Raw genomic sequence first — 65690 nt, 5'->3', positions numbered from 1 at the left:
AAAGAAGACAGGACTTCTGCACCTGAGTCCTCACCCTTTGGCCCACGAGTGTTCCGGGGGCCCCAAGCTCATGAGACCACCTTGGTTCTGCCAGTAACTGATGGCTGTGGGCAAGCTACTTGAGTTCTCTGAATTTCAGTTACTTTAATCATAAACTGAAGGTGCTGAACGAAAGGGCTGCTGAGGTTACACTAGGAGTTTGTAGGAAAAGATAGCACATGATAGTCACCCCTGAATCTGGAAGACTCCTCGAGAAGATATCAAAGGCATTAGTTCTGAAAAATTCCCAGGTAATGCCCTTCTCTTTCAAATTATGGTGAAAACCATAAACAATGTCCCTTTTCTTAAAAATGAGCACATCCCCATACGCACAAAATACTGCATACAATTTCAAGGCACACGGATCTCTGAAACCCACCCATAGAAGAGATCACAAAGCCCGAATTGTGAACTTTTGATCCAGGCCTGAGGATTTAATGTATAACATGGAGACTATAGTTGACAACATTGCATTATATTATTGAAATTTGCTAAGAGAATAGGACTTAAATGCTCTCAACAACAACAATGAAAAAAACCTTTGATGTAGTCCTTGAAGATGAGGAAACTAAGGAGAAGAGGGACAACAGAGAGAAAAAACATAGAGCTTTGGGGCTGACCAGTAGATGTGGATGATGTGGCGGAGGGAAGGAAGGGAGGAAGGAAGGGAGGAAAGGAGGAAGGAAGGAAGGGATGAAGGAAGGGATGAAGGAAGGAAAGGAGGAAGGAAGGGAGGGAGGAAGGGAGGAAGGAAGGAAAGGAGGAAGGAAGGGAGGGAGGGAGGAAGGAAAGAAGGAAGGAAGGGAGGAAGGGAGGGAGGGAGGAAGGAACGGAGGAAGGGAGGGAGGGAAGGAGGGAGAAAGGAAGGAAGGGAGGGAGGGAGGGAGGAAGGAAGAAAGGATTGTGTTTGTGAATGTAAACCCTATTGCTCAACCTGTAGCCCCGAAGAAAAGTTTTCCTAAAGAGGATTCCCTTTCTCCCTGGTGACACTGGGAAAACACGTACATGACCACACGGTCATGACAACTCAGGAAGAGAGACGTAGGGCTGGAAGCAACCTGATATTGACACAAAAAGGAAAATCCTTGGAAACTGTCTTAAAAAAAAAAAAAAAACACCAGCATTAGAGAATCCTTCTGCCTCCCCTGTACACACACACACACACACACAAACACACACACACACAAACACACACACACACACACACTAATATTCTCTAGATAGCTGATCCACAATGGAAGTAGGCTAATGAGCTGGCTCGGATTTGCAAGGCTTAAAATGCAAAGTGGAGTGGGCAAAGTGGGATGGCTGAGCTCTTTGAAGGCAGGAAGTGTTCTGGTTGTGTCCCTGGTGTCCCAGGCAGTACACAGCACATCATAAGTGCTTGACAAATGTTTGCAGAATAAATGATGTTTGAGAGGCCATGTGGTGGTATGAATGGGGTGAGGCGTACAGTCAGCAAAGAATATGATAATAATAAAATGAGGGCAGTTTTGCCCAAGGGAAGAAACCTTTCCTGCCCAATCATGGGCCAGGGCATGGAGGAAACAAATAAACAAGCAAGGGAAATGCAAATTCAACAGCTGCTCTGGGCGGGGAGGGTCTATGAAGTGACAGACAGGACACTTACCCTTGGGCTGCCCATGGCCCTGAGCATCTGAGAAAGCAACTAAGGGGGCTTGTGGTCCAACCGACAAGTAATCGCAGGCATGAGAGGTGGAGTCAAAAACATTAACATGAAAAAGCCAATGGGAAGGAACTGGGAGAAGCTGGAGAGAGGAAGAGATTAGATTTCTCTGGGGTGACCCTAGAGGCAGAATTGGGAGTTATGAATGGCCAGGACTTCCCTAGGACAAATGTGGCTGAGCTCAGCTCAACTTCAGAAACAACTTTTAAACAACTGGAGTGATCCCATGATGACAGCTGTATCAGAAATTGCCCTTCACTGCAAGGAACAGAAACCCTCCTCCAGAAATGACTTAAACCAGACAGAAGTTAATTTTTTGACCACATAAAAGAAGTCTAGAGATAGACCCTCTCAAGCTGGTACAAAAGCTCCATGATGCCACCAATGTTCCTGGCACTTTCCATTTTTCTGTCCTGATTGCCTCACCCTGGCTTCCCTCTTCAAATTTCCTCTTAGTCACAAGATGGCTGCTGAGGGCCCTGCAGTTTGACTGGGATCCATTCAGTCTGACGCTAATGGTCTATCTTCTTAGTCTCTGTGTTGACGAAGACCACCTACTACAGCATCACAGCCAGCCCCTGAGCTCTAACCTGGTCCTGTCCACACCCGTGGCATCCAAATGTCTCAGGAAAGCTGAACATCAGAGCTTCCTCCAACACATTCCTCCAGATATACCTCAATGAAGCCCTGTCCCAAATGGAAGTGGGATGAGGAGTCCAAAAGGAGGTCTCCTTAAGAGCTCAGTTATGGGCCTTCACTGGAGGAGAAACTTCCACTGTAGGAGTGTCTTGCATTTTATCTAGATATTTCTCCCCCACCCCAACCAGGACTCCTTCACTTGACTCCAAGCTGGATGTGGAGACTGAAGAGCCGGGAACCAGAACCCTGACTTGCTTTTATCCATCTCTGTGCCCTTTGCCTCTTTGCTAACAGCCCACATGCCAGGCAGGAGGAAGGGGAAAGGCAGGGGCACTTACCGAGTTAGTCCCTTAGAAAGCTGAAACTTTCCTCTAACAGCGTCTGCCCACATCCCACTGCAGAACCCATGTCCACGGCCATCGCTATGTGTGTGGGGAGCCGGAAGCGACCGCAGCAGCAGACGGGATGCGGAGGCCTGGCAGCGATGGCCGCTCGGGCCACGGTCAGCATGCAAGCGGTTAAAAGGGAAAGCGGTATAAAATTTGAGCGCTATGAAGGACAAACTGAGAAAAACCTCAAGAGGCTTCCTGGAGAGAGGAGTTTTGCTTTTGTTCTCTACTGACGTTTCCCAGGAGAAGAAACCCCCCCTGGACAGGGTGGCCAAGTGTCTCAGGGAGCAGCGCTCTGCACTGTCGGGCAGGCAGCATCCAGCACCAGCTTGGCCACCGCCTCGCTCTGTGACTGCAGGCAGTCACTTCCCACCTCTGGGCCTCAGTTTCCCATCAGTAAAACAACCTCTGAGTTACTTCCAAACCCTAAATCCAATGGCTCTTAAACTGCCCAGTTTCTTTAAAGAGGACCCCCCCACCTCACCAGGGCGTGATGGCCTGGGGCCACACGAGGCATGTGGAGGTGAATGTGCCTTTGGAAGGAGAGGCCAGTGGCATCTCCAGATAAGATTAAAAAGGATCCTCCCGGGAATGGGAAGTCGTGGGTGGAAGTGGCAATTATCTGAGGCCAGGGGGCCAAGCAGTTCACATAAAGAGGGTCAGAAGAGTCAGATGCTTACCCAAAACGAGAGAAAATATTAAACCTGCCAACGAAAGTCAGGATCCCTGGAACATAAAAAAGCCTTTCACAAAAAATGACATGTTACTGATGATACAAAACTGGCCAAGATGCTTAGTAGGAAAATACTTTAAAAAATCCCCAAACATCTTCAAGTATGATGGGGGCATAAGAAGTAAAGACCCATGAGAACAAGTCAGGGAGGCCACATTCTGCGGCACAATCGGCAGCTACTTACTCATGGGTCAGTAGCCACCGAGGGAGTCAAAAGCACAGCTCCACCCCCGGCCTCGGGGAGGTCACCTCTAGCTGGGAGGCGCGGGTGGGGAGATCCGGGTGGTGGCAGAAAGGCTGCTCCCGGCTGCACAGCGGAATCACCTGGTGTCTTAGCTCGGGCTGCCGTGCGAAGTACCGTGGGCTGGTGGCTTCAACACCAGATGTGTGTGTTCTCACAGCTCTGGAGGCTGGAAGCCCAAGTTCAAGGTGTCTGCAGGGTTGGGTCTTCCTGGGGTCTCTCTCCGTGGCGTCTTCTCCCAGTGTCTTCACACAGCCTTCCTTCTGTGTGAATCTATGCCCTAATCTCCTCTTCTGATCCGGACAGAGTCATACTGGATTAGGGCCCACCTTAATTAATTACCGCATTTAACTTAATTACCTCCGTACAGGCCGTGTGTCCGAATACCGACACATTCTGAGGCTCTCAGGGTTGGGATTTCAACCTGTGAATATAGTGGAGAGGGAGCTGGGGTACACGGTTCAGCCCCACCTCCTGGAAAGCTTTTTGAAAGCACTGACACTCAGACGCCACCTTCAGCGACGCAGAGCCTTTGGCTTGGCCTAAGGCCCAAATCATTTTTTAGTACTTAAAAATGTTTTCAGTTTCTTTTTCTTTTTTTAAAGCTTCCCAGCTGATTCTCAGCCAGTGTTGAAAAGCACTGAGCTAAAGTAACAGCCAGACACAATTGGATGCCAGTTGTGCGCCAGCCCACGTGATGTTAAGTCTAAACACAACAGAGGTTCATAAAAGGCAAGCCTGGTCATCACCACCGGAGAACCTGACAGAGTCGTCCCGGTGGGTTTGGGGAGGTTGGGAAGACCTGCGTTGACTGAGCGGGGGCGAGGCCTCCAGTGACTTTGCAAGTGGGGCCTTGCTTGTGAGAGCCAACGCCTGCCTCTCCGGAGGGATGGCATTGCCTGGTTAGGGGAGCAGGGGTTGTATGTAAAGCGGCCACTGCAGTCGGGAGCCATGGTGGACTTCTGAGCAGGGGCACCATGTCGTAAAAGCAGTGCTCACTCAAGATCAACCAGCAAGATGCACTGGAGGGCCTGTGGAGAGTGACTCCCGGGTGGGGATGTTGTCATGGCAACAGTGCCGACAGGCACACGAGCTTGTGCACAGACACATGCGCGTGCGCACACATACATATGCATAATGGGGGAGGGGCACTTCTTCAAAGCACATGATGAATATACAACCACAGCTCAGCAAGAGCTCACAGAGCCTAAAGAGTCCTTAACTAGACATGAGAAATCCCACAGCATGTGATCTTTCACGTAGTTCAAAACAGGAGTAATGAATATGTGCTGTTAGTGGGGAGGACAGTGGTTCTCTCCTTGCCAGGGAGGGACTGAAGATTGGGAGCACGTTTGAGGACGACGGCTCTGGAACACCGGGAACATTCTGATCCTCGATCAGAATCACTTAGTGATAACTCGTTCCGGCTCTACGCTCCTGACTCCCACACTATTCTGTACATATGTTGTATTTCAATAAAAATGAAGTTTAATTTTTAAAAAAGCTTCATGATATCCCATGGAAGAGATTTTTTAAAAATTGAAGCATGGTTGATTTACCATGTCATGTTAGTTTCTGGTGTACAATCTAGTGATTCAGTTTTATATATATACGTGTGTATATATATATATATATTCCTCTTCATAATCTTTTTCATTATAGGTTATTACAAGATACTGAATATAGTTCCCTGTGCTCTACAGTAGGACCTTGTTTACCTATTTTTGTGTAGTAGTACCACATATATTTAACCAGGACCCTATGGCGTAGGCATTTCCCACTGGGGTTACTATACACAACGCTGAAATAAACAGCCTTGTAAACATAACATTTTTTTAAAAAGAACTCTTAAATCCAACATGTTTAAAGCTCTTTTCAGCTTACAAAATGATCATATATATAAATATTATATAAATATGCACATATAAATTAATATGTATTTATACAAATATTTTAAAATAATATATAAGTATAATAACATTTATATAATATAAATATATAGACATAAGGATTATCTCACTGCTCCGACAATATCTTGCAAGGAGAGGAGAGGCTGGGAAACCCCACTGAACAAAGGAGAAATCCAGGGATGGGCAGAGTTCCAGGGTTTGATTGTCCCTTGGCCTCCGGGTCGTCGATAGCCGAGGGATGCCCTACTGGGCCCTCAGGCTGCTGCCCCGAGTTCCTGTCCCCAGCACGGCCTCCGTCCCTTGATGAGGGCTGATTGAAGGCAGGAGAGCAGCAGCCCGTTTTGACGAAATGGAAACGAAGGCTGGCCGGCCGTTCAAGATTCTGCACCGAGGGCAAGATCTGTGATCGCAAGTGTCTGGATTCAAAAACAGGAAGGGGAAAACCAGCACAGGGCAGATTTGGAATCGGTCCATGGAAGTGGAATGAATAACTCCAAATCCTGCTTTCTCTGACACTCAGGGTGGCCTCTGTGAGCGGGGCGGCTGGCTTCCTTCGAGAATGTTTTTGTCATTTTGTCCTCACGCTTCTCACGATGGGAGGCTGTGGGGGAGGGGCGTGGGAGGGGCCCCCAGAGGACAGGTCCTGCCGAGGAAGGAACGGGAGCCAAGGCCCAGCGCTGGGAGGAGGCTGAGGGGTGCAGGCTGGGGGGGCTCTGTTTACACATCCTGTTGCTGTGTGTCAGTCAGGGTTCTCTAGAGAGACAGAACCAGCAGGATAAATACAGATTCACAGAGAGAGGTTCTTCATGAGGAACTGGCGCCCATGACCATGGAAGCCAAGAAGCCCCACATCTGCCATCTGCAAGCTGGAGGCCCAGGAGAGCCAGAGATGTGCTGGGACTGAGTCCAGAGGCCTGTGAACCAGCAGACCTGAGAGAGTCTGAGGGCCCAAGAGTCAGAAACGCTGGCGTCCAAGGGCAGGAGAAGGTGGAGTTCTCAGCTCAGGCAGAAAGAGAACCCTCCTTCCTCCGCTTTTTCATTCTATTCGGGCCCCCAGTGGGTTGGATGATGGCCACTCGCGTTGGTGAGGACCACTTCCTTTACTCAGCTGACCAACCCAAATGCTTACCTCTTCCAGAAACACCTTCACAGACACACCCAGAAAGGATGTTTTAGCCGCGATCGGGTCCCCCTTAGCCTAGTCATGTAGATGGGTACAATTAACCATCACCCACCGGTTCTAACCAATGACATACTCTAGCTTGGGGAAGCCACAGGGTGTGAGAACCATGGGAAATCCCTGTCTCCCCTGGTTAGGGTCAGGTACAGCCGGCCGGCTCTCCACGCATAACCCTTCACAGGGATGGAGACAGAGCATTCCACGTCAGCCTTTTCTCTTCTGGAAAACAGATGGAAGCAGTTTGCTTGTGGTGTCTGCAGGTAGCAGAGTCTGCAGAGAGGCAGGCCTTGAATCTGGAGCTTGTTGGGCAACCGTCCAGCCCTCAGAGCTGCTTCCTGCCCTGTGCAGTGGGGATAATAGTGTTTACCAGGAAGCTTGAGGTGATGGTTACAAAGCACCTGCCACACAGTAGGACATCAGTCAAGGTTACGTCTCCCTTCTGGTTTAGCTTATTGGCAAACAGTCGACTCTTGGCTGTACAATCCAACGTACTGATTTGTGTGGTTATCCTCACCCAAATTTCGGGTTTTGAATTTGTGTCTCGTCCAGATTTCCTCTTTTGCCCTGAACTCCTTCAGCACTTTTTACCTCTTCCTGTCTTGTTCTCATGCTGACTGTAGACTTGTCGCGTGTGTACACAACTTATTTCTCCTCCTCCACTAGGAGATGGTCGGGATGAGAGCAAGGCCATTTATTTCGGGGTCTCCAGTGCGCAGCACAGGGCGGCACATCGAGGTGCTCAGGAAACGTGTGCCGAGAGCGCGAAGGAGTGAATGGATGAACATTCACTGGACAGAATGGCGTACGATTCTTGGTCTGAGGTTGACCCGATATGGGCTCAGTGAGGTCAATGCTAAGATTTAAAAGCATTCACGGGCCCTTTGATGGTTCTGACACTATTTGGAGCCACGAATGACGTACCCTTTGAGACTGCTCAGCCCACCCATCAGAGTAATCAGGTTTTACTCCTTTTTGGGCGAGACTGTGATGTATAATGAGTGGTACCCCAGCCACTGACTTCACTTATTTATCATGCTGGGCTGGGCCCCCCAGAAGCTCAGGGATTGGAGCCACTGAACCCCAGGTGCCACTCTGAGAGCGACAGTCAGCATCTGATGGCACCCACCCCCAACAGTCAGGGTCCCCATGGGAAACAGTCAAAAGGTTAATTGAAGGGAGTCCAAGGAAGAAACATGGGTAGAGGGTCCAACACTCTGTCCAACAAGGGACAGAGATGTGCCGAGAAGACGGTAACAGTGGGAAGTTTTTACTGCCCCTGAGCCGGAAGGGGCATGGGGAGGACAGAGCATGGCTGGACCAGTGAGAGCTCAAGCTAGAGAGCAGCCCCCAGTGGCCCTGAGTGGATGAGAGCACACATCACCAAAGCGATGGCCGGGCAGGGAAGAGGGAAGCAGACATTCCGACTCCCTCCCTCTTGCCCTCTGATCTCCCACTGGTGCCTCCCATTGGCCAAACCCAACCAGAAGCCAGAAGGCAAGGGGCCCATGAGGTAATGCACAGAGGTCAAACTCCTAGGTCAGAGGACTAAGAATAGAGCAGGAAGGGCAGATGAAGATTTAACAAGCCAAACGCCACAAATGAGATCAGCTTGCAGCCGAAGGGAACCCTGGGCGCGGGCATCCCTGAGCCCTTGAGTGCATTTAGGCTCCATAAACACACTGCACAGCCCTTCTATGTACCAGGCACTGGGGGTCATAAGACTGCTCAGAGGAGACCACAGTCCAGGAAAAAGCAAAATGTCATCTTTTTCATCCTTCTCGAATCTGATATCAACCTAGAGCACCAGGAGGGGCTTCAGACCTCCAGACTGTGACCCAAGTCACCCTGGAAGGTCCTCCAGACCCACACCAAGATCTACATCTACATCAAGATCACGTGAACTTCAGAAACCATGAACTGGTGGCGGGGGCCACTGTTCACAAGGCATTTTCATATTATTGTGTATAATCTCCACATAGTCCCGTAAGAGATGCAAAAACTACTATCTTTCCCATGCTCCCTATATTTTTTCAGGTGAGAAAAGTAATTGACAGATGTGAGGGGAACCCAGGCTTTATGACGCTGGGAACCCTGTCCTCTCCCTTCACCTGTGACGAAGGGTAGCTGAGGGCCTGACCAAGCTGTCAGACTCACCCTGCTCCCCAACTAGTCCTAAGTGGCCTCAGGCTCCTGAATTAGAGACAGGGCTCAGAGCTGGACCACACCACAGATGTCTGAACAGGAGAGAGGTGATGGGTGCACAGAATGGGGTAGAGTGCTCATGCCACACAGCACCTGCTGGGAGAGCAGGTACTCTTGGCTCCTCTTTGACACCACCCCACTCACTCACTTCCTACATGAGCTCAACCACGTGTCTACTCCTCTCTTCTGCAAACGGTTCAGAAAACGTGCTCTCCTGGGATCCAGGAAGGAGCAGCAACCACGGCTGTGGGAGAGAGCAGAAAGATGCTCAGCACGTGGACCATAGAGCGGGATGTGTCCTACAGGACAACCTCATCTTCCCTGGCATCTTTGAGGCCATGTGAGCTGACCCTCTGGGATTGTGACAAGTTTAGGAAGATTAAATCAAAGAATGTGAAACAGCCAGAGCTTAGAAGGTGGGTGTTGGGTCTGGTGTTGCTGTGTGGGGAGAACTTGGTTTCCATGACTGTCCAGGGCCACCCCCAAAGTTACTGGCATTGCTTGGGTACCACTTGCTGGAGCTGAAGGAGGCTCTGAGTCTGGCGGGGCAGCTGGCAGAAAAGTACCAAATCTCTGGGTTCTTGATGGATTAGGAGGCCATCCAAGAGGCTAGGAGACATCCCAACAGGGATCAAGCCTATAGGCGCGGTGGCAGCACTGAGGGTACTACTTACTGCCGGCGTTAGTGGAGCCCCCGCAGAGTACCCACCAGGCCTGGGACCCCACCCCACCCATGCGCAGAGCAAATGCACTTCCAGGCATTATGTCTCTTCCACGTGGTCTCAGGCCACCCAAACCCAATGAGGATTCCCTCTCCTCAAGGGACACCAGTAGACATGGCTTCTCCAGTCTCCCTGGGCCCCTCTTCACCAGGAATTGGGGTTCCCCTCCCTCAGGAATGCTCCACCAGGACCTTGGGATGCTGTTGAGTCCCGTTTATCCTGCATGGCATCTTGTGAGAGTGGGTAGAGCACTTGTGAGCTGTTGTCTCCTCTTTGCCACATTAACATGGGCTATTAATTATAAATGCACAAAGCGATTGAATTGATGGCGGGGGGGCGGGGGACAATGCCCCCCACCCCCGGTCAGGCCACCACATTGACCTGGGTACAAAACCATTCCTGTTGAAGAGGCCTGCACAGGCTGAGAGGACGAGCCTGGGGGTGGCCTTGGGCACGGGTCCAGCTTCCCCACGGATTCCATCACTCATTCAGCAGCTCTCTGTGGGTGACCTGCCTTCTGCCAGGTACGGTGTTGATTGCTGTGTGGGTATGGATGAGTTGCTTCGCCTCTCTGGGTCTCAGTTTCTTCATCTGTCAAATCAGTTGTTTGAACCCAGTGATGCTCAGGGGTCCTTCCAGTTCCCACCATTTCTGAGACTCTAACAAAGGCCACCTCACGTCTGAGCCTTAAAGAGGGGTGCTGAGGCCCTTCGGAGGAGGTTAAGGCTTGATTTGTTCAGCATAAAGGAGGCAAAGGGAAGAAAAGCAGGTTTGGAGTCAGCCAGACCCCTGGAAGTTCCAGGGCTACCCTTTGGCAGCTGTAAAGCCTTGAACTTGAACTAATGAATGAACCTGTCTGCACTTGGTCAGCGCTCCTGTGTGAAATGGAGACGTCAACACCTGCCCTCAAGGATGTACTGGGGATTGCCTGAGCCCTCCCTGCATGTCAGAGCCTTCCTTCTTCCCCTTCCCCCTCGAATCGCATCTCAGGGCCCCGCCAGCCCCGAGGAGCCTGCTTTATAATGACCTCGTTGGATGAAAGGTGCTGGGGCAACAGGAAGGACTGTTGTTTTAACTGCTCTGCGTTTCCTCCTTTTGTCTCCAGCATTATAAACAAGCCTATTCCCCAAAGCCACATCTGATAATCCAGCTGCAGGAGGTCAGCGGTCAAGCAATCAGAAATGCTCTTAGCTGGGATTAGGTAATTCAGAGCTCGGCTTGTTGCCTGAAGCAGGTCGGAACCAACCCATCCTAGAAGACACAGAGGCTGCCTGAGAGATGTCCCTCGGGAAGATGCCAGATGCCCAGGCAGAGTGCGGGTGACCCGGGTAAGGGTCAGCCCACCCACACGGCTCCCTGACACAGCTCCCAAACCAGCTCCGCGTGGGACCTGAAGCCATGACAACAGGCCCAGCTGGAGGAGGCCCCTTGCAATATATAGAGCACTTTAACCTACTCTCAGCTGATCTTTGCAGACACCTTGTGAGGGAGACAGACAGACAGAGGGAGAGTGAAAGAAGCTGGAGCCCAGAGAGGAGACAGGCCTGCTGAGGGCCCACAGAGCAGGAGAGGAGAGAGCAGAACCTTCTGGGTCAGGTTTCTGGACCCCAGACTCAACACTCACACAGTCAGAGGCATCACGCGCTCCCTCCCCAGCCCTCCAGGCTTGTCAGGGAATCCGCTGACTGACAGGGCCCTCGTGATCTCCTTCAGTATTCATCTAATGCACTGAAGTCCAGCCAATTAGGAAATACATTTAAGGAACACTTACTGTGTGTGATATTATGTGGGGACCAGAAGACGCTTGCATGTCTTTCTGGCATTAAATGGAGGCGTAAACATAGCAATAAAAATATGCTCAAAAGAACTCCCCCTTGAGTGAGCCAGCCCACCTGATGTGTGCTAGATACTCTGCTTAGTTACAGCTCAGCTGAGTTCTCCTGCAGGGAAGGAGTTAACGGAGCTGTTATTTGTGGTCACTTATCTCCCATAGGCTCTTATTTCCCTAAATTGGTTGAGACAGGGGAGGAAAGAAGGCGGGGGGAGCTAGGAAGAGAGAGAGGAAAAATGAATTAGTTGAAAGATCAAAAGATGCTCAGAGATCCAAAAGGAAATGCGGGCTCTGGGGGTGGGGGGATTTTCAGGACTCTGTATCCTCTTGATAAGGAACTGGTTCTTGGGATGGCCCCACCCTTCTGCCTGCAGCCCCAGGGCTGGTCCCCTCTGTAGCAAGAGTAGGCGATGCACCCACTCCTGGAACTGGTGTCCTCAGAGGCCGGAGCAGCTTGGGCAACACAGACTCAGATCGGGGAACATGCCCTAAATCCGCGACAGGAAAGAATGACTGAAAAACACCTGCTGTTGTAATGTTTTGTTAGTTTCAGGTATGGCTTATGTCGATGACACACGTGAACACAAACATCTTGTCTAAGCTTGCCTGTGCCAACTAAACACACATTCAAACACATTTCCATTTACCCACAAGCACTTGCTGGATCCTCACGAGGTGTCACCTAAGAGTAAAGCAGTTTGGTTAGCTTGGATGGAAAAAGTATGAATGGAAGGATGAAATTTAAAAAAATTGAAGAATGAATTGCAATGATTCATTGCCTTGATTTTTTTTTCCCTTACAAACTTAGATAAAAATTTCTACTCAAATTGCTCGAGGGTTGGAATTATTGGGGCCAGAGCTGAGGACAAATAAGGGGGCTCACCCCAGAAAGGGATGCAGATAAAACCCATTAGCTGCTCAACAGATTCGTGGAGGAGCTGAACGGGGGCAGCTGGGACCTCCTCTTTCTGATGGAGCAACCATGTGTTATTCTGCTGAGGCCCTTTGATCGCCCTCAATTCTGGTCCTTTGTAACCTCAGCAGCAGGAAAGGTGATGGGAGAGAGGGACAGGACATACGGATGTTTTGTAATCCCAGATTCAAGTAATGCAGTTCAATCCTAGGTGTGTCAACCTGTCCCATCCCTTTTCTTTTGCTTCTTGCTGATGTATTCAGTGTATTTAATAAATCATGCTATTTGAGCTATTTGAGCATTTTTGTGAGACTTTCCATTTCACGACCCCAGGGAAACTTGGCCAAACTCTACTTATACTACCAATGCACCAAGATATCCCCATACAAGAGATCAAGAAGATGAAATGGCACTTAACTTGGCAGAGACAACATGAAAAGCATTTCAGGTAAAAGGAATGGCATGAGCAAAGGCCCTGGGGCATTTCCCTCCTTTCAGGGGATGTTATTGGCAGACTGTTGCATGGGGTATATTCATTATAGGGTCCTAAATGGTTAGGTTCTTTTGTTTGTCTTTTGGTTCTATTTTATTCTAGTTAAAAACAAAACAAAAAATAAAGGCAGCTTGGAATGATGCCAGTCATAGGAAGGAAAGTACTGAAACTGGAAGATTTTAGAGTGAGGTTGATAAGAGCCTTGGACAGGCCCAGGAAGTAGAGCTGCATGAACCAAATGCTTAACTCTGTCCCTTTGTCTTAGAGATGACTCTATTCTGACAGTGAGGCCGCCCTGCACCTCACATACTTGGAGAATGAGCCATTTTACAGACGCCAACTTTCCAAGTAACAAAAGTTTTACTTTGTAAAATACTAAGATATTTTTTTAATGCTGTAAATCATTCTAAAAAATTTTTTTAGAAACATTGGTCAATAGGAAAGAGATTGTGTTATAATATCAACCTATAAAATGCAACATTTTCCATACCGTGTGTGGTGGATGCAGTGGCACGGCGCACCACATCCTGCGTCACTCTCCTCTTTCCTGAATGTGATTACACTTTCTGTGCTTTACAGGTAGGTGGGCCACGTGACCAGCTCTGACCAATGAAATGTAAACAAACATGACGCATGTTGTTACTCTGCAGAGGCAGTGAATATGGAGCCCTCAAGTTGGGACAGCTGAGCCAATTAGAGCAGCTGTGATCCCCAGGTCACCACTTACAGAACAATAGCCCCAGAGGGTTGCCTGGATTGACAGAAATCCTGTGTAAATAAGAGATAAACTTCATTGGATTAAGCCACTGAGATTTGTCACTGCAGCATAACCTAGCCTATCCACACTAATACATAATATAAATGTGAGAACAATAAAAATTAAAAAAACACATTTTTCTTAAAGATGCGTGGAGAAAACACTCCAAAGTGTTTATAGTTCTGGCTTTAGATTGTGGTACCTACAGGTAATTAAAAAAAAAATAAACTTTTTTGTATGTTTTCAATACTCCTTAATGTAATATATTCCTTTAAGTGGGGGAAAATTTTTTCTTTTAAAAGCTCCAAAAGTTATTATTGGAGGCATAGATACATAGATGAATGGAACAGAATAGAGATCCCCAAAAAAGACCCACAGAAATATGTCCAACTGATTTTTCACAAAGATGCAGAATGAGAAAAAAAGCTTTTTCGACAAATAGTGTTGGAGCAATTGGACATACATAATAAAAAATTAACCTCAAACATCGTATCTTATACAAAAATTAACTCAAAAAGAATCACAGTCTTCAAAGTAAAACATAAAACAACAAAACTTTTAGAAAACATAGGAGAAAATCATTAGGATTTAGGGCTCAATGAAAGTTCTTAAACTCAGACACATGGTCCAGAGAAAGAAAATTGGTTAAATTGTACCTTATCAGGATCCAAAATGTTTGTTCTGCAAAAGATTCCATTAAGAGGATGAAAAGACAGGTTACAGAGGGGGGGAATATTTACAAACTATGTATCCAACAAAGACGTGGTATCTACAATATATAAGGAAATCCCAAGACAAACAGGGAGCAAAGAATCCAATTAGAAAATGATGGAAGACATGAGCAGACTCTCCATCAAAGAGGAGATGTGGATGGCAAATAAGAACACGAAACGATGCTCAGCATTACCAGCCACTGGGAAATGCAAATTCCAATCACTGTGAGTTATCTTTACCTACCTATCAGAGTGGCTAAAATAAAACATTGTGACCCTATCAAACGCTGGCTAAGATGCAGAGAAGCAGAATCACTCACACATTGCTGGTGGGAACGTGAAATGGTATAGCCACTTTGAAAAACAGCTTGGCAATTTCTCACAGAACAAGCAACTACCATACGACCCAGCAACTGCCTTCTTGGGCATTTATCCCAGAGAAATGAATAGGTTCACGCAAAAACCTCTACACAAGTGTTCGCAGCAGCTTTATTCATAACAGCCCGACTGGAAACAACCCAGACATTCTTCAATGGCAGGATGCTTAAACAAACCGTGGTCCATCCATACCATGGAACACTACTCAGCAATAGGAAGGAACAGAGTATTGATGTACACAGCAAATTGTGGCATAAAATATTACGTACTCTGCGATGACATTCATAGCATAATCTTGAAATGACAAAATTATAGAAATGGACAAAGGATGAATGGTTGCTGGGGTTGGGGAGGTAAGAGAGTGTGGCCCTAATAGGGCAAAATGAGGGATCCTTGTGGTGGCGATATGTTCTGTATCTGGACTGCATCAATGTCAGTAACTTGAGTGTGATGGACTATAGTTTTATGACATGTGACCTTTGGGAGAAAACTGAATATAGGGTACAGAAGAGCTCTCTGTATTATTTCTTACACCTGCATATAAATCTACAGTTACCTCAGATTAAAAGGTTTGATTTTTTTTAAGTTTTTTTAAAAAGTCTTAAGAATGACAGATAAAAATTATTACCATGTACGGCAGAGACTGTCAAATATCTCTTCTTAGTCACTGAAGTTCTATACTGTGATCGATCCAGTTATACTGAACTACATTTCCCAGGTTCTTTTTCAGCTAGGAAAGGCCAGTGAGTTTTAACCAGAAGGTATTTGGAGGAGCTTCTAGGTAACTTCTTTCACAGTTGGAAAAACCCTTTTTCATTGCTCCTTTCTCTTTCCAGATGCCTGGAACGTGTGCACAATGGCTGGAGCTACAGACACCATTTTGCCACCACAATGGAATCCAACACTAAGAATACGGACAGAAGGAGCTTCGATGCCAATAGCCATGAAGATACCGTACCAGCCCTGACTACTCCTGTGTTTCTCATTTAAGCCACTGACATCTAATTTCCCATTACATGAAGTCAAACCTAATCTTCATTGGTATGCCCTATCATTCGCAACATGTCTCTCTGCTTCATGTCCCTCTGCCCAGTCCCAGCTGTCCCCACGCCCCACAGAGGAAAGGTGACTTGGCCTGGGGTTTAGTCGTGCTTACCAGGTAATGAACAAGTAAGCCTGCAGAACCAAAAAAGCAGAGAAAGGCTCGATTAATTTATATTAGAAAGGTCTCAAGAAACTAAAAGAGAACAAAAATAATTGGGAAGTTGAAAGCGAGGGAAAAGAGAACAGTGAATAGCACTGGCAGAGATCCAGAGAGAAAACTATTGAGAGGTTTCTAGGAAAATCTGGAGGGCAAAGTCAACGAAGATCTGTTGGATGTTGTGCTGTGAAATAACCTCCTTGGGGCCTTTTAGGGAAGTTTGAGTTCAGATTTGGCTTTTGAAAAATTATTTTTAAAATATCAGAACGGTGTTTCTTTGCGTGTGACAGCATGCTGAGAAGTGCCACCAGGCAGCCCAGGTGTATTTGGGTTACACACGAATAGCCTGTGCACCCAGTGTGTCCTGAGCTAAATGCTCGGTAACATACGTGAAAAGAAGAAAGTAGGTGTTTTTAGGAGGCACAGGCAGGGGAACACCCGCTCTAGAAAAACTATGATCAACTTTTAAAAAGTGCGAAAGATAGTTTTTAAGAGGAAAGTCAAGGAGGGTTTTTTTTCTCTCTCTTTTTTTTTTCATTCAGATCTTCAATCAAGGTACAATGAAGCTTAGAACCTCACAGGTGCAATCAAATTTTGGGATATCCCCCTACTTACTGGTTATGTAATTTGGGATAAATTAAGTAGTGCCCCAAAGCCTCCATTTGTTCATCTGAAAAAGGAAATAAAGCTGGCCCCAAGTTCTACATGAGAGCACGCATTTGAAAATGCCTGGCACACAGTAGGTTCTCAGGGCAGTCCTGCCCCTCTTCCAACCATTCCTAATCCAACTTCTTCTGTAGGATGGCCAATCTGCTGAAACACATGGGAATCAGCGATGAGAGACACATTCTTAGCTTCTCAGAAATACGGAGAAAGCATTTGTACTGATGTCTTGGTTGGGGGTGGGGGGGAGCACTGTCTTTCCAACTGTTTCTCTTGCCAAGTAACCAAGAGTCTGCAAAAAGCTGGAATGTGGTCTTGCCTCCCTGGGAGAGGAAAGCCAGTCCTCGCACCAGGAAAGGGAAGATCTTGGTTCAGTCAACAACCTAATGTGGGTGCTGGAAAAACACTCCTTCCTCGCCCAGGGGCTTGCCGGCTACCTCTCACCTGGGCAGGTGGTGGTGCGTGGCAAAGCCTTCCACTCCAGGAGTGTGTTGATAGATTCATGGAAATTCAGAGAATGAAAGCAACTGGAATGTTACAAGAAACTGATCTACAAGACCAGAGCAATAAATCTGAGTGTAGTGTGTGTCATTCTGGCAAACATGGCCAGGGGTGGATGGAAAGAGATGGGGAGGTGGTCAGGGACGTAGCAGAATGTTCCAGCATCTGTCAACAAGGGCGCGTGTTGCCAGGAACTTGTTTGGGATGTGAAGAGGCCCTATTGGGTTCTGAGAGCATCCAGCCCAGTTCTGGGAAGGTTTGTAGACGCTCCTGGCCCTCTTCTCCCCGAGAACCAAAGCTCCACTGAAGGGCAGGGCAAGCACCCCCCTGGGGAGTGCTCTAGCTTGGGGCCAGGTGACCTGGATGCTGTCTCACGGGGTGGGGGGTGGGGACTCCGGGACTTCACACAACATCTCTGGACTTCTCATTTCTTCTCCAAAAAGTGAGGAGGCCAGATAAGGTGATCCCTACAGAGCCTGCAAGTCTCAAAATCTGTGATTCTGCAGAAAGCCAGTAGCGTCCAGAGTAGTCGATGGCTGTCCCTCCCCGCCTCACCCCTCCCCTTAGAGGATGCACACGTGGCCACACGGGTCTGATTCACCCCTGCTCTCAACTCTGCAGAGAGCTGTGACGACTAAGAGCTGACCAGGTCAAGGGGAGGTCCCCACATCCACAAAGAGAGACACGGAACCAACCCTTTCCCTGTCTAGCTTTCAGCTAGTCCATTCACCTCTCTGGACCTTAGCTTTTTCATCCTTTTTCTTCAGTAAGATACAAGAGAAGTCCCTGACAATTTCACAGGCTTGCCTGTGGAGGATGCCACAAAGTTGGTGACAGGGTGGGGGGAGCTTTGTCGATGCCCGAGCAGTAGTTCTCACATCTGGTTGATGTCAGCATCCACCCAGAGCCCCCTCAGGGGTCCCTACTGAACTGGCCCATTTCTAATGTTCCCCACAGGATTCTAATGTACAGCCAGGGAAGAGAAACACTTCTCTCCAACTCTGGGTAAATACAGGGGCTGCTTTTGCCAATAAAGATGAAAAATGCAGTCAGACAATTATTTTGTTTCTGTAAAACTAACTACCAGTTTGACCCATTTCTGTGCGAACTTGAACACTGTCCTACGTCATAACTGCGTGACCCCATACGGTGCTCTCCAGGGCTTCCTAATGCTTCAGATTCTTGTGGAAATGAGGAAATAAACAAACAGAAAAAAATGTAAAACCTTAAATTAATCTCTATAACCTTGGTTCCCCATCCGCTCCATGAAACTGAGTGCAGCCTCTGACTAGGGGACCGGTATGAGCCATCGCTCCAGGTGCTTCTGAAGCACAGCCAAGTTGGAGGGTCTCTGTTAACACCTTCCAGATGGGCACATCCCGGATGTGCCAAGAAAGAGGGCCTCCTGGAAGGGAAATGGTTCTGCGACCTTGAGCCTTGGGTTCCGCTTACCAGGCCTCCATGTTCCCACCTGTTAAGCGGGGACCTGTAAATGGTGCCCATCTCCTGTGCCTCTGGACGCCTCGTATCCTAGGAAGGAGTGTAGTTGGAGGAAGGTTGAGCCGGCTACTCTCATGTCCAGGGCCCCAGGTTGAGCCGGGCCCTCAGCGCAGCTTGGACAGAGCTCTGCATGAAGATGGGGAGGCTGGACTTCTAAACCAGCTCAGCCACGCCCTAGCTGCGTGGGCAGGTGTGTTACTTAACTGCTCGGTGCCTCACATACAATGCAAGTTGCTGCGCTTTCCCCAGAGAGGTCTTCGAAGATTCCAGTGCAGATGAAAGGATGGGCCTGAAGGGCTACCATGAGCCCATGCTCTTAGGTAGGCACTTTGCATCTCTTTTTCGCAAATGACAGCTCTCAGCTGTCACCCCCTTAGGGATTGCTTCAGCAGAAGACAGCCTTGCCCCAGGCCGCACCTGCGCAAGACAGCGCACATCCAGTGACAAATCCATGCCCGGCTGCAGAGGCCTGGCCGTCTCGCCCCACATGGGAAGTGCGCTGAAGGGCTGTCCCGCCCCCAGGACACCCTGTAAAACCGGCTGAGTCTCCACCGAGAGAGAACACGGCAGCCCGCCTTCTCCCTCTGGTCCGGCTTCCTTCTCTCCCCTCCACGCGGACCGGTCCCCAGGGGCTCCCCTAATAAACGTCGGCCCCCTAACCTCCCCCTCAGGGGCGGCTCCCTGGGGAACCCGATCTCCAACAGCTGAGAGCATGCTCTTATAGTTGTTGCTGCTCCTGGTTTTATTAAAATTACAGTAAGTGTGCATAACATAAAATTTACCATCCTCACCGTTTTTATGTGTACAGTTCTGTGACATGAAGGACGTTCACATTTCATGCTTACTGTCACCACCATCCATCCCAGAACTCTTCATCTTACAAAACTGAAACAAACTCTCTACCCGTTAAAACTAACGCCCCACTTCCTCCCCGCCCCCCCCACCCCCAGCCCCTGGCAACCTGTCTCTACGAATCTGACTACGCTGGGAATCCAGTGTAAGTAACGAAATCATACAATAGTTCTCCCGCGGTGACTGGCTTATTTCACTTAGCGTGCTGTCCTCCGGTGCGTCCATGCTGCAGCAGGAGCCAGAGCTTCCTTTCAGGTACGTAGACACCACATTTCCTTTATTCATTCATCCATTGATAGACACTGGAGTTGCTTCCAACTTTTGGCTATTATGAAAAAGGCTGCTATGAAAATGGGTGTAGATATTTCGAGGCTCTTTTTGAGACCCTACTTTCAGTTCCTTCGGGTGTATGCCCAGGGCCGAAATTGCTGGATTGTGTGCTAATCCTGTGTTTAATTTTTTGAGGAACCACCACACTGCCTTCCACAGTGGCCGCACCATTTTGCATTTCCACCAACAGTACACAGGGGTCCCAGCGCTCCGCATCCTCCCCCACACTTGTGATGTTCTGGGGTTTCTTGGAGAGCAGCCATCCTCATGGCCACCCTTGTTTTTCAGTGTAGCTTCCCAGGCCCCTCCTAGATGGGCTTTGTTTTCTAAGTCCCCAGACAGGCTTGACACACAAACAGGTCTGAGAACCACAGCTCCGAGGTCCAGCAGCCACAGAGTCCCGTGCTGGCACGGATTGGATGAGCATTTCCGAGCTTTTAAGACAAACATCACAAGAAATGGTGGGACAGGCCTGGGACTGTAACATCCAGAGCCCTGGGTCCCCTGTCTCCTTTGAAGCGGCCTCCACGTCTTTGCCGGTAAAATGGGAGCTTCGAACCAGAAAAGCAACTAGAGCCGCCTGACTTTGCTGTCTCCAACTCTTGCACTGGCTGTGAGACTCGGCTTGGAGCTCGTTTACAGTCGTTTCTGCTGAGCACAGACAGACACCGCACACGCAGGGGAGTCGGGCATGACCTTCCACTTTCTCAGGGTTTTGCTTCCTCAATGCCGCACGTGCCTCCCCTAGAGACACCCCCCACTCCCCGCCCAGCACCCTGCAAGGGTCTCCACCTCGCGGCTTTCCCACCACACTTCGCAGAGCTAGGAGGGAGCTCCAAGCCCAAGGACGCACATCCCACAGGCCTGCGGGGTCAGGGCAGTGAGGCTTCGCCATCCCCACTCCTCCCTGCTCTGCTTCTTTCCAGAGCATGGCCATTCCTGAGCCCAGACAGGAGCCTGCACCTTAGAATAAAAACCTGGTGGGGTCTTCCCTTCCCTTAGAGAAGCCTTGGGTCACCACTCTGATGGGTTCACAACGCTCTTACAGAGAAGGGGGAGTGAGATTGGAACCCACACACGGACAAGACCCACACCTACTCCAGGTAAAAGCCGCCTTCAGCCTCCCCACCCCCTTTGGCTGACCAGGCTACTTCAACTGCGGCAGTTAGGGTATCTTTCTTAAGCACTTAGGCATCTCTCAGGCACCTGCTCTGGTGCTAGGACTATGCTGGATCCAGGAGGGAGCACCACAAGCAGTAGTAATGCTGGGATGTTGACTTGTAAGTCCTCAGGGTCAAGCACTTTGCCTGGGAAAGACCTTGTAGCCATGGGGACCACTAGGCTGTGGTCTTGCCCTGATCAAGAACCTGCCCCATCGGGACGGAGGACTGGATTGCTGCCCCTGCCTCCCAGAGAGCTCAGTCCCTCTCGTGAAGGCTCACAAATACCTATTTAAACAGCTTTTTGAGATTCTGCTGGGGTCGCTTTCTCACCGTGCCCCTGGCTACAGGAAGATCTCACAAGTCTGGTAGATGGGCAAGTCAAGCCCTTATGGACATGATTCTTGTTGGAAAATGATACAGAGTGCAGCAAACACTGATTGGGTGACCATGTGTTTCATGAGCCTCTTCCTAGCCACAGGGGTTGAATATTGACTAGTCTAAGCCAATCACACAATTCCATTTCCTTGTCATAGGACACATGATACAAACTTGGCCAATAAGAGGCTCCTAAAAAGTTTTTTTTTGCTTAATCCATTAAAAGGAATACAAGTCAGGATTCATCTCTTTCTGCTTTAGATTGTTGTCAAATGGATGTGATGCTTGGCACTGCTGCAGCCACCATGTGACCATGAGGAAAAAGCCCAAAGAATTCCAAAGTCTTAACTTGGTCAAGCCATTGAATTAATCAACCCTGAAACCATCCTACTCTGGACTTCTTATTAGATGAGACAACAAAACCCATATCTGAAAGCTGCTTTTAGCTGGAAATTCTGTCTCTTGCAGCCAGAAGCATTAACTTGCAACAGTGGCCCAACATGCAGCTTTGACCAAAGGGTCCTGGAGACACAGGGTAGCATTAACCAGGGTACAAAATAAACTTGCATCGTCCACTTCTAGAATAGTGAAATGCCCCAGGAACAACAATGGCCCACAAGATGAACCCAGCGGCCATCCTGCCATATGACGGTTGAGGAAATTATGGCTTAGGGAACTCACAAGAACAAGACTCCATAGTTCTTTGTATTTCACAAATTGCTTTTATATAGATCATCACACTTAATCTTTACAAAAATTACTATTATTATCCCCATTTTATAGGTAAGGTAAAGCTGATGGGGGGTATTAAGCTATTAATAACAATATTGTGTTTTATAGTTTATAAAGTGCTTTGCACATCATAGTTTGTCTAATTACTACTTTTAAATCTAACCTGTGAGGGGGAAGTTTATAAATGAAGAGGCAGGCTCAGAAGGGTCGACGCACTTGGCCAACCTCCACTAAGCTCCAGGGCTGTTCTTCCTACATCAGTGGTTCTCACGGTGCAGTCCCCGGACCAGCAGGCAGCCTCAGCGTCACCAGAGAACTTCCTAAAAATGCAAATTATCGGGCTCCACCCAGACTCACCGAATCAGAAACTCCAGGGTGGAGCCCAGCAACCTCTTTTCCTAAGACGTCCGGGTGATTCTGCTGCATGATCACATGTAAGAAGCATTTATTTTGCACCACAGCTGTCTCTTGTGACTTGTCCAGAGTTGCCCTGCCCAGTGAACCAGAGGTCTCGGTCAAGGGCCGAGTGTTCTTTCTAATACAGAAAACTGAGGCTAATCTAGGAAAAGGAATACAGACCTCGAACCATAAAGATAAAAGCTAAGATCACAGCTGTTGACCTAAGACTGTAAAATTATGAAGCATACACTGCGCTGTCAGGAGAAGATTGCCCTCCAGCCTTGAAGGAAATTATCTTAGGATCAACAAGCAGAGAGAATACTGTTGTATACATCACACCGTCGGCTGACAGAACTTAGAATCCCAACTAGCGGGACGGCCACCAATGTATACCCACCCAGAAGAGCTGAACGCTCTTCAGAAACTGACCCATAATTTGCAGTAGAGAAGAGATTAGTGTGGGGAACCCACGATGCACCAGCCATGCACAAACCTGATGTCATCTAAGCTCAGTCTTGCCTGGTACGTAGAATCCTGCTACGTTATCCTTCAAGAACCTGGGGCTCAGAAAGCTTAAACAGCTCGCCCAAGATATGCTCGGCTAATGAGTGGGGAAATCACTACTCAAATAAAGATCTGATGCTGGGCATTGGTGGTTCAGTGGTAGAATTCTCGCCTGCCAAATAGAGATCTGGTTTTCTCCAAACTCTGGATTCTTTTGGCTGCTTCACTCAGCTATTGATTGTGTTGCTTCCGGGAGAAAACCTTTCAGAGCAGCCCGCAGCCAATGCCAGTATCTCCTCTGCAGCCTTGAGGCTGGCTAGGTCCCCACCCACGACCCTTGTGTTCCTCTTTGCTTCCGTGCCCCCCACTCTCCTTCGTCCCGGGGGTCAGGGACTGCATCACGCTCATTGCTTTAACCCTCACAGGTGCCCTTCAGTGATTCCTTAAAACACTTTCAGAAATTGGTGCTGGGGGCAGTCCCTGCTCTTTGGGGGACGATAGCATTAAAAGGGGTGATGTCCTTCCAGGGTGACCCCTCGTGCCTCGGGCCACTGCTGAACAAAGGAGCCAGGGGTCTGAGCCAGACTGAAAATTCTTTGTGTTCCTGTGTGGTTGGGTTGTATCAGCCCAGCACCTTCTGCAAACCGCAGGGTGGTTGCTCAAGAGATACTGTTGACAGATTGATTTACTGACTAATTTATATGACATGCTTATCCAGTGATGTAGGTATCTTGGAGGGAGTTCAGAGGAAAATAACCAAGATGATTAAAGGATTGGAAAATGTGCTTTACAGGGAAAGGTTATAGCGACGGGGGTTATTTAACTTGGAGCTGAGAAGCTGCTGAGCCCCGCGCACAGGCCATCTCCCTGGAAGGGAGCGATGGCTGATCTCGTCAAACCCAGTCCCTTTCCACCCGGGAGCCAGGGCGCAGGGAGCAGGGGTACCACACAGCCAGCCAGCGCAGGCCTGGGCATCGTGGCTGCTGGTAGCAATGCTCTCTCCACAACACCGTGTCTCCCCCTCCAGTGCACACATCCACCCACACGCACAAATGCATACCTACAGGCGCACACACCCACACCCACAGACGTGCACATCGGCACCCGGGTGCTGAGCACGGCAACCAGCTCTTCTCTTCCCCCAGTTAGACCAGGAGAGCAGGCCCGCCCGCAGTTACCGTAACTGATAAGAGGGATGCTGGATGCTGTGGCTGCATCTCAGACAGCACACGAAGGCTGAGCTTCTCAGGAGGCTGCCCCGAGCAGGAGGTGTGCGCCGGCTGAGGGGGGACCAGATGTCCTCCCAGGGCCTCCTCCATGGTCACACGGCCGGGAGGAGATGGCTTTGCCCTTTCCTGTGCTATGGAGCGGACTTCCCTCTGAAGGGAGGGAGGCTGCAGTGGGGGTGCGGGAAGGTACAGACCCGGGCACAGGGACAACGGTGGCAATCATGCCGGACTTGGCCCTCACTGGCCAAGTGGCCTCTGTGAACCGCCCTCCTCCTTCGGGCCTTGGTCTCTTTGTCGGTTCCCCTGGGACAGGAAGATGGCACTTGCCCAGGGATGATTGTGAAAAGAGCAACGAGGAGGAAAGAGGGTTGAGGAAGACCCGGGTTGAGCTTTGTGGCCTTTCCGGAACTCAATTTCTCGGGCGCCTCCTTTTCTTCTATAGAGATGGGCAGTGATGCCAGCCTTGAAGTCAGTAGAGGAAATTCAAAGAGGCGATGCCTAGGACCCCAGCCCACTCCTCGCCACTCTCCCTGTCGCCCTGGATCTTGATCCTCCGAGAAGCAAACGTGCTCCGTCCCCACACAGGAGTTCTCACCCTGCAGGAGTTCTCACCCCCTACTCCAGGAGCCACAGGAGGGTCTGCGGGAGGGATGGCTCCCTCTCTGGCCCCAGCGACTGCATTGTTCCCCCTCCAGGTCCAGGTGAGAGAACCAGACAGGCTATGATACTAACATCCCGTAAATCAACGAGCAGGAGCCTGCATCTCAGCAGCGCCGTGTTTAAACATGACCTACCACCACGCAGCCCCGCAGGCAGCGGGGAAGAGACCTGGTCTTGCATCACACGAGCATCCTGCTCAAGATGTCCCTCCCGGAGTCTCAGGTGGGAGCGCCTCCCCGTCGCCTGTGACTTCCAGATACTCTATTCACACCAGGTGTGCGTCGCCCAGATACCCTGCCCCTCGGGCAGCCAACCCCGTGGCACACAGACAGCTACTGACTCACCATCCTCCAGGGAGCACAAGGGAAGGCCGGCTCCCCTGAGTCCTCCGAGCCCCAGGGGAATGTCCAGCAGAGGGAAGTCAGGCCAATGTGGGCGCCGCCCCTCTCCCTGCAGCGGTTCAGCCTCCTGGGGCCGCAGGGCTGGCAGCCATCCTCCGGGCAGTCCTCACAGCCACTCTCCTTGGCGCCAGAGCCCAGAGCCCCAGCCCCACAGAGCGGGCACCCTGCCTCCTCCGTCCGAGCAGACAGCCCATTTGTGCTGAGGCCAGACACCCACAGCCTCCCCAGAACGGAGCTGGATTATGACAAACCCAGGGAGGATTAGTGGGAACACCATCTGCAGAGAGAGTAATTAGCTTAGAGGTTTACGCAGATGGTTCCTGGCCCTCTGCCCAAGGGTACACTCTTCAAGGCTGTTAAACACAGCTGGTGGGCTTGCAGGGGAACCCTCTGAGCACCAGGGCACCAGGGCCTCCCCCGGCCCCGGTTCCAGCTGCCTGCGTGCTGGCAGGGGCACCGGCCCACCAAGGGCACCCCACGGAAACGTCAGTCTTGAGTGGGGGACACTAGGGGGAAAGGCAGCTGGCTGGCTGCCGTATCCCTGAATAAGGCAAGAAAGGAAGCAGGATGCCCTCGCCTGAGACGGGAATCAGGTGCACGGAGGCCAGAAAGAACCAGCGGACAACCCGTCCACCAGCTGTCCTCTCCACCAGCGCTGAGTAACCCGTTTCCCCTCGGAGGACACTCCTTACTGTTTCAGACTAAGTTGATCATTTTGACTTTGTGCTGGCAACACTCTGGGGGAACGATCTGAAGCCTGGAATAATCGAATCTACTCTCTCTGAGGGCAGAAAACAGTTTCTTCTTAGCATATGGTGTTTAGGTGGTGCAGGGTTTCCGACGGGCAGGGACGAACTGTGTGATCTGAAGCCTGGGGGCTTCCTCACTGGAAACTAATCAGGTTGACCAGCCACCTGCGGCCACTATGGGCCTGGGAGAGCCTGGCCATTGGGAGGCGGAGGCTTTGCTGATATGCGGTCAGCGCCCACATGGCTGATCAGTTCTGCAAATAAAACCACTCAAGGTTTGCTTCTGGCTGACAGATACAGCAGTTCAGTCCAAACGATCAGATGTGTGTGAATGCGGGCTGAAGTGGAGATCGCTCTGCTTGTAAAAGTCGCCAGAGAAACAGAGGCAGCAGGATATATAGAGACCCCCAGAAACAGATTTATCACCAAGGGTTGGCTTATGCAGTTCTGGAGGCTGAGAAGCACCACCGTCCGCTGTCTGCAAGCTGGAGCCCCAGGGAGAGCAGTGGTGTAGCTCCAGACCAAGCCCGAAGGCCTGAGAACTGGGAGAGCAGAGGGGGTGAGTCTCGGTCTGAGGGAGCCCCGAGGTCCAAGGGCAGGAGAAGATGGAGGTCGTGGCCGCAACAGAGAGAACAAATCACCTTTCCTCCACCAGACTGTTGGCGCCCCCAACAGATGGACGATGCCCACCCACAGCGGAGAGGGTGGTCTGCCTTCCCCAGTCTACCCACTCAAACACTCATCTCTCCCAGAAACACCCTCATAGACACACCCAGAAAGAGCGTGTTACCGGCTCTCCAGGCATCTCTTAGCCCAGTCAAGTTGACACATAAAATAAACCACCACACTGCATTTTCCGAAGTCATTTTAATAAGTTAGAACAAACCCAAGAGTCCTTGGCTGAGACCCAGATTCTTCATGGAAAGTGCAGAGCATGGGTAACACAAAGAAATGTCAGGCGCTCGAGGTGGGCTCACATCTGATGGCACTGCACAGCGTACAGCATTCATTGGTGTTCAGTCTGAACTTATGAACGCAAGGAGAACCAAACCGCTCACTAGCTCCCCCGACCCCAGAGGAACGTGGGGCATCACTGCAAGTAACGGGAAAATATAATCTGTCCAACGTCCACATTTATGACATGACGGGAGTGAAACAAGTGGCCTCTACATGGAGGGACGTTTGCGCCTGACCCTCAGTATCCCACGTATCAATGCATAAGGGATTCAGGACTCAACGTTTCTACTGTACCTGCTGTTTTTCAACTTCCTCCTGAGCCACCATCTCAGATAAACTACCATCAAGGTGTGGAGACAAAAGATAAGCCAGTAAAAGCTAAATATCCATCCCAGAATCTGACAACCCTTCAGGTGGCCCAGGACAGAGCGTGCCAAGTGAGTGTTAGAGATGGAGAGTGCTAGAAAGGCCATCATGATTGGAAAGGTTTCACAAAGGAGGACGCCCTTCTTGAAGCCCAAGAAAGAGAGGAAATTCTGACCCCAACAAAGCAGTATATTCATGCATGAATGTACATGTTCTCCTCCAAGTTCACAGCCATGAAGCCATGCCAGAGAAAACGAGAAAAAGGAAAACCAAAAAACAATAGTTAGGTTTACCAAAAAAAAAAAAAAAAAAAAAAGACAATTAATAAAAAAGAGAGTGGCTGGGAGACGGATTTTGGCCCTGCCTTCAGCGGGTCCATGTCTGGATGTAAAAGAACGCCAGGAGCAATGACAGCTGCGCAGCATGCAGCCCACAGCCCGACCTGGAATCCCTCTGACTCAATCCCGTGTCTACACCCCATCTCACCAGCTCACTCCTCTGTCTGCTCCCAGGGCCGCGTCCCTCATCAGCTCTGGGTACCTCTGCACTGTGAGATGAGTATGTGGCTCTCTTCCTCTCTCCCTCCCACCACCTCTTCTCTGCACCCTCAGCAGGTGCGTCACCCTCCCCATCCCTTCGCCCACCCACCAGCTCCAGATCGATGCTCTGCGCTAGCCTAGCAGCCACGGAGCAGAACACCCCCCACTCTCTTGCCAACCAGCCCAGCCGCCTCCTTCCTCGATTCTCCCACCTCCAGGGGTTAGAAGCTGGAGGAATTCACTCATTGCTGTGGATGAATCTGAACCCAGGTCACTGTCTCCACTTGACATCTGACCAGGATAATAGGAGCCGGGCTCTTCGTTCACGGGTTAAAATTATTCCTCTGCCACCTGTTCCACCCCACCCCCTACCCAGTCTGACCTCTCTGCCACACTCCCCTCTGCAAAAGAGCCCCTCAGAGAAACTTTAGACCCTGACTGAGCCCACCCCACCCCCGTGTGGTAGCGGCTTTGACTGAACCGTTGGGGGCGGGGGACGCAGGGCTACCCTTGTATCCATCACCATCCCGCTCTTGACAGCTGCTCTTCCAAACCTCTGCTTACCCCACCGTCCAAACTCCATCCCTGCCCCCTTGCCCTGTGTGACATCGTCGGTGCCCCACTGCTATACCGTGAAGACCAGGCTGGGGTCACTCTCTTCTCAGAGAAGCGGTTAAACAGGCTCCCGCCCCATCCCATGTGGAGGGGAAACTCAGCACCTCTCCCCACATCTCTGGAGGGATTCATTGCATTGCGCCTGAGTCTCCTTTACGGCTGTTGAATTCCCAGTCTCGCCGAGTGGCTTGCTGCTTGGCTCTGCCCCACGGTGACTGTGATTTTTTCGCAACCAGACCATCGTGCATAACAGACGCCTGTGACCTTGGGGGAGAGAAAGACAGTCGGGGTTCCACGCAGCCCAGCGAGGCAGAAAGTTCGAAAGTGACTCCGACACGCCCCTTGGTCCTCATCCTCCTCCCCCACTGAGGACTCTTCATGGTGGGCTCCCCCCAGACCCCAGCCTCCTCCATCGTGCCCTCTGCCCCAACCTCCTGGAGCCCCCGGATCCCTCACCTCTCCCGCCACCGAGGCCCTGGTGCTCCCCTCTCCCCCAGTCGAGGAGCGCTCATCCCAGGCAGGAAGGCTCTGCTGCTGCGGCAGGTGGGGCGACTGTCCTCTCCCTTCCCTGCCAACGGAGCCCCGCTCTTTGGGGTTGAATATTGAATGTCCAGCCACTTCCTGTGCAGAGCCCCTTAACCATCACGTGGTCTTCTGTCCTCTGCTCCAGTAGCCCCCAGGGCCATGTTTCTGCAGACCAAGAGGTTTATTAAAAGCTATTTTAAAATAGCTCTTAATATTTTAAAATGTAATATTAAAATTTTTTAAAATTCCTCCCCCAGAGGAATTGTCCCTCTGGCTCTAAGGCTGACCTCCACACTTCTCTTTCCCATATTGAAATTAGTGTCATGGGGTGTGATGGCCCTTCTCAACCTTCCATCATGACCCCTCGTCCCACCTCACCAATGTCTGTCTCATCAACCACCACTTCCCCTGATTCAGGAGGGCCCCCAACCTACCAGCCTGCCTAACCTAGCAGACCCCATTCTCTCTCTCTGCACTGACCCTCAGTCCCCAGTTAGTCCCACTCTGTCTCTGGCAGAATCATTCTCTCCAGGAAGTTTTCCCCGTCTGGACCGGGGGCCCCTCCTTTCCTCCCTCACCACCCCCGAGCACCCCTCATCACTTTCAGACGGCACCGTTAGTGACTTGGTCGGCTCCTGCCCGAGACTGGGAGCATCTTGAGTGCTCATTCATCTGGCAAATCCGTACATGGTGCCTGCCCCATGCCAGGCACTGTTCTAGGCTCAGGGTCCCCGCAGCGAGCAAAGACCCTGCTGTCACAGAGATCACATTCCTGTGGGAGGAGACAAACACAGCGTAAATAAGTGTGTGTCAGGCGGTCACAGGTGCAGTGAAGGACACTGAAGCAGGACGGGAGGGTAGGGAGAGGAGGGGTGGCCATTTTGGAGGCGAGGTCAGAGGAAGCATCTCTGAGGATGTGACCTGTGGGCAAGGCTTGAGTGAAGTGAGCTGGCCAAGCAGGCACCTGGGAGAAGAGCCTCCCAGATGGGGACAAGAAAAGGTACAAAGGCCCTGAGAAGGAGCATGCTCCGAGGCCCAGGAAGTCCAGCCGTGCAGACAAAACCAGAGTGAGCGCCGGTGCCAGGAGATGGGGTGGGAGAGGAAGGCGGGGCCATGTCAGAGCAGACTTTGCAGGCTGTCTCTCTATCTCATGCTTTTAGCAGAATGACCACTCTTACGTGCTCCATTAACATTCTTTGAGTGAATGAACGAATGAATGAATGCTGAGAAACATGCTAAGGTTTGCTGTGTCCTAAAAGTGACCTTTCTCAACTGTGTATCCGCCCCACCCCTCCCAGGGTCCTCCCCCAGGGGCACGAAGGGTTCCCACCGTCTAACCAGCTACATGATCATGAAGGCTAAATCTGCCTTCCAAGAAAGACCCACAAGAGGTAAGACTCTTGGTTTGTCAAGAGATTTGTCCTTGATGGAGCTCCTTTTACGTTCATGAGCAGACGTCCTGCTCCCGCCAGCCTTGAAAAGGTCTCCCAAGATGACCGCCCCACTGTCCCTTTCTCAGGGCCCTGCCAGGAAGTAAGACGTGCAGCTCACACTGGTGACCAGGAGATACATCCTGCAACCGAAACGCCCCCACATCCTGGCTCTGGCAAATCGCTTTACTTCTGTGAACAAGAACCCCTCGCTGCCTGGTGCATCTCATGACCTGATCTGACCCAACGAAAGGCTCAGAAATTAGTCTCTATAGCACTGAGAGATTGAGTGTAGCGACACGTAACTCTAAACCCAAATAACAGTGGCTTAAAGAAGGGGTGGGTGGCTTCTCGTCTCACGTCACAAAAAGTTTTGAGGTCAGTAGTTAGTGGCTGGCCAGCAGATCTTGGCTGTCGTCAGGGTGGGATTTCCATTCATGTGCTTGCAATATGGCTGCTGGTGTTCCAGCAGTCATCTCTGCATTCCAGACTGGCAGAAAGAAAGGCACAAAGGGCAAATGGACATTTTAAAGCCTGGAAAACCTACGTAGGAGCCATGTCACATGAGCACTCCAATCTGCAAGGGAGGCAGGGAAATGTTTTTCAGCTGTGTACATTTCTGCCCCTGGGAAAACTGGAATTCAGGAGAATAAATACCAGACAGACCACAAAGAGTATCTGCCAGGATCCACTCTCCTGAGCTACCTTTCAACCATAAACACCTTCTTTGCATTCATGTCCATGTCCACTAAGGGTGGTGTCCTCCTTTCTATTGTGAATGGATGTGGTCCTTGTGGCCCAAAGCTCTAAGAACTAAAAGTCAGAGTCTGCCCCAGCACACCCCATATGCAATGGCAGAAAAGGAAGGTAAATGTCATTAAAAGTTCCCATCAAGAAAAGAGAATAATGGGAAACCCGTTGCCCCGTGGAAATACTCTGCAACAGAACCAGTGAGGGCTCTTGGCCTTGGCCATGGTCTTCACTCCTTGGTTAACAGCCTGGCCAGTTGCTTCACCCTCTGGGAGAATCTCCCTCAAACATCTTCCCCATTGCTCTCCCCTCTGCCTCATCCATTATTCCCCCGGCTCCACCTCAGAACAGAGTTTGGGAGGATGACTTTCCATAGACATTTCCAGCCCTTAGGGCCCACCTCCTGCTTGTTTGGTTTGGAGGCTCAGGAATACTTTTAGGGCTTTAAGAATTTAAGCAGAGCTGTTTCCTGTACCAAAGGCAAAGCCAGGATGCAGAAAGCAGGGGGTCAAGATGCCACTCGCCATGAAGAAGTGAGGCAGGAGCCAGGTCCTGGTGGGATGAGGAGTCGGTGAGGAAGTGAAGATGGCAAATGGGGAGCAAATTTTTATGGAGACAAATCCTTGATTGTGGAAGGAAGGAGAGAAGTGGGGCTTGGGTTAGAAGGATGTGTGGGATGGGGGCCCAGGGCCATGTGCGTGTGTTTACAGGTTGCAGAGGGGAGGCTGGAGAGATAGGAAAGGGCTCCAGGTCCCCGTGCAGGTGTTGGGAGTGAGACCCAGAGCCAGCTGGAGAGGAGGGGCGGGGGAAAGGGGCCTGGGAGACCACCTCGCAGCGGGTCACCGTGACCTCACAAAGCAGGCACGCCCAGCCCAGCGTTCCTGAAGCTCTGAGTCCGTCCTGGCCAGGTCTCCTAGCAACTGGATGCAGGGGCCATGGCACTCCTAACACCCCAGGGAGTGAAAAGAGTCTTCCAATTTCAGGTGATGAGAACATGTGGCTTTTCAAAGGAAGTTTGCTAGGATGGGTCTAAGAGTGAAGCGTGTGTGAGGAGGGCCTCCTCTGAGGGACCCCTGGACAGCACCCCTGTCCCAGCACACCAGCTCTTGAGGCCCGCCACTGCTGTGTGCCGGGGGGATGCTAGGCCAAAGTCTGCCCAGCCCTTGGAGCTTGGGGGCTATTTTCTGGGCCTGCAGGGACAGCCCCTGATGCAGCAGAGCCCATGTGCAGGGACAGAGGTGGCGGACTGGAGGCCCTGTGCCTGCCTCCTCTCCAAGGAGGGCCTGGGAGGCCCCTGGGCTGGTCACAGGGCGCCACCTTCACCAGGAGCTGCAGGACCCTGTGAGCCCTCTGGGATTGTATCCCAGTGTGTGCAGGGAGTGCTTGTGTGTGGTTGTATGTGTGGCGGGGGGAGGGCCGTGTCTTTAGGGCAAAGACAGAGGTAGATTTTGATGGCTCCTCAGAACCATCTCTGAGGCTGAAATGCATGAGAAGGTGGGCACCTGTCGAGGGATGAGAATCCAACCTGCAGGGCCTGGGCCCAGGCCTCTGAGCCGGCTCCTTCCAGAGCAGGGCGTCCACAGAGTCCACCGGGCTCTGCAGCAGCCCTCGGGCCGGGGGCCCCAGGCCAGCTGTGCGCACAGGTCGGCCCCTGACCCACAGCCACGAGCTGCTGGGCGAGCACCGGGGAGGCTGCCTCTGGCTGGGGCCTCCCTCCCGGGCCTGGGACGCACGCTTTCACCACCTTCCATGGACCTTCCAGCCAGCTGTCCCATCGGATGCCGACCTAGGGATCTATGAGGGATGCAGGGAAGGGGAGAGGAGTCCCTGGGGGCTGAGGACAGGGCCCCGGGCCTCCCTCTGGTTCCACATCTGCCATCAGCTCCCCTTTCCTGGGCCTTCTCTCACCCCAGGGTAGCAAGACTCCTGTGTTCAGTGGGTCTTCACTTCATGCCACACCTTTTCTTACCCCCTCACTTTAAGGCACTTTAAGGCATCCATTGGCGACCTCTAAGAACCTTTCTGGACGGGCGTGGCAAACTCTCAAGTAAAATGATTTCTTACCTATAGAGAGAAATAAAAGGCATCCTGACCAGTCTCTACCCTCTAGCTTCACCAAGCAAGATACGTCTCTTCTGCTAAAGTATTGCCTCACCGAGCCTCTTCTCGGTCAGTCATTTACTCTTTAGTATGAATTTCATTATCAGATCAATTTCTCTGCAGCAGTAAGTTGGGAGTATTCTCCGAGGGAAGTCAAATTTTATTTTAGGGAAGAGGGAAAAAGGACCATAATTCAGGACTTGAGGCCTGCTGGAGGTATACAACCCCAGCATGAGGACTCCCAGAGGAAGGAGCAGGGCCAGAAAGGAGAGCACGCTCCTGGGAAGGTGAGGGAAGTTTGTGCCCATGCATACCCACGTTCCCAGTCACTCTTCAGGATGGTGGGGAGCCCGGGTGGGGCCCCCTGTAGTGTACTGTCCAGAGACGATGGCATCTCGATTCCCCAGTCTCACCCTCCACCCCTTCACGCCACGCCCTGCAGAAACCAGAAGGTCGGGAGCACCTGAGGAGCCTGCTGAACTGGGAAGAGTTTGACGAACTCAGAGACGCCCGCAGAAGCATCCTGCTGGACACCCTCTATGACAGCATCATCTTCGCTGCGGGCAAAGGCTTCCCGTGGGTGGAGGTGGCCAAGGTGGTCAAATTCACAGAAGAGCTGCTCAAGGAAACCAAAGGTACGGGGCATCCAGGGCAGTGTCGGTGAGGCTTAGGGAGGGCACACAGCCCCAGGAGCCCTCGGAGGAGCCTGGAGCCCCTCCTTTCTTTCTCTGGCATTCAGCCTCCGCACATGCTCATAAACAGGGTTTCCGTCCAGACTATCTGGAAAATGGAGCGAACAGAACGTCCTTGCTAAGTCCTGTCCTCGATCTCCCTGGCTGAAAATCTTGTACCACTCCAAGCTGTTCATAAAGCAGCTGAGGGGGGTTGATTTTCAGTCATTTACACTTTAGTATGAACTTCATCATCTGATTCATACCTCTGAGAGTCGACTCAGAGGGAAGTCAATTTTTGTTTGGAGAAGAGAGAAGAGGGACCATAATTTAGAGTTTTTGTTTTATTTCTGCTTGACATAGATCAACCGTGTCACTATTCTTCTTAAAACCCTTTATTGACTTTCTACTGTACTCCTGAGAGATTGCAAATTGTTCCCAGTATCAGGGTTTGTTCTGCTGAGTATCTTGCGGGGAGCCTCTACAGGCATCAGCTTGCTGGCAGGAATGGGGGAACTGCAGTCAGGTGAGCTCATAAAAGGACCATTTCTCCCAGGCCTACCCTCTGCCAGGCTTCAGGAGAGCATCACTCCCTGTGACCCATGGCATGAGGGGACATGGCCACATCTGTCCACCCCTTGAGCTGTGAGATGCAGATTCATTCATTAAGCAAATATACGGAGCAGCCCTTCAATGCCACCATCATAGAAATACTCAGCCAAGAATCATCAGTATGTGTTAGAACCAGTGGGTGAATGCTTGATGAGAAATGGGATACTTACCTCCTTCCTAAGACCCTCCCCCCAACATCCTTACTGATCACAAAGGGGAAGAGAGTACTTTCAGTGAGGGAGCCTAGCAGACACCCCCTTAGTATTCGACCCACTGGGGAGAGGACACACTGAGAATACTGTGCCACTTGGTGCAGAAGAAGCCAGCATCCTTCTGTGATGGTTTAGCAAAGACTCAGAGCCTGACCTCATCACGAGAAAACTTCCAGTTAAAGGAACTAAACAAAGTCCCTCTCCTTTAAGATTCAGGAGCATTAAGTTCATGGGAAGCAAGGAAGGACAGAGGGAGCTTTCCATTCGATGTCGTCCCACGTGTTGATTTTCGCTTTTGTTGCCTTTACTTTTGGTGTCATATCCAAAAAAATCAGTGTTAAGATTGACATCAAGGAGTGTTCCCCCTGTTGCCTTCTAGGAGTTTCATGGTTTCAGGCTGTACTATTTTTCAACAGAGCTTGTTCTTAAGAGTGGTTTTAAGTTCACAGCAAAATAGAGCAGAAGATACAGAGATTTCCTACAGAAACCCTGCCTCTGCACACTCACAGCCTCCGCCATCACCAACATCCCCCTCCACAGAGTGGTACACCTGTCACAATCGATGAATCTACATCGATACATGGCTATCACCCAAAGTCCACAGCTTACATTAAGGTTCGTGCTTGGAGTTACACATTCAATGGGTTTTGACAAATGTGTAATGACGTGTATCCACCAATGAAGTATCCTCCAGAATAGTTTCAACATAGAAATGCTCCGTGTTCCACCTATTCATCCCCTTCTCCATCCTCAGCTCCTGGTCACCACTGATCTTTTTACTGTCTCTGTAGTTTTGCCTTTTCCAGAAAGTCATGCCGTTGGAATCATACAGTATGTAGCCTTTTCCAGGTTGGCTTCTCTCACTAGTAATGTGCATTTCAGTTTCCTGCATGTCTTTACATGGCTTAACGGCTCATTTCTTTTTAGGGCTGAATGATGTTCCATTGTCTGGATGTACTAGTTTATGTATCCATTCACCTACTGAAGGACATCTTGGTTGCTTCCAAGTTTGGGCAATTATAAATAAAGCTGCAATAAATATCGGTGTGCAACTTTGTGTGTGGACATAAGTTTTCACCTCCTTAGGTAAATACCAAGTAGCATGATTGCTGGATCGTAAGGTAAGAGTATGTTTAGTTTTTCTGAGAAACTGTTAAACTGTCTTCCAAAGTGGCTGCACTGTTTTGCATTCCTTCCAACAAAGAATGAGAGTTCCTGCTGCTCCTCGTCCTTGCCAGCAGTTGGTATTGTCAGTGTTCTGCGTTTTGGCCGTTCCGATAGGTATCTTGTAGTATGTCATTACTATAATTTACATTTCCCTGGTGACATATGATGTGAAGCATCTTCCCATAAGCTTTTTTGCCATCTGTACATCTTTGTTGACATGACTGTGAAGATCTTTGCCATTTTTTCAATTGGGTTGTTTTCTTACTGCTGAATTTTGAGTTCTTTGTATGTTTGGATCCCAGCCCCTGATCAGATACGCCTTTTGCAAATATTTCCTCCCAGTCTGTGGCTTCTCTTCTCATTCTCTTGACATTGTCCTTTGCAGAGCAGAAGTTCTTAATTTTAATAAAATCCAGGTCATCAGTTCTTCTTGCATGAATCACGCTTTTGGTGTTGCATATAAAAAATCATTGCCAAATCCAAGGTCATCTAGAACTTCTCCTATGTCATAGGCTAGAAGTTTAATAGTTTGTATTTTATGTTGAGATCTGTGTTCCATTTTGAGTCAATTAGTGTGAAGGGTGTAAGGTCTGTGTCTAGATTAACTTTGTTTTTTGCACGTGGATTCGGGTTGATCCAGCACAATTTCTTTATTGCATCGCCTTTGCTCCTTTGTCAAAGGTCAGTCACCTGTATTTTCGGGGCTCTCTATTCTGTTCCATTGGTCTGTCTGTTGTTTTCCCAGTGTCACACTGCCTTATGTACTTTTGGGGAAACTTTTCTGTATTTCTTTATTTTGAAATTGTGGCATTTCAAACATATGTGGCACACTTGAGGTCCTCCACTGGCCTTCTGACCAAGATCTTAAACAGGTGCCCAGCAAACAGGACACACAATGCCTTGTCCCTGATGCATGATGTCCCCATCTCTGATGCACCCAGAGCTCACCCACCAGTCCTATCAGCACCTCAGCATCCATTCTCAGCACCTTTCGCCATCTCCTCTTCCACCATCCTTTCTAACCAACCTCCATCTTTTGAATAGTCTACTGCTTTCAAATTTTGTATTTCTGCACCCATTCACCAAACGGCACTGTGATTTTTTTCAGACACAAATAAAATCCCATCACTCCTCGGCTTCAAGCCATTCAGTGTCCCTTTTACACATCTTAGGTGCACTTGCACCAGATTTTTTTGTTTTGTTTTGTTTTTACTTTCTTGAGCTGCCCAGGAACCCTTCCACATCTCCCCTCCAGGCCAGCATTCCCACCTAGTGGTCCCAGCCTGAAGGCTTGAGCAAGACATGGCATTATCACGGGCTGGTTTCAGAGATCCTTGGGAAATTTCATCCCACCCCAGACACCCCCAGAAGTCCCCTGACCCCGCACCCGGGCCTCTCTGGCATCCCTCTGGGTCCCGCTCCCCGCTGCTCACAGCAGCGCCTGGGTACCAAAGTTCAGCCCTGCCATCTGAGCTCTGCAGTGGCTCGTGGCCAGAACAAACACTGACGAGCTGGGAGAAGAATGTCAACCCCAAGCAGGTGGGAACTCGGGCTCTTTCAAGTTTCCATCAGAGCCTTCGACTGGCTGAGCCCTCGAGAAACAGTCAGTGATGATGCAAACCCAAATTCAAACCGGGGAGATTAAATCGCATGACACTTTCAGGGTTTATGGTCATCGCAGACCTCACCGACAGTCTGTCTCGTAGACTTTTACAACCTTAGAGTTGTCAAGAGACTTGGTGATCAGAAAGCTTAACTCCCTCTACTGTGAGGACCCTCTTCAACCAGCTGGTGAGGTTTTCCCAGCCTTTGCTGGCACCCTTCAAGTAACGGGGAGCTCCTTCCTTCTGAGGCATTGCATTCCTTTGTACAATCAGTCTCACTGTTAGGAATTCTTCCTTATCCGTAGCTACACCTCCCTGCTGCACCTTTTACTCACACGCCCAAAGTCTGTCCTCTGAAGCAGTATGCTAGCCCTGCAGGTGCTGCATGGCTGTATACACTGGGATGGTTGTGTCTTCACGTTTACAGTAGACATCCCCAGAACCTTTTATCATTCTTAATATGCCATCATTTCCATAGACCCCTCCACCCCACCTCACCTCCTCTGCCCCCAGCTTGCTGCCCTTCCCTGGGCATACTTGTGTTTGTCGATATCATTCTTAAAATATGGCATCCAGATCCAAACACAATACCACCTGCAATCTGATCAATGAAGTGATAAGGAATTTTATCACCTCCCTTGTGCTGGTGAAGATGCTCCTGTTTATATAGCCTATGGGAGCATCTGCTTTATCAGCATCAATGTCATATTGATTCATACTGGGCAGGCAGTCCGTCATCCCTACTTTCCCATGTTTCCCATCCTGCCCTTGCACATATCGATTTTGAATGTCCACGTGGGACCTGACAGTCATTCCCACTGACTGTCAACATTGGCCCATCTTTTTTTCCTCATGGCATCTTTTAAATCTTGATCCTGGGACATCCAGCTTATAAGATCATCGTCTTACTTTTAAATCGTCTCCAAGTTTGTGAAACACGGTTGGTACAAACATCAAGTAGGAACAAGCTCTGGGGTGGGCTCCCTATGCCTGAAACTCGACTTGCTGGAAACAGAATCCATCTGGAGGCTCAGAGCCCAGAGAGAAGACTCAAACCCTAGTTCAGTCCCTTACAGGACATGTGGTCCTAGGCAGCTGCACTGCCTCCGAGCCTCTGCTCACTCGTCTGGAGAATGGGGAACCCAGAGCAGCACTCCGGAGGACTGTTTTCAGGGTTATTAAGATAAAGCCCACAGCACGGCGCTGGTGCCTAGTCAGCGCTCAGTGAGGGCTGACGCTTATTTTCAGGAGGGACCACAGGGACAAAGACCCGGAGGCGTGACAGGCAGAGAGATGGTTCGGAGATGGCCTGATCGAGGGTGGCTGGGCGCGCTTCATGAAGAATCCACTTTGCATCAGCCTGCAGATGTACAGGAGTCACCTCGGCTCCCTCTCAACAGCAGAGGCTGTCCCGAGGCCCTTTCTCCTCAGCTACATCACAAGGAGCGGGGCAGGATGACGTGCTGGCAGTGAGGGGCCTGGTGCTTCAGCCGGAGGTCAAGCAAGCTGCAGACTCATCGCCGAAGTGGGGGCGCAAGAGAGGTGGCCGATGACACTGTCTGGGCTCTGCTCCTGGGGAACTGACCTGCTGTGAGGGCCATGCCAGGCTGGTGCCAGGCTTGGAGGGCGCAGACAGTGGGGTGCAGTGGGGGCCCCCACAGGTGGAGAGCCACACCAGAACCCAGCCTCCTGAGCTGGGCCCTGCCTCAGGATGACACCTGCTGCTCCAGAAGATGGCTGGGCTGGCCCAGACGCTGCCCCACGGAGCCGTGTCCACGCTGCCGCCCAGAAATCTGTCACATGGACCCTCACAAGAGCGTGAATGAGCTCATCGATCCTCGGAGGCGGGGATTGGGGGGATTTCAGCAGGTGCCTCCTCCCTCCCCGGGGACGCTCCCCTTCACTCTGCAGTCAGCTCCAGGCTCAGGCTGGGCCTGGGTAAGGCCACGTTGCAGAGCGATTAGGCACTAGATTCTGCAGTCAGGAGACCTGGGTTCAAGTCCTGCCTCCATCACTTACTACTGTGTCACCTTGAAGACATCACCTCTCTGAGCCTTTGGTTCCTTATCTCTTTAATGAGGTCCATAACAGTTCCAACTCATGGGGCAGCTGGAAAAGCTCACGAGACAGGGCCTGCAGAGTGTACCAGACTGACAGGCACAGGGGAAGTGCTCGGCAGAGGTCAGCTTCCATCACACGTGGAGGTGAGGCACAGGGGGCTGCACTGCAGAAGCTGGTGGTCCAGGGCCAGGGGTTGCTGCCTGCTGCCCCCCAGGGGCTCGCTCTCTGTACCATTTCTTACCTCCCCCTAGCAATGCAGGCAGGACCGCAGACAGGTTCAGGTCGTGGGCCTGCAGAATGGAGGTCCAGACAACCTCTAGCCTGGCACCTAATGCGGCTGCCCGCCCTCGGGCACACAGGGGAGGAGACTTGGCTGCGCGGCACAAGGAGGTGTCTCTGGACCACCCTTGTTAGGGGACCCAGGCTGGAGGGGGCAGGAGGAGTTCACAAAGACAGCAGATCAGATTCCAAACGAGCTCTAGCCTTCTCATCTCCTGTCGCTGCCCTTTTCCCAGGCACATGTCCCACCTGTCACAGGTTGTATGGTGTGGCAGGCAAACAGCTGGGGGTCCCACTGGCTGGCCGCTCACATTCGAGCTTCCATTCAGGCTAAAGTCCACTCTGGGCTGTCACTCTTCTCGGAAGGTCGCTTCTCCAGGGGTTTTTCTGTTTAAGTTAATCTTGGGCTAGTGATGGCAGAGTTTTGTTTGCACACTAGATAACAGAGTTGGCCGACAGCCTTTAAGGAGGGTCCTGTTTGCACAACAGTGATTCAGAGCTCAGCGGGGTTGGCCACCAGCTCAGCTTATCTCCCGGCCAGATCGGGCTGCAGTACCAGTGGGGAGGGGGGCCTTTATTCAAAAGCAGAAGCTGATTCTGTCCTGGCAAATGGCTTACCAGGATGTTCTGGTCTCAGCTCTCGGCCAGAAGAAAGAGTCCTCCCTCCTCTGCCAGCCTCCGGGAAGCCCCGGGCCGATCCCATCCTGCTGTGTCCTTGGAGTCGAGGGTGAAGCCATCAGTCTCAGCGCAGAGGGCCAGGCCGCTGCCAGCTCTGTCCTGGCGAGAGGAAATCATAGGAAGAAGCAGATCTGGCATAGCCAGATTGGAGAGGAGAGAGATGCTGGGGCATCTGGGGACGTCGGGGAGCTGCAGAAATTCAGGGTGCTCAGGAGGCCCCACATTTCCTATCTCCAGCTGGCACTTTGCAGAAGGGGACAGGGAGCGGGAAGCAGCCTCCCCCATCACAGGCTCCCCTCAGTGGGGAGCTGAGGGCCGGAGGCACGTGACTCAGCAGAGATGCTTGCCCCAGGCCCATGACCACCTGCCCATCTGTTCCAACCATCACTTCAGCCACTTTGCCACTTCTGCCTCTTTTCATCACCAGCACCTGGCCGGCACTGGCCTCCCTCCGGTGCTCCACCTGGACATCTGGACTTTCCTGCGGGCCTGGTCCCTAAATCCTGGGGCTGGGGGCCCTGATGACCGGTCAGTGGAGGCACGAAGCGACCGGGCAAGTGTCCAGTGAGGTGCGTCACAGCCCTGGTATCTGCAGTTCCACCCATGGCCTCTCCTGATTCTCCAGGAAATGTCATCCAGGCAGCTGGAGGACAGAAGGCAGCCACCCCACCACCACCACCCGCCACAGCCTGGGGCTGCCGGGAGGTGATGACTGCCCCAAGATCCCCACATAAACTCTCCCAGGGAGCTCATGGCCATGCCCAGGGTCCACACGGCCAGCTGCTCGGAATCTGCCCACGTTGGGTAGCCTCCAGAGATTCAGGACCAGTGCTGCAGGGAGCAGGTGCCTTTCCATCTTCCTGAAACTTTGCCCCTCCCGCAGCTTTCTCCCGGGCAGCCCAGACCCCACGGCCCTCAGTCTAAAGCTGGAGGAGAGGCTTTTGGAGGCAACTTTGCTGATGGAGAGAGGAAGTTTCCACAGAAGCCACTGACTGAGATCTCAGGAGCACACTTCTTGGAGCAACGGCACAGCCATCATCCCAGAGACACCTCCCTGAGTGTATTCGCCTGCTCAGGCTGCTACAACAAAGTACCCCGGCCTGGGCGGCTTCCACAATGGACATTTATTTTCTCATGTTCTGGAGGCCGGGGGCCTAAGATCAAGGTGCGAGCAGGGTTGGTTTCTTCCAAGGCCTCTCTCCTTGGCTGGTGGGTGGCCGTCTTTTCACCACACACCCCACATGGCTTTTCTTCTGCGTGTGTTGGTCCTAATCTCCTCTTATAAAGACATCCGTCATATCAGATTAGGGCCACACACGACCTCATTTAACCTTAATTACCTCTGTAAAGACCCTGTCTCCAAGTACAGTCACATTCTGAGGTCCTGGGGGTTAGGACCTCAACATATGAATGAGGAGGGTGGGTAGCACTGTTGATTTAGCCCATAATAGTGAGTGAGGTCACAGCTCATCAGGTGAGGCTGGGCCAGTCGCTGGTCATAGAAACCTTCCCCAGCCTTCCCCTGCAGCCACACCTGCTGCAGAGGGAGGAACAGAGATCCTGGCATTTTTGCCCGTAGCATCTGTAAGCCTCGCTGTGACTTAGTATCATAAGCATTGTTTTAAAGATGAAGGAACTGAGGCCCAGAGAGTTTGAGTAACTGGTACCAGAAAGAACCTCCAGTAAGTGGAGTCGGAATTTGAACCCAGGTCTGTGTGACAGCAGAGCGCACCCCCCACCCCCCAACCTCCAGCCATGAGACCTTCCAACTTGACCAGAGGGATCTTACTCGGGGCACATGAGGACCGGAGCAGCACAGAGCCCCGGGAGAGCGTCCAGCAGGGAGTGGAATGAGGCTGCTGGCAGGCAGGGCAGCTGGGCACCTGGAAATAAGTGGCACACCTGGGGGCTGGGCTCCTAACTGAGTCACCTGGAGTTACTCACAGCATGAACCTGGATCCCGGCCCCCAGCAGGATGGCCCCGACTCAGTAGTGGTGCAGAGCCAGCCGAGAGGGTAAGCTGTGCCCATCAGCTGATGTGTTCTGGCCGAGATGCGCCACCGTGTGTGGGTGGATGTTACTGGTGCCCTCGGGACCAGACCTCTGGCCCTTCAGAGTGACCACTTGCCCTACCTCTAACTTCCCACGTCCTTCCTCGGTTGGCTGGACGTGTTAGTCGGTCTCTGAGTCCCCCAACATCAGAGGGGACAGGGGACGGGTATGAAGTAGCCAATTTTAGTCTCGGTCCAGTGCCCTGTCCCTGAGACAGTGGGACTATGCAATCATTTTTATCTCGGAGATGATAATGAAGATGCCAAGTCAGAGGCCACTCACCAATCTTGAGACAGCTGCAGGAGGCGCCCACGGCATCCGAGATGTGGCTCTGGGGACGGTCAACTCCATGGAAATCACCATAGCTTCTTAGAGTCGAAGGGACCCAAGAGGTCACTCGATCCAAGCTCCCCTCACGCCTACCCCCATCTCACACACGTTAGTCAGGAATTCTCTCTCTTCTCCTCCTCACTCTTCTGCTAATAAAGCTCTTGCTTCTAGAAAGTTCTTCCCACTACTGATCTGAAATCTGTCTCTTTGATCTGCCTGATGGCTCCTGTTCTGACTTCTGAACCCTTCCCAAGTCAGCTTCACCCTGCCCACTCACTCAGCCATTCTCCAGCAAGCACTGCCAGAGCCTGATGGCAGCGGGTGGAGAAGAGGGGATGTCCACTCAGCAGTCAGGGTGCACAAGCTCTCTGCCTAGATCACCTCATTTAATGTTCACAGCAAGCTCAGCTGGGTGGGTACTACTGTCCCCATTTCAAGATGACACAACCGAGGTTCCGAGAGGTTAGGTAATTTGCAAATCATCCCACAGTAAAAAGCAAAACCATCATTAACTTTGAGATCACCTGGCCTTAGAATCTGTCCTTCTGCCAAAGCTCTTCAGCATTAGCCAACTTCTTGAGGAGTGTGGGTGAGGGTCAGTGAGGGGTGCATGTGTCAAGCAGACAAGGCAGGGGGCCCACCATGGGCAAAGAGAAGAGCTTGAGCAAAAGCCCATGACAATCTTAATTACCTGGTCCCGTGTCTGCCCTTTGAGTCCCAGAAACATGAACAGGGAGGAAATCTCTAAAAGGACAACAAAATTTTGCTAAATCCTAATGTGTGGGTAGGTTTTTCCTTTAATATGGCTATTGGTTAATCTTAAAAACAAACACAAAAAACCTAGTGAATGGGAAAAACAGTAGGTGACTGACTCAAAAAATTTAACATAGAATTACCACATGATCCAGCAATTCCACTGCTGGGTATTTACTCAGAAGAAATGAAAGCAGGTACTTGAACAGATATCTGAGCACCCGCGTTCATAGCAGCACTACTCACAATGGCCAAAAGATGGACGCAACCCTCCAACAGATGGCTGGATAAACAAAAGGTAGTCTACCCATACACTGGAGTATTACTCAGCCTTAAACAGGAAGAAAATTCTGTTGCAAGCTGCAATGTTGATGAACCTTAAGGACATCTGCCAGGTGAAGGAAGCCAGTTACACAAAGACAAATGCTGGATGATTCCACTGATGTGAGGTCCAGAGGGTGGTCAAGTTCATAGAGACAGAGAGTAGACTGCGAGTTGCTAGGGGCTGGGGGAGGGGAAAGGGGGAGCTGGTGTTTCATGGATACAGAGTTTCAGTTTGGGAAAATGAAGAAGTCCTGGAAACGGAAGAGGGCTCTGGGTGCATGACAATGCAGACGTACTTAATGCCACTGAACTGTACACTTAAAAATGGTTAAAATGGCAAATTTTATGCCATGCATATTTTAGCACAATAAAAATTAAAATACAAAAATTAAAAGTCCTAGTGGAAGTCCTGTAATTCCATATCTTCCATTCACACCTCAAAAATCCTTCAGTAGCTGAGGTCTACTTGCTTTGGAGTTGGAGAGTCCTGATTTCGCATAGGGCCACTGAACCTCAGTTTTCTCATTTGTTAAATGGCAGCAATTACCTGTATTATAGGCTAATTGTGACCAATTAAATAAATTGATGGATAATTAAAATGATTTACAACTGTAAAGCAGCACACCAGCGACGGCTGAGCACTGGGCAATGACTACATATCCAGAGCTTTCTGAAAAGATCCTTTGGAATCAGGAAATCTGGTCCATTCTAGCAGGTTCCTGCCACTGAGGAGCTCACAGTAGACGGGAGAGCAGAGAATGCTCCAGAGATGTGGGGCTGGGGGTAAGGGGGCTATGAACTGTTGAGTCACTCACTAAATGGTCTGACCGGAAGGGCTGCCCCTTCCTCTACCCTCTGCATCCCCGTAACAGGGGTCAGCCAACACTCAGTCAGCCTCTGCCCTCAGCAGCCAGTGTGCCCAGGAAAGAAAGCGCATCGGTATCCCGTGCCCCGCCCCCAGCAAAGTGGAGAGAGCCTCCAGGTGAGGACCTAGGAGGGACTGGACTCAGGAAACCCAGTCTGTAGGATGCATTGCCCTAGGAGCAGACAGGGTCCTCCGGAAAGCCAGGTTTATCCCAGAACAGCTCACAGCGCCTGGGGAGTTGCAATGCCAGGAGAACCTTCACGATGCAATGATGATGACTACATGATCTATTGCTTGCCACTGAGTGCCTCGCGCTGTGGGAAGCTCTGTCACATGCCTGCATCTAACCCTAGGGGGGCAGACACCTTCATTGCCTCCATTTTACAGATGGGAACGCTAATGTCTAGAGAGGCAAAATAACTTGTGCCAGCGATTGTTACTAAGAAGCGGAAGCAAGCTGTGAGCCCGCATCTGTCTGGACTCCCAGTCTGTGCTCTTACACGGCACAGCCACACCAAGCCGTGAGGAACGGCCCCAGCACCAAGGCCATCTTCGGGCCAGGGGCTTCCCTATCTCCCTGGGGGCCTCCATGCAACCATGAGCAGTGGCTGAGAGCAGAGCACGAGGCCGGCAGACGCGGCACTACCAGATCCTTGACACCGCAGCTGCCGTGCTCGCTGGGCAGCAGCCTCTGACATCCAGGCAAGACCCTCCCCCAGTGAAAAGATTACTACTCGCTGAAGGCTCAGGTGGCTAGCAAATTTTAGCAATAAAAGATTTTTAAGGTATGTACATTGTTTTTTAGACATAGTGCTACTGCACACTTAGTAGACGCCAGTGTTGTGTAAACATAACTTTTATACATACTGAGAAACCAAAAAAATTGGGGTGACTCCCTTTATTGCAATATTCGCTTTATTGCAGTGGTCTGGAATGGAACCCACCATACCTCCAAGGTCTGCCTGTATTGGCCTCATGGCAGAGGCTCAACCATATTTGGCCATTTGCTATTTTGGCCTATTAGCATATTTTGCTGAGCTCATTAGCATATTCAGTTTCCCTGGATCCAACACGTGTTCAAGGTCATTCATTTCTATGTAAGGCCTACTGCAGAACAACGGTTGGAAAACTGTGACCTGGGAGTTGGGGCCCCTTCCAGTGTCCATCTCCAGGGTCTACAAGGAGAGCCCACGCCGCTTGGACCTGGATCAGGTCCGGCTGGGGTTGAAATCCTGGCTCTGCCACGCACCAGCTGTGTGCCCTGGGGCAATTCCCTTGACCTCTTTGAGCCTCAGTTTCTCTTCAGGGTGAAGTGGGGATGGTGGCTACACCTGCTCACATTGCTGGGAGGATTTGCGTGGAGCCTGAGGTGACCCAGGGCAAGCCGGCACAGTGGGAGCTCCCTGAAAGACAGTCTCCCCGGCCCCAAAGAAAACACGCCCCTCATCTGAGCCGTCACTGTCCCTGGCACCTCGGGGTGGATGGGTTGGGCAGAACCTTTTCAAGAGCAGAAAGGAGGTGGAGGGCAGCGTTCAAGACTCAGGAGTGGGGCGGCGGGGCTGGTCCGCGCTTTCCTCGGCTTCCCACCATGCCAGGTGCCCTGGTAGGCGCTCAGGTATTTGGAAGGGTAACCCTGATTCGGTTCCACCCCTCGCAGCCAAGGCGGGGGCAACCAAACTGGTTTGTCAGGGGGCGCCAGTGACACCTGGATCCTCCCCCTCACGCCCACCCAGGGGGAGCAGCCCCTTTTCAGCTTTCCCAACCCCCCGGGAGGTGCCCATCCCCTCGCCCCCGCCCAGCCCCAGATTCCGCGGTGAAGGGTGAAGGGCGGGTGGAGGGCGCCCGGAGCGCCCAGACCAGGCCCGGTGCCTTTTCGCCCTGATTCCGGAGCGTCTGGCGCTGTCACCCCGCCCACGCTCGTCCCCCGCCCGCCGCCCTCCTCCTCTCCAGTGAGCTCCGCAGGTGCTGGCCTCCAGGCCCTTGGGGACTGTCTTCAGGAAGTTCCCAGCAGCCAATGCAAATGAAGGCCACTCCCTGTTATTGAAGAGCAACTTGCAGGTACGGATCTGTCTGCCTGTCAGCCAGAGGCTTCTCTCCGAGACTTAATCCTGGGCTTTCTGAGTCATCAGGGACTTCTCAACCTGGGGCAGATGGAGGGTGGTCTGGGGGCCAAGTTAGGGTGTCTCATGAGCCAGCTTGGGATCATCTTTGCTGAAAACCAGAACGGGTCCAAAAAGTGTCTAAGGGCTGGAAGTTTGAATTCAGCCTGTGGGTACCTCCCTGTTGAGCTGGGACAAGGTCCACACTTGGGTCTTATGGCTGAGGCTGCGGCCATGCTCGTAGGAGCAGATCCACCAGGGTGATGGGCCGCTGGGATAGCTGTGCGTGTTGGCCGAGGGTGCTCGGCACCACGGGGCCCATGGACTTCTTGGTTCAATCTGGCTCCGTGCGTGGTTGGGAGCACCGAGAGGAGAAGACTAGGGCTGGCCCGGCCAAACAAGGCAGTCATGGCTGCCCACAGCTGGAAGGGGCAGGGGACCCCCCGCCCCACGCCTGCCAGGCCAGCAGGGAAGAGGAGCAGTGTGTCTTCCAGCCAGTTCAGCTCCATGGAAGCAAGAGACGTTTCCACGATTCACATCACCAAGTTCACATACAGATGCCTCCACTCTGATCAGAAACTGATGACTTCACTCTGCTGCCCACCCGCTGGGACCCCTTCGCTGGCCGTCTCTGCCGTCCTCCAAGCAGGAGCATGCCCAGTGCCCACTGGTCCCCGTGACCCAGATGGGAAACTGAGAACCAATTGGAAACTGAGAACCAATTAGAAACTGGGGGGAAAGTGCACTGCTCTGCAGAAGCAGCGTCTCCACCTGGTATTTTCATTATCATTTCCATGAGGAGCTGTTGTATTTATTAATTTTTCTGTGTGTGATCCCCTCAGCATTACTAAGAAATAACTAACAAATAAAAATGGTCAATTTGTCAATAATTGAAAAATAAATAAGGTGCACCACATGACGTTTCGATGTACGTACACACTTACAGAGTGAAATGACCCCCGTGTCCACCGTCCACGTGGCCCCCACTTCTCCTTGCAGGGAGGACCTTTAAGATCTACTCTCGCAGCGCATTTCAAACACACACTGCAGTACTGTTCGCTGTAGGCATGTGCTCTGTGGTTGATCTCCAGAGCTTACTGGTCCTGCATAATCGGGGCTTCTCTACCTCTTGATCAACAGTTCCCTGTGACCTCCACGCCCCAGCCATCAGCAACCACTGTTCTACTCTCTGCTTTGAAGAGTTCTCCCTTTTTTTTAGATTCCACATACAATTGAAATCACACAGTATTTGTCTTTCTGGGTCTTGCTTATTTCAATTAGCACCATGTCCTCCAGGTTCATCCATGTTGTGGCAAATGACAGGATTTCCTTCTTTTTGTGAAGGCTGAATAGTATTCCATTTTGTGTGTGTATCACAATTTCTTTAACCACTCATCCATCGACAGACAGGTTGGCTGTTTCCATATCTTGGCTATTGTAAACAATGAGCCATGAACACAGGTTGCAGATATCCCTTCAAGAGCCTAATTTCATTTCTTTGGGTGTAAGTAGGGTTGCTGGATCCTTTTGAGAAGCCATTTTTAAACTGTTTTCCCTAATTTCCAACCCCTATCAAATTTTAACATCATGGATTTTCTGTATGTCTGTTACATGCTGTATGCATACCTGCTTTATACATATAAAGCTCACTGTCTGTTCAATGCAAGGTTAAAGATGACTAAATAACATTTTTAAGTTAAATAAAAATTGAGAAGCTATCAACGTCGAACTTAACAGTACTTTCTAAGTAGCTTTTAATGTGACTTGTGTAAATTGTAATTGTCAAATGACAAGTGCAAAGAAGCAATTTACATAAATATATAATGATAAGAGGAATGGAATCAAATCTTAAAATGTCTTTCAAAACTGTCATTTTTTTTCTGGCAAAAAAACAACTGACAAAGTTAATTTCTTAAACATTATTTTCAGTAAATGTAACTTTCAACTTTTGCTTAAAATGGCAAAGTAACCAGTTGATGGGGGTTGTGGGAAGGGTGGTCGGGGAGGCCCCTGTGAGAAGGTGGTGCCCATGGGCATGAGGGCAATTAGGCTGAGGGTTGGCACAAAGGCGTGTGCGGCGCGGTGGAGAATAGTGGGCGGCAGGTGCCAGGAGCAGAGGGAGGGGGGAAGAGGAGGAACTAAGTCAGAAGGAAGGGATGGGTGGACCCCCAAATGACTTTTGCAGTGTGAGGGATGGACTGGCAGCCTGCAGAGGTTTTTTTACAGAGGAGGACAATAACCTGACTCATGTTGTGAAAGAGATACTGTTTTAACAACACTTTCAGGCTGAAGACCACATTCCTCCCATAGCGGTTTGTGAGGCTCTGCACCACCTGGCTCCTCCAGAACCAGAGGGTCTCACCAGCTGTTCTCTAGCCTGCCAACCCTTCAACACCCAGCCTTTCAGTTCCTCAAATGGGCCACGCATTCTCCAACCGCAGGGCCTTTGCACATACTGTTTCCTCTACCTGCTTCATTTTTTTCCATCTCTCTTTGCCCAGTGAGTCCTCTGACACGATCCATCTCAGCTCCTGCACCACTTCCTCGGGGAACTGCTCCCTGACTTCCCTGAGAAAGTCACTTCTTCCTACTATGCGCCCGCCCAGCCCTGTGTAGCCCTGAGCAGAGTCATACTGTCCATGTGTTTCCCCCAAGCCCTTCACCGCCTCCCTGAAACCCACATGAGTTTTTGACACATGGAAGGAGGAGCCCCTAAAAAATACCTGTTGAATGGATAAATGAACAGCTCCATCAGTGCACTTAATTTATTATCAGAATGGGTTCCTTTACTCACCAGATACCTATCAGCTCCCACTGAGCACAGAATCCTGGGCTGGGGGCTGAGGAATAAAGAAGGGATATCATTTGTTCAACTGTCTCCTCTCCCATAGATTGGAAGCTCTCTGAGGGCAGGGGTCACATCAGACGTAAATGTCCCATAGTATCGTAGTCTATTGGTGGCCCCACCACTCCTCCAGTGTCCCCAGGAAGAGCCTGGGAGTTGCGCAGGCCTCAGTCACACTCCACATCTGGCCATCAGTCCTGCAGCTCCAATCTGCCCCGTCTGCCCACACCTGCTCGCCTGGTTCTCGCAGGCCCTAGCAGCTCCATCCCGACTGGGTCATAGTCGCCCCACAGGCCACCACGTGACCGTCAGTGGGATCAAGCTCACAGCAAGCATAACCACGTCCGCCAGCTGCCGGCAGCCCTGGCAGGCCCCACACTACCGGAAGTACAAAGCCCTGGCTCCCGAACAGCATTCAAGGTCCTCCTGCTGTCTTCCGCCCACCTCTCCGCTCCATGCTTGCCACTCTCTGTCTCCACCTTTCGGTGCCAACAACAACAAACTCGGTCTTGTTCCCCCCCAGTGCCATGTGGCTTCTTGCCCCTCTGGTCTCGCTCAGGTGGTGCCCATGAAGTCCTTCCCCCACCATCTTTGCTTTCTCAGTTCCACTCAGCTTCCAAGACGGAGCTCATGCATCACTTTCTCCAAGACATAAAGGCCTTCTCTCAACTCAGCCTTCCTCATCACCCCCTGTTCCTCTTCACATATGTGTCAACAGCTGCTTGTGTCTCTCTCCTGTGAGATCTCTGAGGGTACAGGATGTGTCTAATAAGACACATCATAGTATTGCTAGAACCTGGCATAGTGCCTAGTAATTAATAGGCCCTCGGTAACAGTTTGATCAATTAGTCTTGGATGGATGGAAGATGAATGGGTGGATGGAGAGATGGATGGATGGTTGAATGAATGGATGGATAATGGATGGATGGATAGATGGATGGATGAATGGATGGATGATGGATGGATGGATGGGTGAACAAGCCAATGGAGATGGAAAGCCAGATGGAAAGATGTGGCCAGGAGAAACTTTGCTCCCAGCACAGAAACAAACGTTTCTTTTCCTGCAGCATTTGTTGATTACCACTTTGCAGCAGGCTCTGTGCAAGGCACTTGGATGTGTCTTCCCATTTGACCCCCCTAACCATCCTATGAAATAAATAAAATTATCTCCCATTTTACATTTGAGGGGAACAGAGGCCCAAGAGTGCCAGCTAGGAAGGCACAGAGCTGGCAGTCCTCCAGACCAGTGCCCTCCCCCACAGTGTCCCCACCCTGGGACAGAGCTCTCTCCCAGACCTCTGAGCCCACTGACTTGCCCTGAAAGGAGGGGACAGCACAGCCCGCCTACCTCTAATTCTGCACAATGGAGGGGCCTCCCTCCTCCCCTCCCCCAGGAGACTGAAGCCTAAATCCCGGTGACCCTTCCCAGCCCATTCTAAGGAGGCTCAAGGTGGAGCAGAGCTCCAAGTACTAATGTTCCTCTAAGAGCCCGATGCCTCCATCCTCTCAGTACGCTCAGAGATTCAAGGTAAATACACCCACGCAGAGCCAAAAGCGAGGCACCAAAGTGAACGTAGACTCGGGGGTGGGGAGGGTTTGAAGAACAACTCTGCATTGGGCTGGGCTCCTCGCTCCTAAAGGCGCATGGAGGCCTCTGGTTGGGGAGGGGGAGACTCCACCAGGGTCCCGTGGAGGGGCGCACCCAGGGGAGACAAGGACGGGGATGTGCAGGCAGGCTGGCCTCCACCCCCGGAGGAGAGCCAGGCTCTCCGTCTGCAATGTTTGGTCTCCGTCCTCGGTAGACAGAAATGTGGAGTCCCCCAAAGCACATGACCTGGTGGTCACCTGGCCCAAAGTCCCACTCTACAGCAGTGACACTGAGTAGGGAACGGGAGAGACTTCACAGTCATCTCGAGGATGGCATCTGTGTGTGGACACAGGTCTCCTCACACCGGGGCCAGGTTCCTTCTCTGTCTCTTGTCCCGCCCTCTCCCTGCCTGACGTCTGTTCACAGGGCAGGCACCTCATTCAGCCACAGCCCTTTACTGAATCACCCCTGTCTTTAGACCCAGTCATATGCTGGGGAGAGTCCTGTCCTCCGACCACACTCCTACCCTGAGATTCCGATGGAGTTGCAGGCAAGAGGTGTGAAAGCGAGGAGGTGGGAGAAGGCAATTTATCCTCCGAAGAGTGTTGCCCAGGGCTACCCTTGCAGCCCATCTCTGCCTGGTCGGAACAATATTTGCCTAACTCTGTGACCGGCGTTTCCGGTATAATGCCTCTGCCTTCCCAGTCATCTCATGCTCCATTCGTATCAGAATCCCTCGTTTACACCCTCATCTCCTTCCCAAAGGATTTGAAGTGGAAACAACATAAAGCCCAGCTGCACTAAGTCTTTAAAAGACAAGTTAGGGGGGTGGGTGTTGCTCAGTGGTAGAGTGTGTGCTTAGCATGCACGGGGTCCTGGGTTCAATCCCCAGTACCTCCATGAAAAATAAAGTTTTTTTAAAAATAAAAATATTTTTAAAAATTAAAAAAAAAGTTAAATGTCAAAATAGAGGTAAGGAGTGGGGTAATCATAGAAAGAAAAAAGTGGGATAAATGTGCATAAAATTACCTCGGAGCCTCCTGGAAGCCAAGGTAAAAGGGGAAATGAGACACACCCCCAGAGCTTTCAAGAATAAATGGTGGTCTAGGATAGCTGGTAGTACATGGGCCCTGGGGTCCGAGACTACACTGATCAGCCATCAGTGCAGCTTTGCCCCGGTTCACATGGAGGCCTGGCCCCTCTGTGTCCACAGGCTGCTCCATCACCGAGGCTGTGATGACCCTGGGGAACAAGCTCAGAGACTATCAGGGGCAGTTCAACACCAGCCACCTGCTGGCCCTGTGCGACTACTTCCACAACACCTTCCTCCGCCACTACAGACTCTACCAGTATGTCCTGGGCCAGGACCAGGATGTCAACCTGACCGTCACTCACCTGGAGGTGTGTGTGCCTCCTCAGCCCCTCCCGCTGGCCGAGGGCAAGGACAAGGATGTCTGGAAGCATGAGCAGCGGGTGGCGGAGCTCAGCCTGGGCGAGGAGCAGAAGCGCACCAACATGCTGCTCCTGAAGGAGGCGCTGCGCCTGGAGCAGGAGCACCTGCTGCAGAGGAATCTCTCAGAGGGGCCGGTGCGACACGGCCAGGCTCTGAAGAGAGAGGTGAGGGGGGGCTGGCGAGGTGGGAGGAGGCTCACCTGCCATGCTCAAACGTCCCTTCCTACCAAAAGAATGTCCAGGAGGGACCCTGTTGTCTGCACACGTGGGAAGGGATGGGGGGACAGGCACTAGTGTCAGCCTCAGGCTTTGCACGCACGTTTCATGAGACGTCCCTGAGAGGTGCGATTCGTGTCCTCATTTTAGTGACGACGCAACTGAGGCTCAGAGACGTTCATTGAATCGCCCAATATCCCCGAGCTAGCACGTGGTCGGGGTTCCATTTGGACTGTGGTCTGGCTGACCCCAAAGCCCGAGGTCTTCCTACTGCAGATTCCACTGAAAAAGCCCAAGCGCGAGGTCCTAGGCTCAGTCCCCAGTCCCCAGGCTCACAATCACTGTGGATTCTCTCAGTGCCCTTTGCCTGCCTGCAAAGCCAGTGTCCGTGGGGGCTGGGGGTTGGGGGTTTGAAAGGAGGGCCATGGGGGACAGACAGCTCAACGTGGGTGATGCCATGAGGTGGGTGAGGGGTGGAGCTAGTGGCCTAGGGAGAACCTGGCAGAGTCCGCCCGACTTGTTTAGGTCTAAGAAGCTGGCTGCCCTCTGGGCTGGTCTTAAGGACCCCTGGGGCTCCTGGAGCCAGGGTTCCCAACACCAGCTCTTCCATAAATGGTGACTAGTGTGGTCCCAAGGCAGCCAACATCTTCAGGGCCTGGCAGTGTCTAAATTCACTTTGCAACTGTACACAGGCACTGATATCACCACTGTTGCCTGCCTTTGAACACAGAGACAAGTATGCATGTGCACATGTGTGCAGGTGCTGGGGGGTTAGGGCTGGGGGTTGGGGGGAGAGTCACAGGGACTGTGTTCCAAAAACATTTTGGTTTCTGAATTGTCAGCAAAGAGTGAATGGCCTGGGACAGATCCCTTTAAATATATGGAAAACATTGGGGAAATCTCTGAACAACAGTTAACAGAATGAATGAATAAGTCTCCCAGATAAATTGCATATTGGGCTGCCATGTAATCTTCGTGAATTAAGACGTCCGGGGGGCACCCCACAGAGCACAAGGGGCTTGCCTCCCCCCACTTCAAGGGACCTCCCTAGATACACGGGCTAAGCCGCGATGGAAGGGGCTGCCCCCCTCCTGCTCCCCCGCAGCGCTCCTCTCCCCTGCTCCTCCCAGTGGGCCTCTGTTACTTTGCTCCTGGTCCCTGCCAGTTGGAGCTTGTAGGCTAGGGTCCGCTCCACTGTGTGCCCCCAGTGGTGTGCCTGAGCTGGGGGACACTCACACCACCGGATGAATAGAGTGCACCTTCTCGGGGCACAATCGTCTCCAAGGATCTAGGGGAAGAGCATTATTTTTATATAAAAACAATCAAGGAGACATTCTAGGGCAAATGTAAGATTTTGCATGAGATTTTAAGTTAAAATGTGAGATCTCAAAAAAAAAAAGAAAAATGACTTCTGGGCAACCAGATACTCCCTGACACCCCCAGAACAAGCATGAACTCTCCTCTGCTGGTTGCCTGTCTGGGCAGGGAACCCGGAGCAACAGTTACATGGTCCATGGCTCCAGGATTCCATGACGCCCTAATCCTGATTGGGACGACAGAGAGGGGCTCTTGTTTAACGTGGCACGTGGTGGCTGGGTCTCCATTCTTCCCAAGGCTGGCTGGCTGGGGGACACACCCACTCTCCGAGCAACTTCCCCGTCCCCTCCGATGAAGCCTGCCACAGAACTTTGAGATGTGAGAATGAGATGAAGGCAGAAGAGGAAAGAAGGGGGTGGGTATCCAGATGGAGCTTACACTGGCCAGAAAGGAGGGGATATGGGACTGGCTTCTGCGCCCAGAACAATGTTAGTAATAAATGACACACTCAAATGGGGTGATTGCCACAGTAGGCCTGAAGGGAGGAGGGAAGAAGCAATCACAGGAACCCCAAAGAGAGAGCTATAGGGGAGGGCCACGGGACGGGAGGTATGGCTGCAGGTGGGGGGCCACACCACTACCAACCCCTAGCTGGCCAGCGGGAAGGTAAGAGACTCCATCTTCTCCCCACCCTCAGGCCTCCTGCCAGTGCCTCCCATTGGCTGAACTCAGCCGGAAGCCACAGGTCAAGGTAGCCTGTGGAGGTGAGGAGGGTGGGGTATAGCTCAGTGGTAGAGCACTTGCTTAGCATGCCCAAGGTCCTGGGTTCAATCCCCGGTACTGCCATTAAAAATTAAACAAACAAACAAAGCAAACAAAAAAAAAGCCAGCTGATGCAGCCCTTTAAAAGTCAGCCTCCCAGAGCACAGGGTGGGGTGGAGACGGATGGAGAGGAGGTCTCGGGGCGGTGGGGTGAGGCATGGATGGGAGGTCCCAGCTCCGAGAAAGGCGGTGGCTGTGTGGAGAACTGGACCCAGTGATGGGAGTCTCTCTGCAGATGGCGCAGCCCTTTTCCAGAGCCCTGTTCACCCGCCATGTTCCGCTTCTTCCAGGAGTTAGGAGACCTCATCAACAAGGCCATCCACGTCCAGGTCAAGTGCCTGAGGGAGCTGCTGCAGTACGAGATACAGGTCACCTTTGATATTTTGGACCTGAAACTTCAGAAGAAGATACTCAACCTCAATGCTCCCATCCCTCTCCCGCTCCCAACCACCGGCCCGCCAGGCCAGGATGAATCTCCTAAGTTGCACAAAGCAAACAAAGGAAAGAAAGCAAAAGCGAAGAAGAAGTAGAAAGCCCCTGGTGTCCACTGTCTAGGACTCTGACCGAGGAAGAGCCAGTGGCGATTAGGAAAGTAATGTGCGATACGCTCGGCGCCCAACAGATCAGAGATTTTCAGCGATTAAAAGAAACCAAAACAACACACATCATATTTTCTCTGTCTTCTTCCTGGAAACCATCTTTCACCACCTGCAAATCCACCCACGTGGATTTTCCCTGCATCGCGGGAGGCGGCTGTCCTGTAAGCACAGGCAAACATCCCTGTCGGCTAAGCCTGAGCTTCCACGCTGAGGACAGAGTGGCCCCCCAGTGGGGATCAGCAGGTGAGAAGGAGGGTGAGACCCGACACCAGGAAGGACTTGTAGCCAACACAGTGGAGAGAACACCGGGACCCTCCTTCCTTCCCGAGGTTTGTACAATGGGATCGAGCGTGTGCAGCCAGCCACGCCTGCCGGGCCTCCTGGAGGGCGCAGAGCCCAGGCTGCTGGAAAGCCCTTCCTTCTATGAGAATCCACACTGTTTAGACTGAGGCAGGGGAGCAGGTGCTATCCGAGAGGTCAGAGACCTGGCTTTGATCAGCCCTGCCGCTGGTCAGCTGTGTGACCTTGCCTGAGTCCCTTCTGTCTCTGAGCCCCAGCTCTCCCTCCTGTCAAGTGGGGAGTTGCTGGCTAGTGTGTAAGGCCCCTCTCCCACGCTAACATCCTAAGGGAGAGACAAAGCAAGGTTGGCCAGCCCGTCTTGCAGGGGTTCCAGCTCCAAGGAGATTGAGCACCTACTCAAAGCCACACAGCAAGGCAATGAAAGAATCAGGACTAGAACTCAGGCCTCGGACCCTTATCAGTGCCCCCACCCCTGCACATTGTGCCTCGGGCAGAGAGCCTCTAACTCAGCAGTTGTTGGCTTAGGGCAGCTATATAATTGACAGGTGACCGTGACCCCGAGATTAGGGCAGAAAGGATGGTACCACTCACTGCCTCTCGCCAGCCCCTCCACCTGCTCTGTCTCCTCTGCCGTCTGCCATGGGGTCCTTGCTCACGACGGGCAGGGCCCTGCGCAGCACTCCCATCCCTCACATCCATCTCTCCGTTGCCGGGATGTCCTGGTTGACTACAATTGTCCTGGAGCCCTGCCTGGCTTCTCATTGTTCAGTAGAGTGTTGTTGAGAATTGCTCTAAAAGAAGCCAAGGTCGGATTGGTGCTCCTCCACTTGCACATCCGGCTTCTGCCTGCCCTGGGCGTGTGAGTCACGTGTGCAGTGAGTGAGTTTTCAGTAAACTCGAGGCTGAATCCGGAAGGTGACGAGGGCTGACCTACCTCTCCTTCCCAGCCCTTTCCTGTCTCAGTGTCACCCCCTCAAGGTCAGCACACCCGGCTCTCCCTGAGACGGTGCAACGCTCCCAGACACAGTTCAGGAGCGCTAAGTCCCCCTCTGGGGCAGTGCGAAGGGCACTCCGTGTGCTGCCCCTGCGGTTGTGCCAGGGTCTGCAAGAGGCACGAGGCCACCAGGCTGCTGGGGGGGCCAGTGGGGAAGCGGGAGTGACAGGGGAAGGGTCTATGTGTGATGCGCAGCGACTCAGTCGGTGTGTCGCCGAAGGTCTCCCAGGCAGCAGTCGGAGCAGACTTGCTGCAGCCGCTTGGCCCCTTCCTGGGTGGTATAAACCTGCAACTATTTATCTTACTGTTTGCAGCTGCCTTTTCATTTTTCAATAAAACCTCAGCAGCAAGAAGCTCGACAAAAAAGGAAAGTGCATGAGTAATGAAAATGCAAGGATCTTGACTTTCTCTTTTTCAAGAACGTTAATGATGAAACGAAAACGTGTGCAAATGGTTCTCTGGGTTTACCATCCACCCTGAGACCCACTGTGCTGTTACCGACTATATATACAAAAAGCAAGGCACAAATCCGCTCTGGAACCATCAGCATCTGACCCAAAGGTCAGCATTAACTTTCAAAAGACTGTGGACTATTGGAATTTTCAACAGTCGGTGAGAAATCAAGTCCCCATCCTCCTTGGCCAGGGACCTCCTGACAGAAACTCAGGTACGGGACTGACAGAGTAACAGCAGAAACGCCGACGCCACCTTGTAGGTACCTGGCACCTGTGGCTTACAAAGGAGCCCTGCACCTCAGTGAATATTCAGTTTTGACCGCCCCAAATCAACAACTCCTCCTTTGAAAACTGTTCACACCTCTTGCACCTGCCAGGTGGTTCTGATGGGGGCTCCCAGCCACAGTGCCCCGCTCCCTGGACAAAGGATGTGCACATTCCCCGAGTGGACCAACTCTAGTCCTCCATTGCCCTTGGCCACAGTGATTGGGCCAAGCACGGGCACGTGACCCAAGCTAGACCAATCAAAATCCTCTAGAGTCACGCCACCCACCACACCCCCAGCCATGGTGATTAACTCAGGTATTTCTCTCCCTAGAGCGGGCAGGGTTCCCTCCCTCTTGGTGTGAGGCTGTAAGGATTCTAGAAGACTGAGACTCCAGGCAGAGAGAAGGAAGACAGCATGTGAAGGGAAGCAGAAGAGAAAGAGGAGAGATGGAGAGATTGCACCTTAATCCAGTCACCCCGGAGGCAGCTCCACCCTGCCAGTGGTTTGAGCTGACGTGCACACACCCATTATCTGACGAGGTCAGTAGGCAGGCAAGGCCGGGAATGCTTCTCCCATGAGAGATGAGGAAACTGAGGCTCAGACAGGTGAAATGGTTACTCAAGGTCACTTGGCTAATAGAGGCTGAAGCCATGACATCCAGCCTCCAGATGAGAGCTTTTGTGTCCTCTACTGTCTCAAAAGGCATGCTCCCTGTAGCCAAGACCAGCGCCCTGCCTGCGTGTGTGATGGCTCCGGGGTGGAAGCCACCCTTTCTGTCCTAGACTCTGAGCGGGACCACAGCCACTACTCTTAGACAGAAGACTACTTGACACTCGAAGTCGAATGGAGGACCTGAGCAACACTAAACAGAATCTACCCATCATCGCTCCCTCTTTTGAGAACGTCTACCTCAACAGCAATGTCATCGCGCCCCACTCATCCAGTAGGGTATCTGCCATAAAGAGCAGTCAGTCCAAACTTCTGTCAACCATTAGTGTTTTATTATTATAACTCCTCACCACGTTACTTGTAAAATGTCCTCCAAAGAACCCAAAGGGCTTTCTGGTATTTTCTGTCAAGTTCTCTTACACCCACTCAAAAGCTTGAGAAAACAGGCCATTCCCCATGCCCGCATTTTTGAGTTGAGGAGCAAGGGAACCCCTGGGACCTTTCTGAGCCCCTGCTGACCCCTCAGCGTTCTAAGAACATGGCAACGGGGCTCCCAGCTGAGGTTCCAAGGCACGTGGGCCGGGGTGAGAGCAGGGAAGTCGTTTTCTGAACCTGATACCATAAGACTGCGTTCTCCAGGCCCCAGTCAATCCCAGAAGTTTCTCAGGAGGCTGTCTCCCCTATGGGCTTCAGATTTCCAGCAGAATCTGGAAATAGCACCTCCACGACCTCTAAGCAGAGGAAGGAAAGTCTCTCATGTAAACCAGTCTTAGGTGTTTCCTTAAGAAGGACTCCAAATGCCTCTGAAGTTTGAATACTTCAGGCCAGACAGGTGACCAAAGGCTTTGGAACTTTCCTAGCAAAAGGATAGAGCTGTTGGTGATAGGTGGGCAGCACCGCTCAAGGCTCTTTGGAAGAAGCAGGAACCTGGACCGGTGGCTACTGTCCTTGGGAGGACACCAGCCAGGCATCTTATTGTCTGGAGGAGACTCACTTTCAAACTCTGACCCAGGAGATTGCTGGCGGTTGGGACTCAAAGCCCAGAATCAACTCCAGGCTTCAGGTGCAGCTGAGACAGCCAGACAGCTTCACAGAGTAGCCACTGCCCATGGGCTGAGAAGAGGCACTGGATGGTCAGCTTCTCAAAGGTCCATGGCATCCCGGACATCTCTCATGGGCCACCTCCCCACCTCCCACTCTCACGGCCTCACCTCCGATTTCAGCCAAGGATACAGTAACTGTTCCATGACCATCTTGTCTACTTCATGCTGACAGCACCTTACTCTAGCAGATGGCAAATGTCCCCTGCTTCCTCCCTAGAGACTTCTCTGATGGCACAGCATGGGGCACTGTCAGGACCCAGAGTGGCACACACATATGCACATCCCAGAAGTAGGGGGCTGAACATCCCATGGACCACCGCAGCCAACGGGAACTGGGAACACCTGGCTAAAGGCGTCTCCCTTTCATCCATCAGGTAGACAATTCTGAGACACAATCTAAAGGGCTCCTTGGAAGGTCCCAGGGGCACTAGTCACCCACAGCGGTGGACAACTCAGGGACACCCCTTATGTTGGCTCTTCCTACTCTATCTCCTCTTTGGTCTCCATTTCTGGTCTCTGAGGTCACTTCCCAAAGAAGCTATTTACTGCAGGCAAACCTGTGTCTTAGGTTCTGTTTTTGAGAGGAACATAGGCCAAGACATGTCTTTATCTTTGGGTTCCCATACACCAGCACTAGCTTTGTATGTTTCAGTGACTACTGCTGCGTAACAAGCTATCCCAGCACTTGCTGGCTTAAACTAATAAGAATCAGGATTTTGCCATTTGGGTAGTGTTCATGTGGACAGCTTGTCCCTGCTCCATGTGGCATCAGCTGGAACAACTCAACTTGGGCTGAAGGATCCACTTCCAAGCTGCTGGACCTCCATGGCTGGCAAGTTGGTGCCGGTTGTTAACTGGGGGCTCACCTGAGACCACTGACTCAGAGCCCCAGTCTTCTACTAGATAAACACTAGATAAATGAAGAGTTAAATAAGTGGTTAATTACAGAAGCAAATCCATTCATTAATGCTACCAGCCATTCCTCAACAGTAATCTTTCCCCCCACCCACATAGCCACCGTCACTCTATCTGAAATTGGAGAATAAAACACTTCCTCAAGACTAACTTATTTGAGACTAGAAGGATTTCTGACCTCAGAGTCATAGAAGAGCAGGTCTGAAGGGATCCTAGGGGCAGCCCATTTTGGCTACCTCACAGTACAGCTGAGGAAAGTGCGTCCCAGGGAAAGGGAGGGATTTGTCCAAGGTCACCACCATGGTCATTAGTGATGACACCAACCCAGGGCTCAGACCTTTCCACCACCCTGGCTGGGAGGGTGCAGGAGGGGCTGCCTTCCCTCTTCCTTGGAGCCTTTGTCCCTGGAAATGCTACACCCCCATCTGTTGTGAGTAGCTGCTGAAAACTCTTCAAAAACTGAGAACAGGAGGGAGCCTGGGAAAGCGCCGAGGGTGTCAACACGGGGCAAGCTCGGACCGGAAGCGACAAGGCCTCCACGCGCAGCTTGGCCGGTCCCACGTTCGTGCTGATCCCCGCCACTCGGCCCAGCCAAGCACACTGGCTGCTGCCCCATCGACGGCGTGTGGCTGCCCCACTTCAGGAGCATCTCTGGAACCCCAGGGTTACGTGGGGCACAGAGGAGACGGCAGAAATAGCAGGATAAAGATCATCTCTGACTTAACACCGAGTGCCCAGCGAGTGCTGGGCACTTTACTTCATTCTCCTCATTTTGCAGAGAACTTCTCTACTGCTCCTGAGTTAGTAAGTGACCTGCTGGGGTTCGAACCCAGGCCCTCACACCTAACGCTAAGCGTCCACCCTTTTCCCTGCATCAGCCATCACACTGATGCCACCCCATCCTTCTAGGAGGTTAGATCTAGAGGGGAACCCCAAACATCTGGTACCCAGGCCATAGGGTGCTGCGTGACCAAGGATGGTGGCCCACAGGCACAAAGGTCATGGAAGAGGCAGGACCCGGGCAGGAGGGGCCACCGGACCCCAGAGGGCACCAGAGGGAGGCCCTCGGGGGCAGGAGGCTGGGAGAGAGGGTGTTGGGCCGAGGCACCTGAGCGAGGGCTCCTGCTGGGCAGAGGGTGATGGTGAGAGTGGGCGGCAGTGTCGGGGGGCAGGCTGGCTGGAGGAATCCGCGTGAATGGGAGGACCTGGCCACTCCTGGAATCCGAGTTCAAACGGGAATGCCTGTCTTGAAGCTGCATTTTCACAGCGACCCTATTGTTTTTCACTGGCTTGTTCACCCAGGCGCCCTCCACGGAGCCAGTCTGGTGCAGACCAGGGTCGGGAGGGGACTGTGGGAAAGGGCGCTCGGTGTGAGGCTGGAACGTCTGTGTTCCCGGAGGGAGCCGCCGTGATTCCCAGATGGGCAGCGACAGGATGAAGCCAAAAGAAAAGTGCCCGTTTATTAGGTGCCGGCGTTGAGTCATCTGATGACAGCCTGGAATTCCAGTCCACCCATCCACCCTGTGAGGGGGTCTCGGGAGGGGGGTGTGCTCTCTGCACACACTTTCTCTCAGCAGCAGGGAGCTGGAAGGGGTTCAGCCTGGGAAGATCCAGGAGACAGGAAGGCCACGTCCTGCAGAGTCACAGCCTGGCTGGACAGAGGGGACACACACAGGAAAAGGCCACCCAGAGGCCGCTGTGCCGCTTTCTGGCAGAGGAGGCATCTCCAGGCCTGGGGCACCCCTGGGCCTTTGCCCTCCTTCCCAGGAAGAGAGGCTTCCGCCCTGAGCAAGACGGCGCACGTCAGAGGCCAGGAGGCAGCCCTGGACCCCGGGCCGGTTCCCAGCACTAGGGGCGGCAGGGCCAAGCTGCTGACTCACTGCACACCAGTCACTTCCCTCCCGGGCGCCCAGCGTGCCATGGGAAGTGGGCATCCTTGTGGCCCGCACCTGGGCCCGAGGGGCCTTCCCTCCAACACTGGCTGGCAGCTGGTCGAGTAGGAGGGGGCCGGATGACACGCAAGAGCAGAGAACTGATGCTTGACGGAAAATACACCCGACCTTTAGGTGAAAGTGTGCCTCCTTAGCTCCATCACACACCCCTCTGGAAAGAAAGCCCTGCACACTGCCTGGGTGATGGGAACATGCACGGAGAGAGCTCTGGCGTGGCAGTGCTTCTGGAAAGGGGGCCCGGCCGGGGCCAAGACACCGAGAGAGGTCAGGGTTGCACTCGCTGCTCATCAGGTGTGACGTGGAAGAGGTGGGTCCTCCTTTAGGGCAACTCAGGCTTCCTCAGCAGACCCAGAGCATTCGTGGGGTCTGGTAACGTGGAGACAGAGAAGTGGCTTGTAAGAGAGCCCACGACAGAATGTTTGTCACCCGTTCAGAGGCACGTTTTGATGCAAAAACATTATTCAGGCTGCATTTTCACTTTTTTAATAAAGCGAGTTTACAAAACAATGTAATCCCTAAATTCTGAAATAAAATTTAAAAATAGGTGTGTGAGCACACACATAAACCTAAGGGGGAAAAGTCTAGAAGGAGTGAAACAGAAAATAATAAAAGGTTTTTTAATTAGGCTTGGAAAAGGTAAGTTACCAAAGGGCTAAATTTACTTCCTAAGAGAACTTAGCATCCTTATTAATACAGAACTAACAGCCAACTCCTTACTTAGATAAACCGTAACACCAGTCACTGGTATCAGTCCCCTGTACCTGTCCCATCGGGGTCAGTAGGAGAGCAAGTAATCCCCAGTGTCTTTTATGTTTGGCCTTGGAAAGTCATGATGTGTGTGTGTAATATATATGGTGTATATGTCTATCTGTGTGACTGCGTGTAATATGCGTATGTAATATATGTGTGTACATGTGTGTTATATATATTTATGTATATGTGAGTGTATGTAATATGTGCGTGTATTGATCATCTCCCCACACGCAGCACAAATTTTCTTCCTGATCTGCTCTGGTGGGGACAACATTACAAATAGTTGTCATTCCTGAGAGATGGCCAAGGGTGGGGCATGAACACAGACTAAAAGGTGGCAGATAGCCAGCGTAGTATTAAATCTTTCCAGGGCTCATCAAAAGGCGGCTGCATTAGGAATTTATGCCTCACCATCCATCATCTCCTGAGCTTTTATTTTTTTACCATAATCTGAAAGTTCTTGAGATAAGCCAGTACCAATTTACAGGTAGAAAAACTGAGTCACAGAGAAATGAAACGACTTGTCTAAGATCAGACACTGAGCAGAGGGTGGACCATTTAAGTGTTCAAGCTCCAAGTAGCTAATCTATCATCCAACAGATACTGAAGGGACACCTACTATGTGCCAGGCATGAAGTAGGCCCCCTGGAATCGAAGACAAATAAGATGTCTTTCCCAGATAAATAGGTTCCCAGACTAGTGGGAGGCTACAGGCTTAAAGCAGGGATTATGTCATCACACCCCAGGTGCTGTGTAAGAGTATGTGGGACTACGCACACACTCACCGGGGGTGAGGGCTGGGGAAGGCAGGTCGGATGGATGGAGGGACTGTGGAAAAGGCTTTCTGAGAGGCAGAACATTTGAGCTGGGTCCTGAGACGTGAGTAGGAGTCCACAGGGTGAAGATGTGGGGAAGGGCATTCCAGCCCGAGAGAACAGCCTATGCAAAGGCACTGGAGGATGAGAAAACAAATCCTATTTGGAAATTTGCTGCACCCAGAACACAGGTACTGAGGGGAGAGAGTTAGAGGAGAAGACGCTAGCCAGCTGAGCGCGGGTCTGAATGTCCCTTGCAGCCAGAGCTCCACCTTGCTAATGGTACCTGGCAGGCAGAAGTTTCCCCCAAAGGGTGACAGTTTCAGGCCAGATGGAATCTCTAGCTGGACTGGAGGGGCACAGACTCCAGGCGATAGCCAAGTGACTGTGGTGAGGGTCTGGAGTGGACAGTGGTTGTGGGGTTGGGAAGATGGGGTCCAGGAGTCCCCATGGACCAAGGAGGGCCTGGCTTCCCTCAGGAGACCAGCTGTAGCCTTTATACCATGTCCTGCCTGACAGGAAGGGTGCTCCTGGGTGTCAGGGTTACGTGAGGACGTGCCAGGCTGGGCTCAGACACCTGAGGCCTCTTGCCCTATCTTGTCTGGCCAGACCTGCGTGGAGAGGCAGAGAGATCAGGTGATGTGGGCAAGGTGGGCAGAGTTCCAAGGAGGTGGGGCCGGGGCCTGACGGCAAGGCTGAGCGACAGCCCAGGGCAGCTGAGGCAGGAGGGGATGATGCAGTGGGAGATGCTGAAGGCCTGGATGGAGGAGCCACAGCACCAGCCCTGATGTGCGCAGCTTTGGCTCTGCTCAGGGGGACCCTACCCAGGATACCCCAGCACTGTCACCTCCCCAGAGACCATTCCTGCGCTGAGGCCAGGAGCAGAGAGGAGGGGAACTCTCCTCTTTTTCTTCCTCTTTTTCATAGGCTCAGAGAAACAGGGTCTTCTAGCGCCTGAAAACTGTCAAGCCCGACCTGATTTACAGAGACCCAGAAAGAGAAAGTGACTTGCCCAAGGTCACACAGCAGACGAGTGGCTGGGCCAACCTTGCAGAGCCTAAAGTGGAAAGGCTTAGACTCCTGTCTAACTTTCTTCACCCGCCTCTCCCATCTCCAGGCCTCCCATGAAGCAGGCCACCCCAGGGAGGAGACTGGCCCCGAGGGTAGGATGGCGGTGGGAAACCAGAGAGGACGTTCTGCCTGGAGAGGACAGTGGAGCCAGGGCAGGGTCAGCTCAAGGTGACATTGATAAGTAGGTGCTGTCCCTCAGGCCCTCCCTCAGTGGGGATAGGCTACCTTTAGCCTGCCCTGCCCTCCTCAGGGATGGCCACGGTCCCTGCAGCTCCCCGAGTCCTCGATCATTCATGGCTGCTGGGAGGGGAGCCCTTAGCTCCCGTGGGGTTCACCCTCCCAGTTACAGACAGGGAGCAACACCCAGAAAGGGCCAGGGACTCACCCTGGCCACACAGCCCATCAGGACAGAGCAGGGCAGCAGCTGGGTCCGGGCCAGCCCCTGCCCGCCCTCTGTGCCAGCCTGGCATCCTTCCCAGGC

General features: G+C 51.7%; 2 protein-coding genes across 2 annotated transcripts in view; one reads left to right on the top strand and one right to left on the bottom strand.

Annotated features, from left to right (window-relative positions):
• RP1L1 (RP1 like 1) overlaps positions 1-6183 on the bottom strand; it is a 24546-nt gene extending 18363 nt beyond the window's left edge. The window contains exon 1 of the mRNA XM_074355592.1: positions 3672-6183. The gene's annotated coding sequence lies outside the window, so the exon portion shown is untranslated. The remainder of the gene's footprint in view (positions 1-3671) is intronic.
• Positions 6184-29705: 23522 nt separating this feature from the next.
• On the top strand, positions 29706-55845 carry C31H8orf74 (chromosome 31 C8orf74 homolog). The gene is made up of 4 exons (XM_010967839.3): positions 29706-32251; positions 33811-34003; positions 52722-53125; positions 55606-55845. The coding sequence occupies exons 1-4, from the start codon at positions 32204-32206 to the stop codon at positions 55843-55845; spliced, it is 885 nt and encodes a 294-aa protein (XP_010966141.2). The 5' UTR covers positions 29706-32203.
• The last annotated feature ends 9845 nt before the right edge of the window (positions 55846-65690 follow it).

This window comes from Camelus bactrianus, chromosome 31 (assembly GCF_048773025.1).
Source record: "Camelus bactrianus isolate YW-2024 breed Bactrian camel chromosome 31, ASM4877302v1, whole genome shotgun sequence".
In the NCBI taxonomy this organism is placed as follows: Eukaryota; Metazoa; Chordata; class Mammalia; order Artiodactyla; family Camelidae; genus Camelus; species Camelus bactrianus.
The sequence above is the reverse complement of the archived record's forward strand: the minus strand, read 5'-3'. Positions and strand labels throughout refer to the sequence as shown.

Excerpts from the sequence above, each read along its gene's own strand:
- C31H8orf74 (XM_010967839.3), top strand. The coding sequence starts at position 32,204 with ATGGCACTCCTAACACCCCAGGGAGTGAAAAGAGTCTTCCAATTTCAG. Across the intron at positions 34,004-52,721 it reads GCTGCTCAAGGAAACCAAAG|GCTGCTCCATCACCGAGGCT; the intron begins GTACGGGGCATC and ends CTGTGTCCACAG. Across the intron at positions 53,126-55,605 it reads GCCAGGCTCTGAAGAGAGAG|GAGTTAGGAGACCTCATCAA; the intron begins GTGAGGGGGGGC and ends CGCTTCTTCCAG.